The sequence below is a fragment of the Theobroma umbraticum genome, unplaced genomic scaffold, assembly GCF_002168275.2.
Source record: "Theobroma umbraticum cultivar Fairchild unplaced genomic scaffold, ASM216827v3 scaffold_95.0, whole genome shotgun sequence".
NCBI lineage: Eukaryota > Viridiplantae > Streptophyta > Magnoliopsida > Malvales > Malvaceae > Theobroma > Theobroma umbraticum.
In genome coordinates this window covers 10,620,275-10,687,961 of record NW_018397257.1, presented here as the reverse complement: position 1 = coordinate 10,687,961, position 67,687 = coordinate 10,620,275, and the positions used below count along the sequence as shown (strand labels likewise).

Here is a 67,687-nt window from a genome sequence, read left to right as displayed (position 1 = left end):
TGGTATATGGATATATGATAATACGATTAACTAATTGTGTCATAGACGGGTTAAGTTGGTTTGATATGATTAAGACACGAGTTATTCATATCTACATGCTGAACACACAAAACCCTATTAACCTAAACCTAAACATACTTAAAATCTATGTTAATACAAAATTTTAAAATCAAGGTTAGACTAAGCCTAAACCCTAAATTGTTTTTTTCTTACCCGAAGCCCAATCTAAGCCCAATTTTGCTCAACTCTTTGAAGCCCAAGTAGTTGTAGCATCTGGTATAAGAAAACTATTCGTGGCTCACCCAATGAAACTGTGGGCTCATTATATTTTTTTGAATCCAAAATTTGGATGGAAAGGTCCACTAGCCTGTTCGGCAGGGCGAGGCGGTGAGGTGGGAGGGGGCTCCCACCGCACTGGACCCCCAAAATTTGAACTGTACAAGGGAGGGAAGTTTATTACAGATTCATTTTTTTTTATAGTACAAATGAAAAACTTAGTTTTGAAGGACAAAAGTTATTAAAATTTAAAATTATTTTTATTGACTACGGTACAATTTAATGGTATTTCTTTTAATGAAATTAACAAATATTATACTGAAATTTGATATACTTGATAAGATATGCATGCTTATAAAATTTTCAAGAGCCCTTTACGTGCCTTGTGTAAGATTTGAAGTCAGTTGTATACTTATTTTGAAGTACTTATAATGACATTCATTTTCACTGTCATCGTTGTGGTCGATCATCTTGCTTCTCTTCCTCTAAAAGTGCTTATGGTGACATTCTTTTTCACTTAATCCAACAGTGACATTATCATGGTCGACCATCTTGCTTCTCTCTCTCTAAAAATGTTTATAATAACATTCTCTTTCACTTAATTCGATCTTATTTTCGTTGTTATCGGTCAACTTAAATATTTTCATAAATTTTTTAAAATATATTGAAATATTCTCTCTACTACCTTTTGTGCTAAATTTAAAGAGGGAAAATAAAAGAGTTGCAATCTTAACAATGTTTAAAAAAGAAATGCACGATATGAAGAAATATGAGCAAAAAAGTCTATTTAAAATAAATAAATGGATTTTATTTTTCATGCTATTCTATGAGAGTTACATTTTTTCCAGGCTATTGTCCTTGTAACCAAACGAAACCAAGTCCAATCAATCATCAAAGTTGTCTTATAAACAAATAAAAAGAAATCAGCAAAGTATCAAAGAAACTTGTTGATTCTGATGTAGAAGGCGATGAAAGGCAAAGTCTTCGTCCACTCCAATGCCAAAGACCATTTAAGGTCAACGGTCCATTCCTCCCTGTTTCATTAGACAGATTTCACTTTTTTATTCCTTTTTCCACATTCAAATTTCAAAGTTTCAAAAACCCACTCAAGGAAACCCCAATCAAAAGGCAAAAACCACAAATGGCCCTTCTCTTGACTCACTCTGGGCTCTCTCTTACTTTTCTTCTCCCATAAAAGCACGCCCTTTTGCTCCTTTCTTCATTTACTTTTCTTTGAGCTTATTTTTGAGGGAATTGAAAGCAGGAAGAAGACGGAGAACGAAGTAATGGCGGTTGATAGCAGAGGAATCCCAACATATGGTGGCAGATATGTCCGTTACGACGTCTTAGGTATCATCTTTGAGGTTTCTTCTAAGTATGTCCCTCCTATTCAGCCTATTGGTCGTGGCGCTTATGGCATCGTTTGGTAATCTTCTGCTTTCTTCTTCTATTTTGGAAGCAAAAAAATACGTTTTATTTCCCATAAAAATAATGCTGTAGATTCATTAAATTTATTGAATTTCGGGGTTTTCTTTTTTTCTTTTTGGGATTTTAGTGATTAGACAGAGCTACTTAAAGTGGTATAGAAAGAGAATTTTTAGTGATCCTTTTAGAGAAATTTAAGAAATATAATTAGAAATGAGCTTTGGGTTTGTTCCAGTTTGATGTTTCAACAAGTTATAATATTTACTCAGGCAATTGAATTACTAGTATAGGTGTCTCCTACCCATAAAAAAATGCACACTTTAGGGAAAACAGAAAACAGATTTTGATTGTTTATGGTTTATTTACTTAGATCAAGTCATTTGAATATTATATGCAGACAGCCTTATTTGCTTTCATGTCAGAGACTGAGAGATGAAAGTTTTAATTGAATATTTTGGGGTCAATGTTTTTGAATTTTGTGATTGAGAGAATTGTTGCTTTCCTTACTGCAGCTGTGCCAGGAATTCCGAGACAAACGAAGAGGTTGCGATTAAAAGAATTGCGAATGCATTTGAGAACAGGATTGATGCTAAAAGAACACTCCGTGAGATCAAGCTCCTTTGTCACATGGATCATGATAATGTACTCATTAAATTCTAAATTTTGTTTGTTTTTATTAATACATTGTTCGCTTTCATTTGTTCTTATCGTGGTATACCATGAAAGAGAGATGAAGTGTTGCATTAATATTTTGCAGATTGTCAAAATCAAGGATATTATACTGCCACCGGAGAGGGAAAAGTTCAATGATGTGTACATTGCATATGAGCTAATGGACACTGATCTCAATCAAATAATACGGTCTAGCCAGCCTCTCACTGATGATCACTGTCAGGTGGGTTATATGCTTATATCATTATTATTGTATGACAATGTTGAAGTTCGTGATGTTACCAGTGTCCTTCCTTTTCCATCTTGGTCCATGTAATATGTCATGTTCAATTGTTATAATTGTGTTATGTCATGCTGCAGCACCAATGCAAGTTTTAGAATATGAGCTTATGTCTGACTATCCTAGTCTTAATTGCAATTGTATAGTTGTGCACTAGTTTAAATCAGGCTATAATTTCACAACTGTTGAAGCAATATTGTGGTTTTTGCAGTATTTCCTATATCAACTGTTACGGGGCCTGAAGTACATACACTCTGCAAATGTTTTGCACCGAGACCTAAAACCTAGCAACCTGCTTCTTAATGCAAACTGTGATCTTAAAATTTGTGACTTTGGTCTTGCAAGAACCACCTCAGAGACAGACTTCATGACAGAGTATGTTGTAACCAGGTGGTATCGGGCACCTGAGTTGCTCCTCAACTGTTCGGAGTATACTGCAGCTATTGATATATGGTCAGTTGGTTGTATTTTGATGGAGATAATTAGAAGGGAGCCACTTTTTCCTGGTAAAGACTATGTTCAGCAGTTGGGGCTTATTACTGAGGTATCCATCCCTCTTGATTTGTTCACTCCCAAACCCAATACCTCAGTTTCCTAGAAGAGCACTTAATATAGCGTAGTTGTAGTCTACAATATAACAGCCATATTTAGGCACTCGTAGAAGAAACGCATGAAGCAGGTTGCAAATTTTTATTGGACACTGAATACATGATAGTAATACTTGTATATATATTAATATTTTTCTTTTTTTTTTTTATTTTTTCATAAAACAGCTAGTAGGATCTCCAGAAGATTCAGATCTTGGATTCCTTAGGAGTGACAATGCTCGAAAGTACGTTAGGCAGCTTCCTCGATTCCCAAAGCGACCTTTTGCAGAAAAGTTTCCAGATGTGTCTCCTGTGGCAATTGATCTTGCAGAGAAAATGCTGGTTTTTGATCCAAGCAAGCGCATCACTGGTATGCCTTAGTTTGCCACTTCAACAATGTCCTTGTTTCTTGTTCCTCATTTTTTTTTCTGATAAGAAACATCTGTCTTTTGATATGATGCATATACAGTCGACCAAGCACTGAATCACCCATTTTTATCAAGTCTTCATGAGATCAATGAGGAGCCCACTTGTCCATCTCCTTTCATCTTTGATTTCGAGCAGACGACCTTGAACGAAGAAGACATAAAAGAGCTCATATGGAGGGAGTCTTTGAACTTCAATCAAGATAAGATGCTCGAATGAAGTCACTAACAAGCGTCTCCCGATTTTGTTTTATGCTGTTTTGCGTCAGTAAAGTCTGTTGGTTTTGGTGAAAAGGCTTGCTTATATATAAATACAAGATGACTTGTGTTCTAGCAGAAAAAAATCAGGGAGATAGGTTCTCCCTGGAGGTATTGAGATTTGAGATGGTAGAATGGGTGTTCGTTTCTTGGGTTTATTTGGGAGTTAATGGATTCAGATTATATTTAGGAATCCAATCATCTTAAGGGTGATATGTCTGTATAAAAGATGGCTAGAGTCTCTTGGCCTCTTATTGTGTATGGGATATGTCTGTATATTTTTTACATCCAGTTTATTTTTACGAGAGAAACAACAAACAGAAGAAAGGGTAGCAATATATAGACTTTGTTTTCAATTTTCATGCAAACAATTCATGGGAGCTCAATGACAAATAATTTTGTACCAAAAAAGGGCATTTATCTTTATGTTTTTCATGTAAACTTTGTATTTTAATAGGTTTCGTGCGAAAGAAAAATATGTATTTTATATTTTAAGAGAAAATTTTTTTATTTCAAAACGGTTTTTCATGATAATAATGAAATGTTCGATGTGAGATGAATTTATAAAAATAAAAATCATTCAATAGATATCGATTTGTGTATGAAAATGTATTTATGATTATTTTTTAATGAAAACCTTTTGTTTTAATAGATTTTTTTATGAAAATAATAAATTATTTGAAGGGATAAGAAATTATAAATATATAAAGTGTATGGAATACTTGATTCTGTACAAAATAAAAATAATGAATGTAGATTTTTTAATGTAAATTTATTGTTTTATTAACTTTTTATAACATGTAAAATCAATGAAAATATTGTTTTCCAAAAAAAAATAATTAAGAAAAAATATATAAAAAAGACATTTGCCCACATGGCACGATCTGATTGGAAAGGAAAGTCGATGCTCCTTCATACATGGAATTTCCTCTCATTTTGCTTCTTTCACTGTTTCGCTCGCTATTCTTCAGCAGAAGTGAGCTTCCAAAATTTCAAAGAGAGAGAGAGAGAGAGAGAGAAGAAGATGATTGCTCTTCAAATGTTGAGAAAGTCATCGCAGACTCGATCGAGAAAGCAATTGCCGCGGCTTTTCTCCACGATCTCTCAACTTTCTTCGCAGCAATCGACGCCGTGCGTTTCCATTTTCTCGTTTGTCTTTTCAAAATTTTCCCGATTACTAGTTTCTATTTCGAGCCGTTGATTGTTTCTTTTCACGGAAACAAGCAGGCCTTCTTTCGGCATTGCGTTCGATATAGACGGCGTCGTCTTACGCGGCAACACTCCCATCGGCGGCGCTCCGCGAGCTCTCCGGAGATTATACGATGACTCCGGTATGCATACGTACTTATATATGTATGTTATAAATTAATGTTGAAACCTTATTATTAATTTCTCGTGTTTGGTCATTAATTCTTGTCTGTGCTAGGACATTAGACTCTGATTAGTTCATTTTGTTGGGCAGGTATCCTGAAGATTCCTTTTATTTTCTTGACAAATGGTGAGTGAGTGAATCCTCTATGTTAGTTACCATGCCGCTAAAGCTCTTTCATCGATCATAATTTGTTTTCTTTTTCTTGGTTCCATCTTGGCTGTTGTATTTTAAGTTTACATTTCTACTGACCAAGCACTTAAGTGAAAGATTGTTTTGTGTGCGTTTTGGGTGTTAACTAGGTAGCCTTTAGGCTCAAGATGGACATTGTTTTTAATTTCTGATTTTTGGTTTAATGATTGATGTAGTGTAGTCAATTAATCATAGTTGGTTCCAACTTCCAATCTTTGACATCTTTGGCAGGAGGTGGTGTTCGTGAATCAAAGAGAGCCCTGGAGTTGTCAGAGCTCCTGGGTGTAGAGATTTCTCCTTCACAGGTATTTTCCTATGAAAATAGTTATCTTTTTTCGATTTTATTCAAATCCATTACATTTTACTTTATAAAAAGCTTTGTGGATGATGGTAGTAACAGCTAATGAAATCCGTTTTGCCTGTTTACTCATTCTAGGTTGTGCAGGGCCATTCACCTTTTAAGCAGCTGGTGAACAGGTATGATTTAATTTACCAAGGCCTGTGAATGTCCTCCAAAATGTTATAGCAAGTATGGCACTGCATGTACTTGTTGTAAAGGCTTCTAGGACAACTGTCTCTTAGTGTACTTTTCATGGAGACAATTTTTAACTTGGTGAAAACCCATTATCTATTAATCAGTGTTTACTTATTTTTTGATAAAGAAAGGAAAGGTCCAATCAAGAGTTAAGCATCATGCTTTTCAATTATGGAATCTATTTGTCTCATAATTTTCATTAATTATATCTTCTTCTTGTTGTCATACAGGTTTGAGAATGAACTAATTGTTGCTGTGGGAAAAGGTGAACCTGCTTCCGTGATGTCGGAATATGGATTTAAGTAAGCTTTTGAGTGTGCTTCCTGCATTGTTAGTCCAGATGTTTTTCACAGTTGGTTTGGGTAGAAATTCTTAATGGCTCATGTCATTTCAATTTATATGCAGGAATGTGATTCCGATAGATGAGTATGCACTATGCTTCGAAAGCATTGATCCACTGGCACCATACAAGAAATGGAACACCATGGAGGCTGCTGTCAACAGCGCTAGAAAATGCAGCATTAAGTCAGAGAGAGTTCAGGCAGCGTTTATTGTTAGTGATTCAGTTGACTGGAGCAGGGACATTCAGGTTGTCATCAACAATTTAATTATTTAATCATATCAAATTCTGTCGTGTTCATTCATTGAGAGGACCTCCTCTAGATTGACCAATTATAGCATTAGAATCTCTTTAATGTTTAGGTTCTTTGTGATATTTTAAGAACCGGAGGTCTTCCTGGCAGTGGAGAAGGACCTCAACCACCTCTGTATTTTGCACACGATGACTTTAAGTACCAGGTTAGTTATGATTTAGTTTCTAAAATTCAGTTGCTTGTTTTTCATTTTTTATGGATCTTTTTCTCTACTAGTAGCAATGTACTGATAATATACCAGTAAAGATAGGGTGCTTTTCCTTCTGAGCGTTTTGGCATGGGTGCTTTCAGAATTGCATTGGAATCGATCTTCAATAGGTAAGGAAATAAGGTATATGGGAAGAGGATTCTACGCCAAGGCTAGGATTAGATGGTTGCTATGCTTTCCTTTTAAATTTTTCTGAAAATGATTTTTTTGCCATAGCCTATATTTTATACCCCTCTAGGAATGCCTATAATTCAAGAAGCACTATATCACTCTGTCATTACGCCTTAGTATGTGGTGGCAGCTTATGTTCCCTGAGATGGCTTTCGTTAATGCTGCTAAATTAAACTTGCAGCATTCATTCCGAAGCCCTGAAGTATACATCCTTAGGAAAGCCGAATCCAGTTGCATTTAAGAATGCTGAAGTTGTGCTAAAGCTGCTAGTCTCAACCCTTTATCATGACCATGCACACTCTGGAAGTCATGATTTCAGAACCCTATATATGATAGGAGATAATCCTTTTGTTGACATCAAAGGCTCACGGCAGGTTTGTCTTTCTTGGACCGTTGTAACTGCATATTTTTGTACATCTCTATCGTTTAACACTGTTAACGGTGAGAGATAATACAATGTGCTTTCATGGTTCACGCTCCAGGCTGGGCACCCTTGGTTTCCCATCTTGACGAGGACCGGGGTTTTTAAGGGAGATTGTCATTCTAACCATGCGGAATTTCCAGCCAATCTGGTAGGCACTTGAAGCTTAAACTTGAACTCAATATGGCATCATTACCGCACCAACTCTATAAGAACCTTAAGTAGTTTCAAGTAATTCATAAGGTTCTTTCTGGTAGTTGTGTGGCCAAATTATACCTTTGGTTTCAATCCTAGAAATTAAGCGCCATTGTAAAACTCTTTTCTGTTTCCAATTGCAGGTTGTTGACACTGTGGAAGACGCTGTGAACTTCATTATGAGAAATGAGTCATACGAACCATAAATTAGCAGCTGAATCAGAAGGATTAGATACACTCACCCATTCAAGTTCTTCCCTCCTTTAGATTCAATATCTTAATCTTACTCAAACATGATATATGTTGTTTAAGAGACATGGTTTTGATTTTTCTTCTACATTTTACTTCTCCGATTCAAAGTTATGTGTATCGTGTATTGCAGGGATGTGGGAAGAGAGAATCAGATCTTGTGATGTCCAAACACAGTCATAATCTTAATTTTTTCTATTATTGTCATTAAAAATGTATGGCTGCTTAAGGCATTTAGAGATTTTTCCCAGCTTTTGTTGCATTTCAACTTTCAGTCGTTCAGATCTCTTGCTGATTGTAAATGGAAAGCCATTCAAAGAAATATCTAAATCATGAGGCATGAAAATCCAAGAGTATGAGATGACCTCCATTAATATAGTACGACATTCAAAATTGATGAAGGATGACGCGAAATTAGAATTTGATCACTTGTTTTGGCTGACTCCCGAGTTTCCCAAGCGCCTTGTCCAATGCAGTGCGAAAATTGTCAAATGGAACCAACTCCATCCTGCAAAGAAGAGCAGAATGGTTTACATACATGAGAATTGAATAACTGATGGTGAGTGAGATCATCTACAAAAACATACTCGTATTTCAACTTCCCCTCTTGTGCCAGGCACAGAAGGTAATCTACCATATCTCTGCATTCTTTCGCTTTATCTGCACTTAACCATTTCTGTAGCCAGAATCCTCTCAAGGAAAGGTCCTGCAAAGATATAGGAGAACGCAAATACTTTCTGAATTCAGAAGCTACTTTTATTCTACGTGAAATTATGTAATACTTGGACGAACAGCAGCACATCACTAAGCTGCAATAGGAAAGAAGATAGGTAAGCCCTGGTTTACCTTGAATATGAACAATGAAGTTGATACAGTGATAGGCTTCTTGGACATTCCACCATATGTTACCATGGTTCCTCCCTGCCTGAAATGACAAATTAGTTAGCATTCCAAGGGTAGTTTGATTTTTACTAAAAGAGAAATGTACAAGGTCCTCATGTTGCCAGACCTTAAGAACTTGAGAACCAAAGAAGCAGCGTTTCCCCCAATGCAGTTGAATCCCAGAGTAGGTTCAGGTATATTTGACTGGCATGTTAATTACAAGTTAAACGGAAAAGATGAGCGAACAACCACAAAAAATACAATTTATAAAAATAATAAAAGAAAAATGAATACATATGAGGAAGAACAAATATCTCCCTACAATCAACTATAGTGTGTCCATAAATGATGATACCAGAAGGCCCTTGACATTCTTCACTTCTAGTTGGCTCTCAGTAAACACTTCATCAGCACCGAGAGCCTTTAATCTTTCTTTTACTTCATCCGACCCAGCCCTAAAGCAAGCAGAGGATGGTATATAAAGATGTGCCCGAAAAAATTGCATGCATCAAACTACAGAACACTAATGGATAAAAAAATACAATCAATGAAACCATTTAACACAAAATCTGTGCGGTCAATGACAGTCGACTTCCTCCTTAACTAAATACCACAAACTGATGACACCGTCTAAGTTAAAAAAACTAAATAAATAAGTGTGATGACAAACTCATGTCAACAAGAAGCTAAAGTCTCATACTGCACCTGTCCCGGATAATGTTAATGCTATGGATGCCACGAAATCTTGCAAGCTGGATTACACATTGTCCCACGATGCTTGTAGCCCCATTTTGGACAATGGAATCTCCTGCTCATACAAGTATAATCAAGAAGAGCAGGAGATGGAGGCTTGAAAATGGTCAAATACCATGTCAACAGCTGTAGTACCTGAGTTTAAAGTTACGAAGTCTTCGAGCATTCTTAAAGCAGTCAAAGGATTAACAGTAACTGTTGCAGCATACTCGATTGGTGAATCTTTACTGATTTTATGCCACATATCCTGGTCCTTCACAACATAAGTTTGCCATGTTCCTGCCAATCAAGTTGCCAATTGACCTTAGCACTCAAGCAGAATCGATAAGATATGTCTGAGAGCTAATTTTTCTATTATACTGCAAGAAACTATATCTTCATTATTTTAAAACGTCTAAATGAGAAAAAAGAAAGAAACTTCAACCAATTTTGTTAAGTTGAAGAAAGGACATCGAAAATCACAAATTTCCCAGCTTCCCATCAATTAATAGGAAAAAATGCAGCATCTTGCAACTTTCAACTATTAGTAAATACAAAATTCCCTTTTCTAAGTCTCCTTACTCCAATAAATTCCATCACATCTCTAGTCTTAGATGTGTTAGACTAAATTGCAACAACACCAGCCATTCTTAACCCATGCCCCCACTTGTTTTAAGGTTTCACATTCCAACATAGAAGTGATTTGAGATATGAAATTCAGCACCAAAAATTGATGATACATAAGCTGAAAAACTTGTAGAATTATAGATTTTAAGCAAGTTGCATTCAAAGTAAAGTTAACAAAGGCATAGCAAAAGGTGCAAAGAACAAACCTGAGGAGGGAGGGGAGGGAATGACCAAATCACCAGCCGAGAGACCCGTAACCGCAGACCCAACAGAATATACTTCTCCAACACCCTCATAGCCCCCAACTGCTGGCACTTGTGGCCTCACAGGGTATACGCCTACACACCAAAAATTCACTTCTTTATCTAAACACACTTAGAACTATTACTCTTGTAAACTACCCAATTCAACTAAATCAAAGATAAAACAGGTTTTAATCAAATGAAGTAAAACCCCAATAGGAAAGATGGAAAAGAAAGCCAAACCTTCAATACGGTTAATATCAGAGGGATTGATAGGAGAAGCTAACATTTTAACGCAAACTTGATTCTCCTTCACTTCTACTGGGGATAGCTCTATCAGTCTGCAAAGATCAAAATAAGGAATAACAATAAAAACAAAAAGAGAAAGATGAAATCGAATTTGGTGTTTTGGGGACCTGGTAACGGAGTCGGGTGGACCGTGGTGCTCGTACACGACTGCTTTGGAAGGCGGAGACATGATCGCCGATAAAGCCCTTACAGTTTGGGCCTGTTGCAAACTCCTGGAACGACTCCGTTGCAGACTCCATAAACCGGCGTTCACTGCTTTTACCACTACCGTTCTCGCCACCGCCATTTTTGAGCTAAAGAGAGCTGAAATTTGCCTGGACAAAGCAAATCACCCAGAAAGTAGGAAAGCGAGGACGTCGTTTAGGAATACAGAAGCCCACTGACAATCTGGCCCTATCTGGAATTACCCGAAGTGGGCCCAATTGTTGCTGGAGAAAATTGGGCTAAGGTTAGGGTCGCCAGTTCGGAGCAACTTGTTCTTGGATCGGACCACTGGCATCAATCGATTGGGGCTAACTGGGCTAGGCTTACCATCTTTGTTTTTAATTTAACTACACTGCCTATTACTTAATGCATATAGAGATATTAATGGGTATGTTATAATCGTGTACATTATAATATTTGATTCGATTAAGTAAGATTAAAATATATTATAATTAAAGTTTCATAGTAAAATTATTGTTTATTACAAAGTTTGGACAGTGGTCTTAAGATATCCATTATCTCAATCGTAAATAGTGATTTTTAATATTAAATTTTATTTTTATTTTTTTGTTTATAATTTTTTATAAATAATATAATACTTACTAAAATTCATTAATTATTCTAAATATGATTTTAAATTTTAATTTTTCTATGAATAAATTATATTTATTAATTTAATTTTTGTTAGTAATATATAAAAACTACTTTAATTTTTTTTAATAAGATATTTTACATGTGGTATCTAAAATACCAAGATAAAAATTTAGAAAATAATTTAAATTTTTAATTATGTATTAATAGGATTCGGGTATTTTATAAAATAATAAAATTTAGGTACCTTATAAATAATAAGATTTGAGTTTAGATATTTCAAAAATAATGATTACCTTACATTCTTAATCATAAAGTATTATCTTATTAATGTTTAAAGTTAAAAGTTCAAAAATATTTCAAAATAAATATTTATAAAAATATGAGTAATTATGTTTTCAAGTTTTCGTTCTTAAATTTATTTATTAATAAAAAAATAATAATTTGTTATATAATAATAATAAATATTATTATATGATTATATATTAAATATAAATTCATATGTATATAAAGTTTTCAAACATAACCAATTTTTTTTTTAAAAAAGGAATATACCTTATATAAAATAACATAATATTCCTTAAAATTTGCCCCTAATGTCCAAATATTTCAGTTGTGGCCAAAATGGAAGTATTCATGGGATAAAACAAAAAATAAAAGGATAAGAATTACAATTTACTTTTTATATTAAAAAGTATAAATTAAAAAAGGATAAGGGTTTGCGAATGTGACAAACAGATTTCAGGTAAGGCTATTCTCGTCACTAGCCAAAAACGACCTCGTTTTCAGTCTAGGGCTTCCCATCCTTCCCCACGGCCATGCAAAAGAAAGACCTTTTAAGGGGCCGTCGAGGGAGCCACGTGTCCTGTCTCCAGATCTGAGAGTATCGATTTAAGATTCGGCTCTTCGACGCTATGCTCCCAGCTTTTGATATTGTCCACGTCATCATCCATCAAAGTCTCGCGCATCGACTGGTGGAATAGGCCCACTTGCCACGTGAACATCTGAACAGCTCCACACCTCCATTTGTTACACGTCAGCAGCTCCCCCCAGAATAATATCTTCTCTCTCGCTCTTCCATTTCTCTGTCTAAAAACTCTCCTTCTTTTTTTTTTTCTGTTTTCTTTTTAGCTCTCCCATTTTATTTTTATTCTTTTGCCAGTCAAGCTTTTATCTTTGACAAATTTAATATTAAAAAAAAGAAAAAAAGGTTTTGTAATGAAAAAAAAAAGGGAAAACTCCACTACCTGGTTTATATTGAAGACCGTTTTTGATGATAAAAAACTAGATTAAAGTAGAAGCAATCTGGTTTTTCTTGCATGAGAGCTTCTAATGGCTGCTTGCTGTTCCATGGACAAGCTATAAAGGTGTCAACTTTCATCTTCTTTTCATTTTTTTTTGGATATTTTTGGTGGGGTTTTTCTGCCTGAGTAAATCTACTAGGACCCTTTTTTGTTTTTTTGATGTGTTTAATTCAATGTTTTGTTTGGCAGCTGAGAAAAGGTAAATGATGCATGAGAGAAAGCTAGAGGCTTCACCTGGTTGCTCTGTAAATGAAACAAGGATTCATTTTTTTAATATATTTTTTAAAAATGGTTTTGTTAGATATTTTGGTTATTTGAAGTGTGATTTAAGAAGGGTAGTCTTTCTTTTTTATTATATTATTTTTAGATCTGATATTTGCTCGTAAAAGTCTTTGATTTGTTTAGAGATTGAATTGAAAGTTCAGTGGTTGTTCAGAAGCTATTAGACTTTATATTTTCTGCAGCTTGCTGCATGCAAGTTTTAATTTTAAGTATGGCTGATTTAAGTTGATTTCATCTTCTGGGATTGTTTGCAATTTCAATCTACTAACTATTTTAGGACTAGGACTGCCTATTTAGTTTTATAAATTTAGCTTTGGATGTATAAAGATTCTAAAAGTTTGTTGGTTTTTAGCGTTTTGTATTGAATGGAGTATGGTCAGCTGTGTTTCTTTTCTCAGCTTTTTGAACATATTTACATTCTTTATTTTTATTGGTCTACTCAATTTGATTGCATTCCTCCCATAATTGATGTTTTGAATGTGGTTGATTGGAGCAGTACCAGTGAACGATGATGGTTTTGAGGATAGGTGGGAAACAGTATGTGTCATGAGCAACAAGAAGCAGGGAACGGAGTCGTGAGTGAGGGGCAAGGTTTGGGTTCATCTGAGGAAGATGAGTTAAGGGTTGTTGAGAGAACTGTAAATGTAAGCAATGGGCCCTTGGGAGCAATTGAGGCACGTGATGGGTCGCAAATACCTCAGCAACAACCTCAAGGTTCCATGATATGTTGGGAGAGGTTCCTCCCTATTCGGTCCCTCAAAGTTCTCCTTGTGGAAAATGATGACTCAACACGCCATGTTGTGAGTGCATTACTACGGAATTGCAGTTATGAAGGTGTGTATTTGTGTTTCTTTCATCTGGTGGATCGAATGTTGAGGACTTAAACTCTTAAAGGTGTTGCTTTGGTTTCCTGATGAGATAAAATTGCATCGGTAATCCTACCACGAGTTTTAAGATAATAGAATAAATTGTATGCTAGAAAGATCATGCTGCTTCTACTTTCATTCTGAATGAATCATCTATTGTTTGTTGAAGAAGTAAACTTTAGGAACATTTGCATAATGTGGTTTACATTTCTTTACTTTGCACCACACAAATGGGTTGGGATGGTTCAAGCTTTAAATGGTGTTCAATGGGCATGCCACTGGAACTTTTACAGTTTCAGTTAAAAGAACCTTAAATGAATGAATTTAGGGTGCTTTTATATTTTATTATGTGAAATGCCATTGTAGAAGTTACACTGTCTATGACTAGACATTCGTGCTCATTAAAAGCCCTAAGAAGTTGAAAGTTAAGCTTAACCACTCTTTCGCCCTCACAGTTAAAGCCTTTAAATATGGTCTTGGCAGTTATGGCCGTTGCAAATGGTCTTCAAGCGTGGAAAGTCCTAGAAGATCTGACGAACCACATTGATATTGTCCTGACAGAAGTGGTCATGCCTGTTTTATCAGGAATTGGTCTTTTATACAAGATTATGAACCACAAAACTTTCAAGAACATCCCTGTGATAAGTAAGTATCATTCACTAGCATTTTGAAATTGTTTTAATTGAGAGGTAAGGTCTAATTTTTAATCATTATTTCTGGCTTTAAGCATATAATTATCACCACTATTGACATGCTATAATTTTGCAGTGATGTCATCTCATGATTCTATCAGCCTAGTCTTTAAATGTTTGTCAAAGGGTGCAGTTGATTTTTTAGTAAAACCTATTCGGAAGAATGAACTTAAAAATCTCTGGCAGCATGTTTGGAGGAGATGCCACAGTGTGAGTTCCTCTACATCTCTGCTTCAAATGTGATTATGTCTTATGAATCAATTGGGTTTTAGCTTCATTGTCAGTAAATATTCAGAGATTCAATTCACCTTCCCTAGAAAGTACTGATGCACAAAATTTCCCAGGAAACTTTACGTCTTTTAAAAGCAGTTGATTCAGGTTCTTTAAACTTATGTTGTTCCAAATGGTGGTTTTGTTGTAGTGGAATTGTGTGTCTTATTTCTGATTGTAGTGTTGCCATCCAGTTCACTGAAGGCAATGAGTTTTAAAGTATCTCCTGAATTTTGGATTAATATCTCATTCTTTCTTAGTCTAGCGGCAGTGGGAGTGAAAGTGGAACACAGTCAAAAAAGTCTATTAAGTCAAAAAGTAATGATGAGTCTGAGAATTATGCTGGCAGCAGTGATGAGCATGATAACGAGAGTGATGATCTGATTATCCGTGATGGAAGCGAAAATGGGAGTGGCACTCAGGTAAGGATATGCAAATAGTTGTAAGTTACATAACTAAATGGGGAAAAATTAGGGGGAGGGATTATTACTACAATTATCAATCCTTTCAACTTTTAGCATCTGAGATCTAGGATATTACTGATAGTTATAGTTAAGATTGTTTATACTCTTTCTAGGGTTCATGGACAAAAAGGGCAGCTGAAGCTGAGAGCTCTCAGCCAACGTCATCCTCAAATCAATTGCCTGATGCTCCTGATAGCACTTGTGCTCAGGTGGTCCATGTAAAGCCTGAAAAATGTAGGACTCAGTGGGTACGTGTTACCAAGACAAAAGAACGCCAAAAACAGCATCAATTAGTTGGTATGCCTTGTGATATTTTGTTTTGATCATTTAGATCTTTCTTTCACTTTTTCTTGTTTGTGAATAAAGCTCTATGCACTTGTATTCCACATGATGATGCAGAGGGCAAGGACGTGGAACTAAGAGTTAAAAGAAATCCAGAACTGCAATGTGGACATCAACATGAAAATCTACCTACTCATCAGGAAAGCATAAAGCAGAATGGATTGCCTGAAGCAGAATGCAAGCAATTTGACAGCAGACAGTTGGAGCACCAGAATGAGAACATAACTGGCAAGGATCGAACCCCTAATGTAATTAGTGCAATTTCCAACTGTATCAATGAACAAGCTGAAAGCAGAGATTCTGATGCCCCCAATGGCCCTTTTTATATCCCAGAAGTCAAAGATGGAACATGCCATGGCTCTGGAGAAACACCATCACTTGAACTGACTCTTAAGAGGCTACAAGGAGCAGCAGATAGTCGAATCGCTGCAAATGATGAGCATAATGTTTTGAGACATTCTGATTCGTCAGCTTTCTCAAAGTAAGAATATTACTTGCAGACTTTAAACCACATTTATTGCTTTTAACTTATTACAATCAAACTTGAAATCATTCTTCTCACTTTCCTTCCTTTCTTGTACTTCATATGCAGATACAGTACTGCATCCTCTGCTAATCAGGTATGGTCTATAGCACTCAGGCAGCAAGTATAGTGGATGTCAATGTTTTAATCACTGCAAAGTTGCAACATTTCCCCTTTTCCACTTAATCACTTGCTTGCATGTTGCTTACTGCAACTATTGTGCTGCCAATGATATGATAGTAAAACCATAGGGCAAGACTCTTTGAGTTGGTCTGATTTTGGTTTCCCTGATTCCAGGCTCCCACAAGAAATGTAGGAAGCTGTTCTCCACTTGATAATAGTTCTATTACAATGAAGACAGAAACAGTGCGCACTTTTCCATCTCAATCAAATGGGATTCTTTTGAATCAGCCATCAATTGGAAGCAGCAACAAAAATGATGTTATCACCGCTGCTAAACGTGCCAGCTCAAAACCAGAAGCTTTGAATGACAAGTGCGGGGCCATGTCAGCATTTAAACACTTTCACTCATCTTCCTACCAACCAACGCCGAATGGTCATATTTGTTCATCACAAGACGTGTTAACTGAGAAGGCAGATGATACTGGATTTAAAACTGCACATTCACAATCGAGAAGTTCAAATCAGGTGTTTCATGTGCAGCACCAATGTCATCTCCACCAAGTTGGGAAAGAGCAGCATCAGTTGCAGCCAGACCATGATACCTCACTGAAGATTATGGCAGTAACTGCTTCACAATGTGGATCATTCAATGTGTTTGAAGGGCCCTCTGAATGTAATATTATAACCTATAGTGTAAATGGGAGTGTCTCGGGGAGTAACTATGGCAGCAATGGACCTAATAGGAGCAGCACTGCTTTAAATGCTGAACAGGCAATCATGGAAAGTGAAAATGGGGCAGCTGGTGCAATGAGTGGGAGAAGCAGCGGTAGTGGAGCAGATGGAGATAGGGTTGCACAGAGAGTCGCTGCCTTGACCAAATTTCGTCAGAAAAGGAAAGAAAGATGTTTTGAGAAGCGGGTAATTTACTTTTTCATTTATACCTTTGCAATAGAGCAACAATATGGTTTGCATAGTAACTGTATAATTGTCTTAATAAATCAAAGAGTTTGTTTCCAAGTTTCACATTATGCAATGTTTACCTTATTGGATAGGATATTCATTTCTAAGTGCCTAAAAGTTTAATGGATGATAGGAATTGGAAAGCATCATCTCACACCTGGCTATAAGCATATAACAGATTTGTATGATCCAACCAGGAAGCTATAAGGATGTCAATTATAGCAGTGATGATAAATTGAATTGATGAAACAGAAGTAGTGTTTACATGGAGTGATACACGAAGTGATTCATTTCTTTTAACTCTCTACTGAATGTTCTTAAAATAGTTTATAATGGGTTCACTTCTTATCAATTGTGTAATTTGTGCATCTCTTGTTTTTAATTGCACTCACAAAAATTGTATGTCTGCAAACAAGTTTGCCTTATTACTCGGTCCAACTTCTATGGATAGTTGAGCAAATATAGCAGCATTATAAATGTGAATTCAGCCTGCTGTTGATTTTCGTGAGAAGAATGTGAAGTCGGCACTTGCCTAGTAAGAGTATGATAAAACTAAGCCGGCTTCTGTGGCTCTTACTTCTCAGGTCAGATACCAGAGCAGGAAAAAGCTGGCAGAACAACGACCTCGTGTCAAGGGACAGTTTGTGCGGCGGCTAGTGTATGATAATTCAAATTGGAATGTAGATTATTGATTCATCATGATTAGTATGCCTCTAAACAGGTCTCTCACTATCTCTTTGCTTCTCAGGTCTGATTCTGATGGAGGAAAAGATTGTTTGAGTAATGGCCTTGCATCTGAAGAAAATTCTTCGGATAGTGTAAGATGACACAGGCAGGGTTGCAGATTGCTAACTTGACCCTTTTCCCTGATAATGCATATAAATATTTGTAAATGAGACGAGCACTGGCAGTGTGTTTAGGGAAGGAATACGTTCCATATGGACTGATGGGTTTTTTCTCTCTTCCTTCGATGAGGGGCTAATACTATACTGCAGGAAAACAAACAATAGAATTTTAGAACTTATATGAATAGTTTGAACTGTCTGTTGTCATTGTAAACTATGATGAATTGCTGCATGGAGACTGATCTTGAATGGGATAATTTCCTATTATTCTTCATGGAACTAAACCGGCATTGTTGGTGTCTCTGTACTTCAAACTCTGTTGTGCTAATTCAATCCTTAACTAGAAATCTTGTTTATTCTTAATAGGATGATGTAATTATATCTAACCGAAGCCCCCTCTATGGATCTTCAATGGTGGCAGCTCTTTCACTTAATATCATGATCAGGAAATAGGTTATTTCACCCATGGTTTACAAGGTTTCAACTTTCAGACGTAAGAAACAGACACCAGAGATGCCTTCAGCCCCAAGACATCACCATTGTCTTTAAGGATGATGAATTCTGGGTTCAAGAGTCCGTGGGTCTCTGTGGATGCGGAATTCTTGTTCCAGGAACTGGTTGGGAGGCAAGGCAAGTGCTTGGTCGGATGCAAAGTAAACTTGTAGGACTTATACAAATTAACTACACGACCTTATCATTAAAAAAGTGAAATCTGCTACCAGAACATCGGTTCTCCTTAATTGGAAAAGGGAAATACAACAAGGCAAACCGTAGAAGACAGGAAGGATTATATAGCTGAAAGGAGGACATACATTCAGCTTCAAACCAAACCATGACCTCTTTTTTCAGCTGTTGCGGACCCATTTAACAGCTGGGGCCATTAGAGAGTTTGTGATAAGCAAAGAATTTGCTCCCTTTCAGCCCCTAGAAATTTGGGCACTCTTCCTGACTCCTTTTAACTATTGGATAGAAGATCGAATTTGTTGAAGATATTATAGTAATGGCAGTACCATTTTAATGAACTGTTTCCAATTTTAATGTAAAAACTTCAAAACATTTGAGTAAAAATCTTTTGTTTTTTTTGATATTTCGTTTGATATCTTTTTCGTAATTTTACATCTCGTGTTTAATAAATTTTTATATTATTAAAGTTTTTAATTAATAGCATAAAATAAAACACGTATAAAATTATCAAACGAGATAAAAAATTTTTTATATTGTTATAATTACGTATATGTATTTTAGGCAGGATCTTTCTTAAATGCAATGGTGGTTGCTCCCCTTGAATGCAATTGGCAACAGCATTGATGGATTATATTAATGGTAGATCAACAACCACGATATTTTGGCAGAAGAAAAGGTACCATGATTTCTTTAATTCCTTGCTATACGCCATGTATGGTTTTCCTTCTCTTGTAACTTCAACCCCACAACTCTTAAAAATGCTAGCAATACCTGGCAAGACACATGGTCAACATTTGTTCCAGGCTTTATTAACAAAGAAGAAAATCAGTAGGAAGGAAAGATTGACTAAAGGCTACAACTCCCCTTCCTTCCACAACTTTAAATCATTGTCTAGAAAGTGGGTGAGTGAAGGATAGAAAGTCTTCAACTTATGCCTCAAGATTTCACTCTTTTACCATATCATGTGCATCAATGAAGATAGAGACACAATATTAGAGTTTCGAGTTTATAAATAAAGATTTTTTTTTAATAATAATTTAAATCATTACATATTTTCAAGTAATGCCATAAATCTTTCGTGTTTCAATACATGCATCGAAGAAATAGATGTCTATTAACCTAATTCGAAAGGCATAGTCTCCTTCTTGGACTCCTATCTATGCCTCAGTAGAGTAAGAACATGAGCTCAAAATTGGGAGGGACTAAATAAATGGTTCTATGCCTATCTCTATAATCTCTATCTCTATTTTTTAAAAAAATAATTTTTAATTTTATTATTTAACTAAAACATAATATACCAATCAATAAATCAAATGCTCGGATATATAATCTGTCTCTATTATTAAAGAAATACTTTTTACATTAAAACAATGAAACAAAAGGGAAAAGAGCAATTTCATAAAGCAAAGCATAATTATTGCAAAGTTGATAAGTAATGAGTGAAAACTTTCGGCTACTGTTGTTGGATACAAGCCAATGAAAAAAAAGAAAAAATGAGATAAATGAGCCTTTACCTCTCAAAAAGTGTCATTTTGTTTTCTCTTTTAATAAAAAAAAGTTGAGTTTAATTCAAATTATTATCTTGTGTCTTAAAAATGTGTTTTAATATACATTATTAAAATATATTTATATTAAAGAAAATAATTTAATACCATATATAATACTATTTGATATAATGATTATTAACAAAATCCAAATTTAAAAACAAAATTTTGAGACTACAATTCTAATTAATAACTCAAATGTCAACTTTTGTCTGGCACACAACAATTGGCCCTAAAAGTCCTAAACTGTGGCTTTATTAATTGCCACCAATTACAATACAAAAACTAAAAAAATAAAGAGCACTAGGGTATTTGGTCCCCCTTTGTGACTTTTGTGACTATGAATCAATCATATATGAAACTATGTCCCTTGTGTGTTTTTTTCTTTTAGTTTTATTATATATATAGATGATAAAATTATAAATTTTATACACAAACCTATAAATTCCACGTGTAAGTTAAATTAAACTTAAGAAAAATTATCGAGACTAATTAATTGAGTCTAAATTAAAAAAATTGTAAAATACAAATAAAGTGAGTTAGAGATAAACAAAAGGTGATTTCCATATCAATTTTGGTGAAACAAAGCTTTTTCCTTTACAAGCCAAGCACATGGGATTACCACTTTACTAGCTTTTACTATTATCGATTAAGTTTCTAATTCCAATTATTTTAATATCTTCACACTAACAAAAAAATTTCCATTTTTTTGTCAAAAAAAGTCAAAAATCCAATAAAAGTATAATTATTAACAAATTTTGATAAAAAATCTTATTATGTGTAAATCTCCTGTCTTTTTGCTTAGACATAGAATCTTGGTTACCAAACATGATCATTAGTTTAAGTTAACAAAAAAAAAATTAACTGCAAAAACGGTTGGATGTCTCCAATTGGTAATGAACCATCAATCTTTTCTGTCTGTCTTAGTCCAAATACCCCACTCATCAACTTTAGGATAATTAAATCAAATCATTAATGAAATAAATATGTCAAAACTTTAGGTAAAATATAACATTTAAATCCCAATTTTGCTTTGGGTATGTGCCAAGTGTATTAATTTGCCTAAGTTTTTATTATTGATCTTACCCCTACATGTGGCTTCTGTTTCTTTTGATAATTAACCAATGATTTATTTTTTATATAGTTGGAAGTTTCTATATCAATCATAATATAATATTGTTTTCTATACCTTTTGGTGCACCGACCATGCCCTAATTATGTTGTTATTTGATTGGATTTATGAACACGTATGGGAATTTTGGGGTGGCTTAGGTATATAGTTTTTGTATCCTGCATATTATTATAATCTAAAATTACAATAAAAAAAATCCACTCGTTGAATTATTTTATTATACTGAATTTATTGAAACTCAAATAGATATATAAATGCTTTATTAATTATAAAATTATTTCAAAAACAAAGTGTATGCGAGCGATATTTTTTTAAAAATTATGACATATTGATAATTCATGTAAAATGTAATCTTTTCTAAACTTATAAATCTTATTCTCTTATCAAAATTTGAACCTTTATATACTTTACAATTAAGTTTTTTTTTTCATAGTTTTCCGGTGAAATGGGTTTTTTATTTTTTTAAATAAAAGGAAATTATAACCATTAATTTCCTCGTTTAAAAAGGTGAAGTTTTAACAAATTAAGTGTTTTTATGATCTGTTAGCCCTTCTTGTAAAATAGCATTATTGTTCATTAACTATCTCAATCAGTTTTGTATGGTTTCTTTTGGGCACTTTTGCCTCCTTCAACAACTCTTGCATCATGAATTTGGATAAAGTTGTAAGTTATTTCCATTATTTGGAAAAAGTAATCATTAATGAGACTAATTACTTTATATAAAGAGCAATTACCTTGAAACTTAAGCTTAGCTTGTTTAATTAATGTCAAATCAATGGGAGAAGAATTTCCATTTATTTGGGAATTTCCATAAAAACAGTATTTTTATAATAAGTTGAACCTTATCTGTAATTTTACTTTAAATTCAAAATTAGAACTAAAAAAGTAAAAAAATCTTTGTTGTTTTTACTCGTGTTTCATCTTAGTAATATTGAATTTGACAATGTAACTATTTGATTAATTATCATTTATAAATATAACTCTTTTAATATATAAAACAGGTAAGATTATTTCAATATGAAAGTGATAAGATAATTTTTTTTTGAGGAATTATAAAAATATGAGACGTAACATTTTATGTTTTGCAAGAGAGCGTACATACAAATATATAATGTAAATATTATTAAAATGTATAATATTTATAAATTATCATTTAATTGCATAGTGTTGTTTTATATATATGTAAAAATTAATTCAAAAATTCTTAAGAATAAATATTTTTAAAATAACAAATATTTATTTTAGAGGGTTTTAAATTTTTAAATTTATTTATTAATGAGATTATAATATTTAATTTATGAATAATATATGAAAAATTTAGAAAATTGAAAAACAAAGGCATAAAATTTATGGGCAATCAAGTTTTAAAAAATATTAGTAGTAGTAAATAGAAAAAGGACAAGGATTGCAAAATTCCTGGAGGCTGGAACTTTCCTGCCTGCGCTAAACCGAATTCCGACGCGTTTACCGTCTGATGTACAGTGACATTTAAATTCCAGCGGTGATCAGCTACTGTGGAACCCAGTTAAAGCCTGACAGATGTAACCGCACCATTGGCCTGGATCCTTGGACTGTTGATTGCGAGTGTTTTTAATATTTTTTGAAACGCGTGGATCACCGTTCAGCTGTTAAATGAATCATGAATACAAAAAACCGCGTGTGCCAGTGGGTCCACATTCCAGGTGGCTGCCACCGAAAGGTTTGACCTACCTTAAATTTGAAATATCAGACGGTGATTAAAGGCTGTCTGTGATGCCGACGATACCTGCCAAGTGGCACTCACACAAACAAAAATTAAAAAAAAAACGAAGAGGCAAAAAAGAAAATTTTGCTTTTCCACTGTACAAGAGGACAAAGATCTGTTGCGACGACTGACCCGCTGCCGAATCACTGTGGGACAATCAAAGGCCGCCACGTAAGCAAACAGGTGTTTTTTAAAGAACAGGAACCGGACAAAAAACGACTGCACGGTTTCTCCCACATGATATGACCGAAAAACCCTTTTCTATATTGCGTGGCACATTCTTATAAGTTTAGACTTCAACGAGTCTCCTTGAATTGGTTTACGCCTGAACACTACCTAAAATTATAAGAAATAGAACGTATAAAACCCTGACATAAAAATTTATTTTTGCTTCGCCCTGATTTTCTGTCTCGTAAGATTGTACGAACTTTTCTTCCTCTCCGCTCTTTCTCTCTCTAAGCATATGCTGTTCCTTCTGTTCGGTTAGTACTTTCTTGAGGGTTCAAATTTTCTCTGTGCAGCTGAGAAAGAGCAGGAAAAAAGAAAGAAGGAGAGAGAAAGAGAAAGAAAATACAGAAAAGGAGGGAAAGATTTTAATTACAATTATTTTTTTAATTATTATTGAGTATGGGTTGTTTTTGTTGCGCTGGGAATTCAAGCCAAAGATCAGAGAAGCCAACAGACAAGAACAGGAACGGGAGTGATAACAGCAGCAAGAGAAACACACACCATGATCAAACACAAGCCAGTTCGGGTATTGAATATGGTTTAATTCTATGCATTTTTTATTGCTTTCTTTCTCTTGTGAAATGCATTGTATCTGATCATGTGTTTGATTTTTGTTGTTGCTATTATCACTATTTTTCTTGTGTTTTTTTGTTTCGATATGTGACACTCTTGATCTTTCTGTTGTTCTCCTAGGAAGTCAAGGTATCCGATTTTAGAACATTTTTGTTGTCGATTTTCTTCCTAACCCAATCTTCTTTTACAATTTTTCGTTACTTTGGTTTTTTGTTGATAATGGGTGTTGAAATCAAAATGGATTCTTCTTTGGTCATGATGTTTTCTTTCTCTACATCTCATATTTTTCCATTGTTAAAGCTAATGACTTTGGGTTTTAAGTACTTCTTTTATCCATGTAATATGTTACTTGAGCAGATTGGTAGTGATTTAATTATGATGTATTGGTGAAATTTTTATACAGTATCTTCTTAACATGTGCCGTATGTATAATTATGTTAGTAGTTTTTTTGTTTGTTTGCATGATAGGGAAGAAAGATCGATTCTATAATCCAAAATCCGTACTGGGTGTTCTATTTGTCCTTGTTTGTTCTTTGTTCACTTTAAATATTGATGATTGTGGCCATTTATAAACAAAAATCTCTGTTTGGCCTTTCCTTTTCTTGGGGCCTTGGCTTATGTCTTTTTCTTGGTTTTTTGTTTTTTTGTATGGTTTTTGATACATCTGCTAAAAGACGCACTGAAAGTCAGTCCATATGAGAGTGTAAAGAAGGACGAGGTAGCTAAGGATGACCAGTTATCGTTGGATGTAAAGAATTTGAATTTGAATGATCAGGTTTCCAAGGATGGAAAAGCTAGCCAACTGGCACAATCATTTACATTTGATGAGCTTGCTGCTGCAACAGGCAACTTTAGATCGGATTGTTTCTTGGGTGAAGGAGGTTTCGGAAAAGTGTACAAGGGATTCTTGGAGAAAACGAACGAGGTTGGTTGAGTTTATATTGTCTTGCTGTCGATGTTGTTGAAAATTATGAATATATCTTATCAAAGCTTTGTTACTTAATTAATTGGTTTACTTAACTTAATTGTCTTATATCTCAGTTCAACTTAACAAACCTGTATTGTACTAGGTGAACCTGTATTATATCTCAGTTCTGCATTAATATTTGGTGAATTTGGTGGTTACTTTGCTGTTCCCTTTTTCCTGATGTAGGTTGTTGCTATCAAGCAACTTGATCGTAATGGTGTTCAGGGCATTAGGGAGTTTGTTGTTGAAGTACTGACATTAAGCATGGCTGAGCACCCAAATCTAGTAAAATTGATAGGGTTTTGTGCTGAGGATGAGCAGAGACTACTGGTTTATGAGTACATGCCATTAGGGTCTCTGGAGAACCACTTACATGGTAAGCAAAATCTTCTTAGCATTTCCCTGCTGATTTCGTTATTGTACTGTTTACCTTTTATGATATCTCTACCAATTATGTCATGAACTTTCTTATCGATTCTCCTCCATGGCTACAGATCTTCCACCTAGCAGAAAACCACTTGATTGGAACACGAGGATGAAAATAGCAGCTGGTGCAGCAAGGGGCTTAGAATATTTGCATGATAAAATGAAGCCGCCTGTCATATACCGTGACTTGAAATGCTCCAATATTTTGCTTGGTGAGGGATACCATCCGAAGCTATCTGATTTTGGGTTGGCCAAAGTGGGTCCCATTGGGGATAAGACTCATGTCTCTACAAGGGTTATGGGGACGTATGGATATTGTGCACCAGATTATGCAATGACTGGACAGCTGACATTTAAATCAGATATTTACAGCTTCGGGGTTGTCCTTTTGGAACTCATTACTGGTAGGAAAGCAATCGACGATACAAGAGATCGTGGGGAGCAAAATCTTGTTGCATGGGTAAGATAAAGCTTATTCCACTTTATTAATTAATGTCTTTGATGTTTCAATTGGTTATATTTCCATTTTAAGATTGTCTGTTAAAAACCATTCATCCGTCTTCACTCGTTTTGGCCTGTTTATCATATTTATTGGGATTGTTGTTCTGTTCAAAAGTGCAATAGTGATGAATCTGGTTTTATTTTGTAGTATATAATGTCAATTGATTTATTCCTCAACAAGTTTGCTGGAAGTTTCATCTATCTCCTACTTTGATATCTTCATTTTATAAGGAAATTCTGTAAAAAACTGTGGGTTAAATATTTTTGGGCAAGTGTAGTGTTTGTCCTGTGTCTTCTAGCTGATAATTTCTACTATTATATAGTAATTAAGGAACAGGTTTTAGAAGGCAAGTTAATGAAGGGAAATATGTTCCTTGGATCTGTTCTATAAATGCTTAATTGCTTGCAGGCACGGCCCATGTTCAGAGATCGGAGGAATTTTTCGCGAATGGTTGACCCTCTGCTGCAAGGTCAATACCCTGTGAGAGGTCTGTACCAAGCACTTGCCATTGCTGCAATGTGCGTTCAGGAGCAACCTAATATGCGGCCAGCTATATCCGACGTGGTTATGGCTCTGAATTACCTAGCTTCCCAGCAATATGACCCAAGAAATCCTGTTCAGAGCTCTCGTAGGGGCACTGCTTCATCGGCTGTGACCAGGGATGACGATAGAGGACCGGTTACAGATGATGAGCCTAAGAGTTACTGAGCTGGAGGACAAAATTAGAAATAAAAGAAAGTGGCAAATATTGTTCAGCGGTGTTAATACACAGTGCCTGGTTATCAATTTTTGCATCACAGAAGATAACTGGCACACTTTCCATCTTTAAATCTTCACATACAGAGAAGATTTCCTTTCTTCCTTTCCCCCCACTTCTGCTGCTGTACATGTGAGTTGGGGTCCTTGTATGTAGGATGCTTCTTTGTAGGAACCATTTTCACCTAATAATAGAGTAACCTTACTATTCACAGTGATGAGTTCCTTCCCATGTTGCTCTCATGCTTAATCCTACAATAAAAAGCGTGATTTGTTAATTTTAACTCCAAATTCCAAACTCAAGAGTCACTTTTGCATTCTTACATGTACGAAGTGAATATTCAGGATTAGCTTATATATCATCAAACGTCAGTTACGTGAAAGAAAGCAGCATTCATTCGAATCTTGGAAAGGCTTCCGCTAAGCTCCGCTGGGCTGAATTCACCCGGTTATTGCTTTCTAGTTCCGAACATTTGCTAAGATTTACTTAAATTTGTTAAGATTGACAAAGTTTTGGATTCCCACAAAGTTCTCTTCCTGTCGCATGCCAAAAGATTTCCCGCCTAAAGTCGTTAGAAGCCTAACTACCTAACCGCAAACTATAGCCTTGTTACTTCAGCTCCCTACAAGACAACACTCAAAACGTTTTCTCCAGCTCAATCTTCAGCAAATCTCTCTCTCTCTCTCGCAGCTAGAAGAAAAGCATTCTCCTGAAACATGATGAGACCTGGTCATCTTCCAGTTTCGCAACCACAGGGTAAAGTTGCCAAGAAGGAAAGAGTGGCTTCTAAGTCTCGGGTGTTTCCATTGTCAGAGAAATGGACCCATGCCATTCCCGTGGTCGTCCTACTCAGCTTCTTCATTCTCTGGTGGTTCTCTCGTCCAGGTAGCGTTGATGTTCTTCTGCAAGATTTTCAATGAAACATGCAAGCTCTCCTGTCTTTATTCTGATTTCTGTCTGTCTTGATGTTGTCCTAGATTGGGTGCATTCGTTTTCAAGAGCCCTTTTCTAGCTTTTCTTCATTTATTCCCTTTCTTGTCTATTCATTGGTGAGGAAGTTAAGTTTCTGGCTTTATTTCTTTGATGGGTTAAATTGAAGCTGGCTTTTTGCTAATAATTGTTTGATAGTCTCTCGTCTCCTGTTAATTATTATTTATTAATCTTTAGACCATTTTTTGTGTCTTGATTGTGATTACAGTGTGAGAATAAAAGTAATTAAAACTTTTACAGTCTCATTATAAGCACTTCTGTTATTAGAATTATTGCTGAATCGTCCTGTCCCCTCTGTTTCGATCTCAAGAAAAATGGCATGAAAAGGAAAGAAAATCATTAAATTGCTTAAATGATCATTCCTTTTGGTTTTTATTCACTGGATGCCTCAGAAGCCAGAATTTGTTTTGATTCTGATAGTAGTAAAATAGCTTTTGGAGTTATGCCATCTTGTTTAACTCTCAAGAGAGCTGTGATAAAGAAAAAGAAAAGGCAATTACAGACGAAACTACTTTCGTGTATCTCAAAAACTTGCTTTTGCTCAGTGTTGATTACCTCTGAATCTTTTGTTTTTGGTTTGAAAATTAAAGCAGTGACTGTGGAGATCAAGGATGGCAGAATTGTGGCCATACATCCGGTCGAAATGCCATTGTCTCTTAATACTTCTCAGATTGAACTCGCCATCCTGGTGTCTGCTACATCACCAATTGCCTCAGTCCCACAGAATCTCACAGGGAATGGAACTGAAGCACGTGTAGTGACCGAAAGTAATTGAAGAATTTGTTTCTGAAAATGGAAAACAGTTTGTAGGAATTCTCTTTTCTGTCAATGTTGTAGTTAGGATGTCAGGTGCCCCCCTTATGGAATTAGAGGTAGAACATTTTCCCTTTTGCTGTATCATGAATATGGCAAAAGAGATAGTAAGGGAACCTCCTGCAGCAAGTGATTCTGGATATCAACTGTTGTTGATTGTTTTGTATTGAATTACACATACAGACACCAACAAGAGAGAAAAGCATGCAATCATGTATGACTCATTTCATGATTAGTTGTGGGTAAATAGTTTTCTTTCCTGAGCCTGTTGGAGTATCAAAATTACATCTGATCTCTGTTCTTCTTGACACCCTTAGCGTTAAACTTATTCTTGTATGCTGAATGCCTTGGGCCATGGTGAAAAAAGAAGATAAAAAAGAAAAAGAAAAAGACCTATGAAGATCCTCTTTTCGTCTGTAATTCGTTAACCTCACCCTCTCTGCAATTTCCTACCGATAAAACCATTGTATTATTTTTCCTTGATGGGAGAACTCTGCAACAATCCCTCCTCGGCGACTGCAAAACGAAATTGGGATTCAGCTAGTAACAGCATCTGTAATTTCTTTGGACAGTGTTCTACTCAATAACATTCTGAATAGAAAAAAGAATAGAAAGTATACCTTCTGCCATCGAAGATCATCTCGTTTCTTTAGGACTACAACAGAATAAATTCTCTCAGGAGAGGCCATTCTCCAACGGCAATAACGGCTGCGTGTTTTATGGCGATAATACACCCCTATTGTCTGCTTCCTAGCACGATCATACTTGATCTTGCTCATATAGAAAACGAAAGGCTTTTGGCAAGGGTGTCTTTCGACGGGCCTAGTGTTAAATGCATAAGCAGTGTAATCAGCCCTCCGGTACCAATTAAGAAAAGTTCTAGTGGGCATCTCAAGCTCTCTGGGAGACATTACTCCCCTCAAGATTTGAACCACATAGCCCCAAGAGACTGAGATTGACCAAAATCGTTTCGAGTCATAGCAGATGGATTGCTGCATCAGACTTGCCGAGTCCTCTTTGGCAGCTTCAAGCAGGTGTGCAAGGGCTCTGGCTCGTTTCATGCCAGGGAATATAGGTTCCACTACATCTAGGTGGTGGAGTGATACCAATGGAGTCACTGGGTGGGCTCCCAGGAGGCCTAATAGTTCTCCATACACATCATACTGTACAAGCATAAGAAAAAACAAGTTACCCCCGCCTTCCAAATTCTTGAATGAAGATCAAGAAGGGCTTCCTATTCCTATCCTACTTAATAAATTTATGACTAGTTTATAATTTCATATATTTTCATTCTTTCCCATTGTGAATAGGGCAAGAGCGAAATCGAAGAGGCCGAAGTTTACCTGATGGAAGCCAAGTTCCCTGGTGAGAGGCACTCCTAGCTCAGCCATGCAAGCCTGAATCCTGTCATCACTGCCATACAATGCTGGATATCGCTGGATGCACCTATCCTGCATCTTTGCCAATTCTTTTGCCAATGGATAGCTTATTGCAAATCCACCCCCTCCAAATGCCATAGCATATGAAAAAAATATATTCTGAATATGACTCTCTGATGCACTCCCAACATAATAAAACTGTGTATGATCATACTTGGAAAGCACCCTTACCACATTGTCCGCAATAAAAACTGTATCATCATCCCCCATTACGAACCACCTGATATCCTTCATTCCAAGCTTAAGTGTCTCCGAAACAACCCTTGAAATCCTCAGTGCCGATCTAGAGCCCTGCTTGTTTGTGTACTTAAACTTGGAAGTGTCCTGAGAAACCCGAATCTCAGGCAGCCCTTCATTTCTCCTGGTCCTGACTTGCTTATCCACCCAAACTACCCCTCTAGTCTCCTTTGGCCTCCACCATACTTTTATGTACTCTTTTCTGATATCCCACAAATTTGAGGAAGCTGCGATCCCGAAAGCAATGTGTTTCAGCTCTAAGTCATATCGATGGTAACCTGGGGCTGGTTCAGGTACAGGCTCTACTTTCTTTTCCTCTGCAATTTTTTCAACTCGTGAAGAGGTGGTGGAGGAATAGTTGAAGGGTACTGCTGCTTCAATTTTTGTGGAGAGATTGGTTACATCAGGACAATCTTTGCGGTCATTGCTCAGCAGGAGATTCGAGTACAGAATGTAAAGCAAAGCCATGGCTATGAAGAAATAAATGACGATCCCTCTAAAGCTACTTTGTTGCATGCGTTGCTGCGTAGAGGTCATTTGTTGTTAAAGGGTGAAAGCTTCTTGCAATTTCTTTGTAATTTTTCTTCTTTGTTTTTGCTTTTTTGTTGTTTTTGATGATCTTGTTGTTCTTGTTCTCGTCTTGCTATTGATTCTTCCCATGTTTTCGGTTCAAAGCATGGAGAAGGAGAAGGATAGCTATAGAAATCAGCTTGGACTGAGAATTATTCGGATCTCAAGAGAAGAATTTTCGTTTTCTTACATGTACATTTTTTTTTCTTTCGATACCTACCTCTTTGCATGGGTTTGAAACTTTTACTTTTGATGGTTTGAGTAAATTTTTAATTTCCGACACAAATTATGAAAAATTGAATACGGGTATTTTTCGAATTGAAATCTTGCACAGAATCCATATAATTTATATATATATTATTAAATTTTTATACGTTTATATCTGATACATTATCTATATATAATATTTATATATTATCACTTAATCATAGTGTCAGTCTTATAAACACGTAAAAATAAAATTTTAAAAATTTTTAAAATCATAAATATTTATTTTTAAAGTGTTTAAATTTTAAATTTTTTTTATAAATGAGATATTAATATTTAATTAAATACTAATATATAAACTTTATACACCAAACATCCTCGTCAGGACTGTGGGTGTCCGAAATATGGGCTTGGAAGCCCTTAAAGGAACAAAATGGGGTGAGGGAAAAAAAGGATAGGCCCAGTTTCCTTAGCCGAATCAATGCCCAAAGCCGAAACCGAAGGATGAAAAGGGTAAGGTTTGGAGTTTGATATATGTACAAGTTTTGGGTGTTATTCACAAAGAAATAAAAATTCACCATTTTAACCTAATAATAATCAGTCTTGAAATTTATTTATTTTTTGTAAAATTCAAAGTCCATCAATAATTGTAGGCCAACCAAGCTTGTGGTTGGGAGCAAATGGGGTTTTTTAGTGGAGAGCCCAAAGTTGAAGATGATGTCTTTGGGAATTAGAACATGGGCACGTGAATAATAAATATGTTCAATTTACTCCATTTCATGCCACACATTGATAGCTAAATTTGCATATATTCTAAGAAAAAAAAAGGGTTCAAGAATCTTCTTTCATGGTTAGGATTACTAGTCGTTTTACAAATTCAGTTATTATTTAAATCTCCCCTTCAATTTGAAAGCAACTAGTGAACTAAAGCCAATTTGGATCAAGGTTCTTGTTTTCTTAAGAAAAGAAAAAATCTTTATGTTTCGAGTGACGGTGAGAATTTCTAGACCATACAATTGTTATTGAATGTTTTGTTGTGATTATTAGCTTTTTAAAATAATAAGTAAAAGATCATTGTTAGAAGTTTTTTAATAAAATAGAATGTATTAATTACGTGGATACGATTTTTACTCTTTGTAGAATTAAGACAATAACTCGTGTATATATATATACCTCAAAATCGAAACAATAAAGTGTTTACTGCTTTGGATCCTTTACACGGTAGAAAATATAAAATTTTGATTCAAATTTTTTCTTGTTCTTTAACCTCTTGTTTTGTTCTACGGCAAACAAGGAGGGAGTGATGGTGAGGACAAGCCATGCACGACCCTTTAATTTGTTTGTATGACGAACAACACACGAGACCATGATTCCCATGCCTTTTTTCTTTCTTTCCTTCATTTTTCCCAAGAAGAGAGGCAAGGGAAGTAGGACCAAGAGCAGCAAAAGTTCGATCCATCTTGAATCTTGACAGAGATGATCGGACCTACCAAGAAAAGGGCACAACTTTGTGCAACAGGCAGCGTGTGACTGTGACCTCCCACGCCAACAATCAGCATTTCAGCCGTGAGCAGATAAGGTAAGGTTACTCCAAAAGTTTTCTTCACATGTCTCTTGGGTCCTACCACATGTGGGCCTAGTGTTCTATTGATCTTATATTTTACAATTATACAATATCTACTTATTTCCCAATCAATTAACCCTAATCTTAGTTTATATTAGACCAAGTCCATGTCACCTTTTAGAAAAGTAGTTACTATTAGCCTAAACATTTTTGTCGCCAACATGATGTGTTATTTTCGTTTAGAGATGACAATGAGTATTTAATTTTCGGATATGTAGAGCAATCCGATTAATTACATATATAGTATTCGTGAATTTTATATTTGAATTTGGAATATGTTTGTGTATGAAGTTTGTTATTTGTCTTGGATTTGGATAAAAATACTTGATACTTATATCGGATTATGTTTTTATTTGGGTAGTATCAGATATTTATACCTTAAGCTCGTTTATATAATCAATTTAGAATTGCAAATAAGTAAAATTTATATTTACTTGCAAGGAGAATCGAACTCGAGCAACTAAACTTTATAATCATAAATCAAAGAGTTTTGAGAAAAATCAAGTATTTAAAGGGTAATGCTAATTATCTAATAAGGATATAGTTAGATAATAATTTTTAAATATTAATCAAGTATTTATAGAATTTAAGGATCTAAGTAAATAATAGGGTTTGAACATATATAGATATATATCTCAAAAGTATATAGTGAGTACCCATTATTCTATGCAAACTTCTTGTTATATAAGTTTTTTTTTCTTTTTTGAAAAGTTGTTGTATAAATTAATAGGAATCACTGACAAACTTATGAAGTGAATAATTATTTCAGTAAAAAAAAAAGAAAGAAATCTTCATGTGCTTCTACAACTTTTCCTGGAAAGGGGTGTGGTCATTTTCCTAGGTTCGAATCTATGAATAAATGGTGCAAAAAGAACAATAGTAGCTGGTTTACAGTAACCAGAGCAGCTGCACTATATACCTATATTTTGTGTTTCATTAATATAGCATTAAAGAATTATTAGCTAGGAAAATTCCATCAATTAATGTCTTTGGGAGTAGCCAAGGAGGCTTATTCCTCCATTGTTAGACCAAGGTCAAATTCTAACAATTGGGTTAGTAATTAATTGCATGTATATTTTTTTTAGGTCGTTGATTTGTTGAAGAAATTCAAATAATGAGTGAAAATCGTTATTCTTATTTGATTTTTTTTAATTGATCGAGGAAATATTTGAATTCAACTTTTTAAATAAAAAAATGTGGATACATTGATAGATAAATTAAATATATAAAGAAATATTTTTATTTTATTTGGTTAAACTTATCTATCTCATTCGATTTTTCCGTCCGAAATGTCTTTGGCAAAGAACAAAATAAAATATTATGTTTGGTCTCCAAATTTCTTTTAAATCAAATGGACCTACATTAAAGATACTCTTGATTATGTTTTCAAAATGAATAGGATACATCCTATATGCCAAGGCATGAAATCAATGTGAAGCTTGTTTTGAGCTTTAATATTTTTTGTTCTATTCTATTTGCGTTGGACAAAGAAGAAATTGAAAATATTATGTTTGGTTTCCAAATTGATTGTAAATCAGATGGACCTACACAATAGATAACCCTTTGAGTCTTGATTCTGTTTTCATAGTCTCAATGTTAAGCTCGTTTTCCACCTATTGTATCTTTGATATTGTACATTTCTGTAGGGTCGATCCAACGTGCAATGTAGTGCAGTAAGAATCTCCATCCACCGCAATGCAACCTTAAGTGATCGGTCCAGTGGCAATGTGGTGCGGTGAGAGTCTGAGTCCATCGCAATGCACCCTTAATCGACTTGGCCAGTGGCGGTGCAATGCGGTGAGATCAGTCTCCATCCACCACAAAGCACTCTTAACTGGCTCGTCCAATGGCGGTGCAGTGCAATGAGGGTCTCCATCGACCTCCATAGTGCACCTTTAACTGGCCCATTTAATGATGCAGTGCCATGGTAGTCTCTATCCCACATAGTAATGCACCCTTTAAATGAAAGATGATATATAAGCCAAAAAAAACAAAAAAAGCCAAGCTGAGCATGTTTTAACTTGAACAATAATGATGTATTAGATGGTAACATGTAATGCGCCGAGCCACAATAATAGACATGTTAATACTAATTGAATAAATTGCAATTTGTTCTCTCTTACAGAAGAGTTCAGGCATGCCATGAAGACGTTATCCTCCAACCACACAATTAAATCATTCTCTTTAATCAAAAATTTAGCATGCAAGCAATGGGATTCTAATCATACATTTATGATTATGATTGCAAACAAAAAGAAAAATGGATAAGCAAAGCAAGGAAATATGTAAAGAGATGGTCCTTCTTATTTAGTCATAGCCCTTTTAACTTTCATGTTGAACAGATTCCATCAAATCAAATGATGACAAAAATTTTCCAACATCCCACCACTCGATTTCCCCACATCAGCCAAGTATGCCACGTGTCCATCTATGATACCTCTAAAATGGTAGAAACCGGCCATAGTTGCTTTTTCCCTTCTCATATTGCCATTTCCTTGTCATCCTCAACAATTTGCAGTTAAGTTCGAAAAGATACTTCCTTTCCTTTTTCTAATTTGTTTTCATGATGATAAGTCTTGGAGTTATGAATTATCCTTAAAATAAAAGAAAGGAAGAAGTTTTGGCTGCTTATTTGTGTGAGTGGAGACAACCAAGACACCAAGGGAGCATTGCTTGAAGAGACCACCACTACGGTCGGGATAGTCCTGCAACTTTCAACGTGCTTCAGAAATTTGCTTCCGTTTCTGCTGATTCGGCTTTTGTTGTTATTGTTTCTTCTTTTTTGTTGCCAACCCATTTCCAGACTGTATATACCAAACCCAAAGGGATCGAGAAATCAGTATAAGGTGAGTGGTTTTATAGGGAATGTATGTATACATTTTGATAGAAAGAAAACAACTATCTTATGCTTCTTCTGAGCTTTCTTTTTAAGGAATATATATATATATATACTTCCATGATTGAGTTATAGGGATCCGAGCTGAAAAGCAAGAGCCATGTGAAATTCAGGTCCAGAGGGATGGGAAGCCAGACCTTTCCGACAATCATTCTATTCTGTTTTCCTTCCTTCCTTCCTTTTCTTGGCCTTTTTATTGCCATTAAAAAGTAGTTTCACTTCCATTGTCCTCTCGTTTTTTTTTCTTTCTGTGGTTCTTTTACATGGAACTTTTACTCTACGAGGTTTTGGTTGTTTGCTCAACTTGAGAACCGTCAGCTGTTATATCTTTGCAGAGTTTCTTTTATCAAGCAAAACAAACCAGGATCTGATTCTGAAGACTCAGCTTGATTCACTTGAGGTAGCCTCTTTCTAATTTGTTTGCTTATTTTCACATTCGAAGTTCTTTTATTCTTCTTTACTTCCAACGATTTTCCATTCCTCTCAAGAAGTTCACAGCTGTCAGCAGTTGCAGCTAGGAAAAGATCATCCAGAAAACAGGATTTTTGGTCATCATTTTTTCTTGGGGTTGTTTCTTGAAGTACTCTTCAATTCCATGTTTACTTTCTCTGAACTTAAAAGAAATCTACTTCTGGGTCTCAAGCTCTAGAATGCATGATCTTAAAACAGATTCATGACTGAAATTTCTCTGCTAAAAAATCTGTACTGAAAGTATTCTTGTTTTCCGCAACATAATTTTGTTAGGTTTTCTTTCACTCTCATGGGCCGCAAAGAGCTCTGTTTTTGGGACAGCTTTAATCAGGGAAACATCTAGATAATGTCCTAGAGCTCTGGTAAGTTAACAGGCTGTTTTTCAGAGGCTTGGCCTGGCCTGATTTTTTCCCCCTCCACATCTCCACCTAACCCACTCCCCATGACCAAACTACCCCAAAAAACATGAGGTTCTCAGACAACTTTGCGGTCACCAAACTAGAAGCTTAGCCACAAGTTGGATGAAGAAAGCAACCTGAAATGACCTGGAAGCCCCTGGTAACTTTGCGAACTGGCTTTTTATGCTTCTTTTATCACCTCATAATCCAGTTCCAAAACTTCTGTCGCCAAGCTCCTAGCCCAGTTCATTTTCATGTCCCACCACTGATGTTGACAATGAAACATTGGCATATGAGACATAGATGAAGCCATAAATTTCAACCATGTTAGAAGTATTGGATTCTTTCTGTTTTGTCTTTTTTTTTCCCCCTTCCCCACTGGAAAATATTTGCATGGATTTGAATTATAATGTGTTTTCTTTCCCTTTGCCTTGTGATGCATGACTAGACAATGTAAACTATCTAGACATAGATTTTTTTCACTATTATTTGCATTAGTTTTGGTCTTATGCAGATATGGACCCAACAGAAAAATCATCCAAGCAATCATCCTTGTTCCCACCATTGCCAAGGGACCCTCGAGGCTCGCTTGAAGTCTTCAACCCGACCACTTTCTCAACCCGACCCATCAACCCGGCATTTCGGACAGAACCCACGTGGCAAAGCTTGATAGAACCACGTGGGAGCCCGGAAGCTGACCCTTCCAAGCTAGCCTCCAAGTCGGGGCGGGTTGAAGAAATAACATCATGGATGGCACTCACGGAAAAATCGTCAGCTCCATCTCCACCACCACCACCACCACCACCATCGTCTTCACTATCACAATCACCGCTTGTTCATACGATCACCAGTGATAATGGCGGAACCGCGAGTCCCAATCCTTCGGATGAAGCCGGAGTGGCTGCGAAGAGAGCTGCGGAATGGGGGCTGGTCCTAAAAACCGACGATGAAACTGGTAAACCACAAGGAGTTGTTGTCAGGAATTCGGGTGGAGATGACCCGAACACCAAACCTGGTACTTCTCGTAGGAGCTCGAATAATTCAGTTCGGAGCTCGGAAGAATCAGACAGCGAATTCAGCAAGGAGAGAGGGTTCCCCAGAGTATCCGAGGACTTGAAGGGTGCATTGTCAACATTTCAACAAACATTCGTGGTTTCGGATGCTACCAAACCCGATTACCCTATTCTCTATGCAAGTGCCGGGTTCTTTAAGATGACTGGATACACTTCGAAGGAGGTCATAGGCAGGAACTGGTAAAGACAATTCTTTCTTTATATTTGTGTCATTAGTTTGTTTAATACTATGATTTTATTGACTGTAATAACGGTCAACGAAGGGTAATACTGACATTCTAATAAATGTTGGGTGGGTGGGTGGGTGGGGATCCAGTCGGTTTTTACAGGGTGCAGGTACGGACCCGGAAGATGTGGCGAAGATTAGGGAGCATTGCAGGCAGGGACAAATTATTGTGGGAGATTGTTGAATTATAAGAAAGATGGGACTCCTTTTTGGAATCTTCTTACTATTTCACCTATCAAGGACGAAAATGGAAAAGTCTTGAAGTTTATTGGGTGAGTTTCACTCTTTTCCTTTTATCCTTTAGACATTTGTTTTTACCACATAACATTTTTTTTTTGAAAAATAAACTCCATTTTCAGTTTTTGCGATTTTAACTTTTTTTCATATAATATATATTATAATTTTTTTTTCACAATTAGTACTCTTTGAATATCTTTCTTTTCAATTAACACCGTATGAATAATTTTTTTCCAATTTTAACATTGTGGACAACTTCTGTTCTTGTAAGGATCAGACTGTTAATATTTTCTAATAAAGTTATCAAATAAATTTCAATTCAAAATTAGCTAATTTGTTCATATTTAAAAATATTTTTATAATTTTATTATGTAAAATTAACAATACGGTTTTTCGTGGGAATAAAAATTATTCAAAGGGTGTCAATTAAAAAGAAAGATACTCACAGTGCTAATTGTGAAAAAAAAAGTATAGAATATCACGTGAGAAAATTTGAATTCAGAGAAAATGTGGGTAAAATTTACCATTTTTTTCTGTAAGCGTATGTAATGGATTACCTGTCTTTTTTTTTTTTTTGAGTTTTTGACTTTACGTTAAATAGTAAGAATACAAAAGGAAAAGTAAAATTTCTAATGCCCTTACATGTATAGAGGACCCTGTAAATACCTTGGAAAAAAATCTTTATGGGAAGTTCTGGTTTTAGATCATGGCAAGCAAAGCCTACACGTTTTCCATTGCTTGAACAGTTGTTCCTTTCACAAAGTCATATGGTCTGCCAACGTAAAGCTGTATACACAACTCATGAAATGAACACAAGCAGACCCCAGCAGTCCCATCGATACATGTGATTGCCAGGGACTAGGAAGGTTTGGTTAATTTACTGATAAACGATCTTAAAACATTTGATATATGGGATCTGTTTATCAAGGACAGAAACCCTCAAACCTAGCTAGAGTGTAGGTGCAAGGGCATATGTCCTAAAACATGTCACATGATTGCTTCACAAGACCAAGAGTGATGAGCAAGAGAAGAAAATGCACATTGTCCTTGTCCCCTTACGTGACATCGGATAATTGCAGAAAGCTTTTACTGGTTTGGCAACTGGGAGGGGCTGGCTGGCTGGCTGGCTCACATCCTTGTTTGTGGTCACCCACAAGATTCAATTCTTGGTGGTGATGGACTGTGGGGGCCCTGCTGTTTCCAACCGTCTGATTGGGTGATGGACGGTGACAGGACTGAAGAGAGGGAATGTATGTAGGATGATTAGGTAGAGGACGATATGCCACGGTGGGATGTGTATCCTCATCATTTCTGTTTGTCCTTGTGTTTGAATGATTTGGCAGAATGCAAGTGGAGGTGAGCAAGCATACAGAAGGGGCCAAGGAAAGGGCCTTGCGGCCCAATGGATTGCCAGAGTCATTGATTCGATACGATGGTATATATTCTAACATTATTCTTTTTCTCTGTTCTCGGCTACCAAGTACCCACTACTCCTCTTACATGAATTATTATGGATAACAGTAACGATGAATATATATATATATATAGTACTTGCATTATTTTTTATTTGAAGAAAGAAAATCTAACTTCAAATATATATATATATTAAATAAAAATCTTTTGTCTTCATTTGATATCACTTTTCATAATTTTACGTCATGTATGTAGTTTTATATTATTAATTAAAAATTTTATCTCTAATTCATAAATTTTAAATTATAAACCATAATATGAGAAGTTTTGTTAAATATTTAATGAAAAATTATGAAAATGACACTAAATGAAAGTAGGGAATTTTTGTTCATATATTTATTATCAAAAAGAATTGTTTAATTAATTATATATGCATGGTTCCACCCCGAAAAGTAAAGTGATACATGCATGGGGAGGCGATGTACGTATTCATTTATTTTTAGTTAAATACGCTCGAGATTTCAGGTACTATTCATTATGCAAGATTGATCTGAATTTTTGCAAATTGCATGCAATAGGTCTGAGCTCTCTATATATGAGTAGAAAAGAGTTGAAAGTTTTGAGTTGGTATCATATTTTAACACTCATTTGATCCATAAGCAACAGAAATTTGCCAGAACATGTAATCGTTGCATTCAATTTTCAATGAGATGTGACCCTTTGAGAGTTCTAACGTGGTTTAAATTCTAGCATGAATGTCATGAAGTACCTCATTCTTGTTAATGTAATGGCTTTTCGCTCTACTCAAACGCTTGGTTTGAGCAAACATTAGGCCTCTAAGAATATCTGTTGTTGCAGCCCGCCAAAAGGACATAGCTGCCGGTTCAGTAACAGAACTTGTGGAAGCAGTCAGGAAACCTCGTTCACTTAGTGAATCAACAAACCACCCTTTCATTAGAAAATCAGGTGGTGGCGGAGAGCAAGAAGGATCCGGAGGTTTGGCACGGCGAAACTCGGAAAGCATACCTCCACAAAGAAGATCTAGTGGGGGTCCTAGAATCTCAATGGAGCGTATCAGTGAGGTGCCAGAAAAGAAACAGAGAAGATCTAGTCGTCTTTCTTTCATGGGGTATGATGAAGAACTTTCTGATTGATCTCTTGGTATAGTATGAAAGCAACCATTTTACAGAGGTTCTCTTTCCATGCTCCAGGCTTATGAGGAAAAGTCAGTCTACTACTGAAAGCTTTGACAATAGTCTCCTGGTGGATGCGGATGAGGATGAGAGTGATGATGATGAGAGGCCAGACAGTGTTGATGACAAAGTTAGACAAAAGGAAATGAGGAAGGGTATTGATCTTGCCACCACACTTGAACGTATAGAGAAAAACTTTGTCATTACTGATCCAAGGCTGCCTGATAATCCCATTGTAAGACTTTGAATTCCAGCTAAATGTATAGTTTCTAATATTTAATATCAGGTCATGCAAATTTGAGGTCAATTTTTAAGAAACTAATGTTTCCACTTGGCTTAATGATCAGATCTTTGCATCTGATAGCTTCTTGGAGCTGACAGAGTACAGTCGCGAAGAAATCTTGGGCAGAAATTGCAGGTGTGCCTCAAATTCCCTATACTTGCAAATCATAACATCAAAATTTTAAGTATTTTGACCTCTCATTCCACCCTGCAAGGCTTAAAACATCAGTCTGAAGTTGAAAATTGAATTTGCAATGATGCTCTTAAACATCTGGAGGAGCTTTTGACGTGGAATTGTATAATGTTTTATTTAGTAGGATTGTTGCTGCAAAATTAGTTTGATCAGGAAGTTCCTCTCCAAATTAAGAAGTTATCTAGCAAAGTTATTATCTTTGATTGTGTGTCTTCATGTTAGTTCTAGCCAGGTGTAAGAAGCTGGTTCTTGAATCTTATGTTTGTTTATTTAATTCTGTGTTTCCTTCTTTTTATTTAACAAGCAATACCATTTCTTTCTTCAATTTGAACTGTATGCAAGAAGATAGCTTAAATAGTGTGAAAGGCAGATAAAGAATGAATTTATACCTTAGCTTTTTAAGATAAAATCAAGGTAAACAATATATTGAGTTTTATAAAAAAATGGAATTCACTTCATTTAATCTGTGCAATTGTGAAATGCTTTTAGGTTTCTCCAAGGGCCTGAAACTGATCCAGCTACTGTGAGGAAGATCCGAGAGGCAATAGATAACCAAACAGAAGTAACTGTACAGCTCATCAACTACACAAAGAGTGGTATGCTTAAAATTTCCAAGTTCTGGATTTCATATGACACCCAGAAAATGTTTCCAGAAGATGCCTAATATTCAGTTTACTGATTCATGTCATGCATGTAATGTTCTTGTCTTTCGGCGGTCCAAGGCTAAGTCTATACGTTCTTATTTATAGTGTAAATATGAAAATCTTTATCCTTCTAGTCCTGTTACTAATATTTTTGATGTTCTGGATTGTCTCTTCCTATAATGATTCAAAGCTATTTGTACACATTTCAGGCAAGAAGTTCTGGAACCTGTTCCATCTGCAGCCTATGCGTGATCAGAAGGTAAAATCCTCAAATATTCAAACTGGAAAGTAAATGCTGTATTTTGCTATGTAACTCCTTTGTTAAGCAGATCATCAAAGTCTCCTACATATGACTTTCTGGACTGATGAGCAAAACTGTCTCTGATTTATTTTGGGGTTCTATGAACAGGGAGAAGTTCAGTATTTTATCGGAGTGCAGCTAGATGGCAGTGCAAAAGTTGATCCACTTCGTAACAGTCTTCCAGATAGTGCTGCACAAGAGAGTGAACAACTGGTCTCAACTCTTTTCTCTGTCTTCCCATTTGTTTTTTCTTTTCCTGCTTTCTTAAATCCTTATGTTGTTAAATAAGTTCCTTTATTACCGTAGCATTTGGAGGCTTAAAACAATCCCTGCTTGCAGGTGAAAAAAACTGCTGAAAATGTTGATGAAGCAGTGAGGGAACTTCCAGACGCCAATATGGTAATGTTTGAATCCTAATCCACTTTTCCAGAAAAACTTTTTTTCTTACAAAAATCTTTACAACAAATTTCACTACCTGCAGAATCCAGAAGATCTATGGATGAATCATTCCAAGGTAGTTCACCCGAAACCTCACAGGAAGGATAGTCCCTCTTGGAAAGCTATTCAAAAGGTATTATTCTTTCATATTTATGTACCTGAGTCATAATTTATAAGGGACCAACATATCATTTAAAATGGTTTTGGATTCTGGGCTTAATGATGAAGAAGCATGGTGCTGAAAAGAATTTTCAGCACAAAGAACCTACATTTCCATTGTCATTCTCCATTTGTTCTTCAACTTATATCTGTCATTTTACACGAGATTGTTCCATTCTGATATCCCTTCCACGTTGAGTATATATGTGATTTTTGTGTCTCATTGCTCTTGTAATTTGTAGATTCATGACAGTGGAGAAAGGATAGGTCTAAAACATTTTAGGCCCGTAAAGCCATTGGGATCAGGCGACACTGGCAGGTTTGTCTAATTCCTTTTCTCCTGCTGTACACTCAATTTTGCTGTATAATGCATGTACTGATTCTTTCACAGAAACTTTTATATCAGCTATTTCTTTTATTGGCAGTGTGCATTTGGTGGAACTATATGGAACTGGCCTGTACTTTGCCATGAAAGCTATGGATAAAGGTGTTATGCTCAACCGGAACAAGGTATCATTGCATTGATTTTGAGTATTAATCTTCAAACCAAAAAATACCCATATAGTCATTTGTATACTAGCTAATGATAAGCCTGGAAGTGCATATAACTATTGAGCAAGGACCAGGAGAGGAGTTTTCCTTTAGTTTCGATTTTAGCTTGTTATTATCCTCTTTATTTCCCATAGTTTCACTTTCTCTTGATATCCATGTATGAAGGGCATTCTTCTTCGTTTTTGTTTACATGATGCCTTCCTTTTCTGTAGGTGCATAGAGCTTGTGCAGAAAGAGAAATTCTTGACATGTTGGATCACCCTTTTCTTCCAGCATTGTATGCATCATTTCAGGTTAGAAAACTGATATTAACTGCAGGCTTGTTTAACAAGATTAGCTAGATAATTGTCTGAAATATGATTTTCATTTTGTGTGTGAATATAAGACTTGGATCTTTTCAATTTCCTTGTACACATGAACATAAAGCTTTGATGCTTCAATATTCAATCAGACAAAACTTGCCTGCCTTATTTTTGTAAATTCATATATCTATTTCTTGATCTGTTGCTGTTAAATCTGGTCTCAATTCAACTAAATTGAAGATCATTGGAGATTAGATCCTCATTTTTTTTACTTGCTTACTGTAGATGGGAGACATGAAAATTCTAACTTTCAGATACTTTGCAGACTAAAACACATATTTGTCTGGTTACGGATTACTGTCCTGGTGGAGAACTCTTCCTGCTTTTAGACAGACAACCAATGAAGGTCATGAAGGAAGATGCAGTAAGGTAATTATCTTTTTACCACAATTAACACTACCATAACCTTGTCCAGAAATTCTCTGACTCACGGATAGAGTCATGTAACCTTATTTTGTTTTTTAAACTTTCTGGTGTTTGATACTTGTACTGGATACTAGGATCTACGAATATCATCTGACAATTTGCCTATACTCAATGATGGATTTTTTTTTTTTTTTTGCTCAATCAGAGTAAATATTCAATTAATCATCCCAAAGGGGAGAACCTGGAAGAATCCAGGAAGAACACTCAATGATGGATTTGTTTTAACCTTTCAAACCCAATTCAGCAATTTCCAGTTTGTTACCAAGTCTGATTTGGAACTAAACTTCTAAGTTTCTGTGAATGTAGATTTTATGCTGCGGAGGTTGTTGTTGCATTGGAGTACCTTCACTGTCAAGGTTGGTTGAAGTCAATTATGAACATGAACATACTTCCATGTCAATAAATCAGTTATTGAGTTATTCTGTTGCTTTTCCGACAGGAATTATATACAGAGATTTAAAGCCTGAAAATGTTCTCCTTCAGAGCAATGGACATGTGACCCTGACCGATTTTGATTTATCTTGCTTGACATCTTGCAAACCACAGGTATCTAAAGCTTTCTTTATCTTCTGGCCACTGTTTAGCTATGGGGTTTTTCCTTTATCCCCCATTTTTTTCTCTTCATCAAGAAACCTGATAAATTTTACCGCTGTTTATAGCTGCTGATTCCAACGACAGATGAAAAGAAAAAACGCCATAAAAGTCAGCAGAATCCAATCTTCATGGCAGAACCTATGCGTGCCTCAAATTCTTTTGTGGGAACTGAAGAGTACATTGCCCCGGTTAGTTTATTTTCTTAAATGTCTATACATAAATATATTTGTCTGTTTTCTGCTAAAGAAATGGTTGCAACTATAGAAATGCATTTTTCACATCAGCCATTTCTACTTTTTTTCTATTGAATGCTCATTCTCTTTCTGTTCTTTGCAGGAAATTATCTCTGGGGCAGGCCATACCAGTGCAGTGGACTGGTGGGCTTTAGGTAATTTTGTATTTTTCCTTCTAAAGCAACATAAAAAATTGGGGAAAGTGCATGTTTTCATAACCAAGTTTCCTACTAAGATCATTGTTATAATTTCCTTCCCTGTCAGACGAAGTGACTGAATAAGAACAAATGGGAAATGAGAAACCATACCTTTTTGTGCTGATTGATCAATGGGATTCTAGCTTTCAATCTAATGCAGAAGATTTTTTTTTGTTTGCTTTTGTTTTTCTGTTCCAGGCATTCTTCTGTATGAAATGCTTTATGGGTATACGCCATTCAGGGGAAAGACAAGACAGAAGACATTTGCCAATGTTCTTCAGAAAGATCTTAAATTCCCAAGAAGTATACAAGTAACTTTTCTTCTGTCTTCAAGATCTTCTCTTCTGAATCTTATTACCTTAAAGACTTAAGAATGGGTGGTAACTACAGTGCAATCCAATATGTTCTTGTCCTGAAGCGGTTCTTTTCACTTGAGCCACACGATCTTGCGGCTCATTCCAGAACCGTTGGATTTGAGATTAATTTTTATACATATTACAGATTTAACACATAATGCATGAATGAATGCAGGTAAGTCTCCATGGAAAGCAGTTGATGTACAGGTTATTACATAAAGATCCCAAAAGCAGATTAGGTTCTCGTGAAGGAGCCAGTGAAATAAAGAGACATCCATTCTTCAAAGGAGTAAATTGGGCTCTAGTCCGCTGCATGGTAAATTTCCAAATCCTTGAACCCCCATTGTGTATAAGTACATTTGTAGCATTACCATATGGTACATTTGATTCATTAAGTCGGTGAGGTATCCGAGGATGGAAGTTATAGAACGGTACAGCCTTGATAGAGGGTTATATTCATTGATGTTTGGTTTGGCGGCCCCCTCCTACCAAAGATGAAGTCCAGTTACCATTGTTACAGTAAAGCAAAGCTGCTGTTGTTTTTCTGAACGAATAAACAAAGCTGCATATTGTAAACTGATATGAGTAGTTGTGTCTTTTTTCACACCAATTCCCCCATTCCCCTTTGTCTGTTTTGTTATTAGAATTTACTTCGTTGACATTTCTTTAATGCCCAGAATCCACCTGAGCTTGAAGTCCCTCTCTTTGCAACTGAAGCTGGGAAGGAAGACAAAGTTGTGGACCCTGAACTACAGGATTTGCAGACAAATGTTTTCTGAGAGGTTTGCATTCTAGGATCCTTCATTCTCAAAACGCATTATGAACAACAAATTTCTCTGCTACCATGAAGTTCATATTGTCAAGGAAACACCATCAGAGGCTCTGGTTAGCTCCTAGTTTGGCTGAGGATCAGTAGTTTTACAGCCAGGAAGTTGATTGCAAGAGGGAAGTTTTTTTGATTGTGTGTTCTGTAATATTCTTTCTATTTTTGGATTAATTATATATGCTGGATGTAATCTTCTGTAATCTATGTTTGGTTGGTAAATAATTATCAGTTTGTTTTACTCTCTCTGCCTAATATCCTTGTCTTCTAGATTCCTAAGCTACATACCCCTTTTTGTGTATGTCATACTTCATTTTCTCAACTGTTTTGAAACCCCACTGCCCCATCTATTGCCATACATCACTTTCCTTCATGTCCCTTAATTTGATGACAATGGTTTTATTGTTGAGAAAGGACAATTTAAACTTCTAGCTGATACACCAAGTAACTTTGATTATTTCACCTCCTCAAATAATCCAATATTGCTCCCAACTAGTGTATGTTAAAATTACTGCTACGTACAGCTGTCAGAGTCGAGTAACTTAAAACGTATGGTGTGCAGCTTTAAAGTCGAAACGAGGCTAAACAAGACTTCACAAAATCAATCAAGAACACTTTGTCATGAAATTTCTATTTTTCCTTTCTGTAAAACGTTTGACTGTGATATGTAATATCTATCTATCTCTTAACTTTCAACAGTTTCAATCTGCCAGCTTCTTGTCCACAACCTCCTGGTCACCACACCAAGCTCACTGCGCAAAATTTCACCACTTGAATGCATATTTGTGGGTGGAGACTCACCTTCGATTAGATGTACCAAATGAAATAATGACTTGACATGTTCACTCACCCACCTTTAATCTCACTTTCTTCTCTTGTAAAAGCATATAATGAGTTTTTTTCTCTTCTTTTATTTTACTACTACTGCCTAGATACATGTAAAGTCTAGTAATCTGTAGTTGTAAAGAAATAAAGCTAAAAAGTAAAGTAGAAACATTGTCTTCTCATCTTTGTTTCTTGAATTGCATTATACATGAATTTGGCAGCAAAGGACTATTGACTCCCAAGGTTTATTGCATGATTCTGGGAAGAAATGCCATGTGTACTTACCTCCATGTGCAATCCATTCCGCACAAGAACCATGAAGCCAAGGGCAATCATACACTTTGATACAGTGATCTAATAAAGATGACATAAAGTTGAAGGTAGATCGAAGGATAAGCCAGTTGACAGTTGTTATGTTGGGAAAGCAGCAACAGTGTTCATGTTAGGATGAACTCATTTATCTACTGTGTAATTCTAAACTTGAAAATATATAATAATAAAATATGTAAAAAAACTCAAAATTCTTTTCATGAATGTCGAATAAAATTCATTAATCTTGTAATCTCGGGCTCAGAGAATCTGAAATAGTATTGATATAGAATATGGTCGTTAAGTTATGGAACATCAAATGAAGGCAATCATAGCATGAATCAATCATGCTAATCAGATCATTTCAAGTTCCATAAAAGAAAAACCATGTTATTTAACAGTTTCTGGGCTAATGATCTTTCCTTTTGCTTTTTCTTTTCCTTCCATGGGTCCCCATGATCAATCACAGAAGGAAATCACGTGCTCACACGTGCAGGCAGTAATCTCTCCCTCCAATTTTCTTAAAAATAGAAACCGTTTGTTTATATTTCTAGGTTATAGGCGAAAAAGGCATAATTAGCATCAACATTTGCCTCTTAACACTCTTTTGCACTGCTTTACAGGGCCACATCGTCTCCCTCCAATTACAGATCCAAAGGTTTCCACTTCTTGGATTCTTTCTCTCTCTACTTTCCCATCTCGACTTTCCCAGAAGAAAGGAACAGAAGAAAAGAAGAAGAAGAAGCTTTTCTTCTTCTCTCTCCATCTTTCTTCTTATTTGCAAGAAAATCCCACTCTATTCCCTGGTTTGCCGTCTTGCGAAGAAATCAATTCTAATATCTTGATTCTAAGAGATACCCAGTTTTTGTTTTTTGATATTCTTTTCAAAGAAAGCTTCTTCTTTTTAAATCAATGGCATCAAGCTAGTTCTTTTCTTTTTGAATCCAAGCAAAACCCAGTATTTGTCTGTTCATATTCTATATAGGAAAAGCCTTCTTTTTGTTTGCTTTTGTTTCTCATGGCTTCTAGGGAAGTATCAACGATGATAAAACAAGGCTTTATTTCGGATCCAACATTTTCTTTATCTTTCTCTCCATCAAGAACAACTCCCACAACAACTCTCTCAAGACTATACTCTCCTGCCTCTCCCTCCGCCTCCTCCGCCTCCTCCTCCAACTGTTTCAACTCGCCCGAATCACAACCCCACCCTGTTTGAATGATGTCTGAGGAACACCTCCGGGATTCCAAAACCATCGAAGAATCTCGCAGAAAGACTAACCGAGTTGCTAAATTCCTCACTGAACTCAAAATTTGTAGCTTTACAGCTGGGGGCTGGGATCAGTGATGTGAGGCTCACAGTAGTCTCTAGAGATGGCTATAGAGTGTCAATGGATGTGCACAGAAGAGTTTTGTCTGAGAAAGTAGGTTCTTTGCTGAGAAGTTGAGTCAAGGGAGAGAGAAAGGAGTTTCTCATACAGTGGAAATCAGTGAATGTGATGATGTGGAGGTTTATGTGGAAACGGTGGTTTTGATGTATTGTGATGATTTAAAGAAGAGGTTGATTGGTGAAGATGTTAACAAAGTCTTGGCTTTGCTTAAGGTATTATTCATTTTAATTCTAGTTCATTTTGCTTTCACAATAAGTTTTTAGTTGATGTTAATTCTTAAGTTTGGTTAATTAGAGGTTTTCTGATTTATATTTTTTATGTTTAACGAGTCAAAAGAATCATATTTAAGAACCTTAACGAATGTTCGCAGGATCTATAGTAGAGATCAAATGTTTACTGTACTATTTGTTGATTGTTTTGTTTAACCAAAGGTTTGTAAGTCTCTTTTGTTTTGTTTTGTTTTAGTTCATGCAAATTCCTTTGAGCTATAGCCTTGCTGCTTAAGTTTGTATTACTTTGGGGAGTCTGGTAGATGAGTTGTTTTCACCAAGATCAAATGCAATGGGATTTAGTTATGATGGACGGTGGTCAAATTTATCATTGATAGGTTTGGAATGGATGTCTGTTTTTTGGCCAAACTTTTCCTCCCGTTTGTCCCAGAAGAGAATTATAAAAATATTCTGTCATTTGTACTTTACATTGTTTGCCTTGTACCTAACCCCAGCTTAATTAAGATTAAGGCATCTTTAGATGTTGAATTTTGTTATTTGTCTGTCAGAACTTAACTCAAAATGTAGCTTGTACTTTTTGCCTTGTTTGGAACAAACATCTTTTCTTTTCCTCCTCTAGAAGCATGCTGAGTGACATCAAATCAAATATTTTGTTTGTATTTTCTTGGAAACCTGGTAAAGAAGGTTTAAAGAAAACTAAATTTGAGTGCATTTTCCAATCCTTCCATTTTGCATGACAACTCATCACTTTCCTTCCCTATAACTTAATCCACATTCCACAGAATTTTCTTTCATTAACAAAATAGTGTTCATAAAAGGATCTTGCTTTGCATCTCAGTAGCTTATATCGTCATCAGTGTGACAGAAATTTTTCTTCTTATTTCTGCTGTAGTGAAGCATTTGTAATATTAGTGTTTGTTTTAGGTCTCTGCGGCCATTATGTTTGATGCAGGAATTAGCTCTTGCTTGGAGTATTTGGAAGCTGTCCCATGGTCTGAGGAGGAAGAGGAGAAAGTCATATCTCATCTCAGCCAGCTTGAGCTTCATAGCTCAATGACTGAGGTTCTTCAGAGAGTATCATCTGAACCATCCACTTCTGCAAGAGCTGATGACATCTTCTTGCAGCTACTTAGTGGTGTTCTTCAAGCCAAGGATGATAAAGCACGTCGAGAAATGAAAACTCTTATTTCACGGTTACTTAGAGAAGATTCATTTGATGATGACCATCGGCTTGATGTCTCCAAAGAGACCCTTTATCATCTCTGCCACAGATGTCTTAGTTCTCTTGTCCTCTGCTTATCTGAAGCTACAGGCATGGACAATAGCAGGCGAGATCGAGGGGTTTTAATGGCTGACATAGCTCAAGAAGCTGACAATTTGCAGTGGATTGTTGATATCCTAATTGACAAAAGAATGGCAAATGACTTTGTGAAATTATGGGCAGACCAGAGGGAACTTGCAGCCCTTCATTCAAAGATTCCCATTATGTACCGGCATGAAATCAGCAGAATCACTGCTCAACTATGTATCGCAATTGGTAGAGGAAACATCTTGGTGCCAAAAGATAGCCGGTTCTCTTTGCTGTCGACATGGTTGGAAGCTCTTTATGAAGACTTTGGATGGATGAGAAGGGCTTCTAGATCTGTAGATAAGAAACTAGTGGAGGATGGACTCAGCAAGACAATTCTTACCCTTTCTTTGAGGCAACAGCAGGTTATCTTGCTCAGTTGGTTTGATCGATTTCTCAATAAAGGGGATGACTGTCCCAATATCCAGTCAGCATTTGAAGTTTGGTGGAGAAGAGCTTTCATCAGACAGTACACTGATGTGCAGGATAGTTCCCAGTTGCAAATTACCGTTTGCAGTTATCCAACCTGAATGCTATGCCAGTAAAAGTTAAAGCCAAGTATGTATATACGAAGTGACATTCTTTTGTAATTTTTCAGCTTATCTCCATTTTTTTGTTTTCCTTCAGTCCATAGGAAAATCTGTGTTCTTTTTCTGAAGCTTTTATCTTCCATAGCTGGGGCCAGAGGTGATGTATGGTAAGAACATTGGTGTATGGAAATGAAAACGATTTGACTCATTAGAAATTGTTGAAATGCCATTTCTTTTATATGGCTAGAAAACTTGTAACAAATCTTGATCCAAGTTCAGGCTTCTTTTACATGAGCACAGCACGTTCAAGAACTTGATTGAATCGCACGTACACAACATTTGAGAACTGCCTGCAGCATCTATTATATGGCAACCACAGGCAAGTCGCCAAGAGATTGCCCTACTTACAAGATATTCCAATCATAGAGGAAACAGTTAAGGGTCCCTATATTTCACATTTGATGAGATTCTTGGGACTTTTTAATAAGATAAATGCAATCAGTCTCTCTTCTCTGATCAGAGAAAGTGCCATGTTGAACAGCATTCGTGATTAGAAGCCAGCCAGCTTCCAGGAAACGAGAAAGTGCAAAACTTTCACTCAAATGCTACAGCCCTCTGACCATGCTGGTGCCTGTCAGGGGAAAAAAGATGTTGGGGGGGGGCCGGGTGCGGCCGCGTTTTCTTCTTTTGACATCTTGCAACTCTGAATGGATGATGCTGATGCATAATCAACATACTGTTGACTGCACAAATTTCCGCTTGATAATTTCCAAAATGATGATGAACTCAAGATAAAACTGGATCTGGTCCATATCGTAGCATAGGAGGTGGATCAACTCTGCGAAGGAAAATTAATAAACACTTCTTAAAAACCCATGGAAGTTAAGAAAAATCTTCTCTAACAAAACATTATGTTCAGTAAATGCAGGGGCTTAATTAACAATATGACACCCATTTTCAGTGATCCTCATAAGAACATGCAATTCCAAGCATGCAAACTTGTATCTTTAAAGTGTGAAAGAGCATCAGTCCATCATTACTTCTAACCTCCAGGTTATCGACAACCCCAACAGAAAAGTTAGATGGCATCCACACAATGCTGACAAGAATTAGTAAGTAGGTTACTGGCAAAGTCATCATAGGAGCAATTATGATTAAATGTCAAACCAAAACAGGAGAGATCTGCAGATTATAGTAGGTTCGCGATTTGTTAAAGAAGCAGCAAGAGGAAGAACGTTTGAGAAAGTAATTTCTCCATAAGAAGGGATGCTCAAACAGTCTGCACAAGGCAGCACCAGATTACTCAAATCATTCTTTTTAGGTTAAATGGGAAAGATTTAAGGATTACATTCGAGCTGTGTTGTTACCAAAGCACCACAATTGGAAACTTCAGTAGTTTATTTCTCCACCAGCAGGAAATACAAAAATTAACACATAGCTACACCAATTCCTCAAAACTCATTCTTGTCAGATAAGTTCGTATCTGTCTGCACTAGAAAGTCAGCCATCAACTGTAATTTATGCTCATAGAACAATATGCAAGGCAATGCATATTTCTTGGATATTGAATCTATTGCAAAGGACAGCAGTGATGGAACATGTGAAAAAGAGACACAAGACTTTTATAACAAACATCAAGACTTTTGATTAAAACAGTACTGAATTTCAGTATGGCAACAAGCAGTCAAGAGAATCAGTAATAACCAGAGGCCAGAAACTTGGAACATTCTAAACCGACTTCGTCAGTCTTCAATAATTCAAATTACTTCTCCACAAATAAATTTAATTTATTGATGGATCGCCCAGTGAAAAGTATAAATAATAATAGGGCAACAAAACAGATTATTAGAAAATGTATTGCATGCTTACCTCTGTATAACTTTGAGTATTCCAGTGCCTATCTGCATTGGGATGCCCATGATGATGCACTCAGTAACTCCCTCAATCTTGTCATCCCTCCCGTTAACAGCAGCATTGAAAAGATGATCAGCTGTCCTCTCAAATGAAGCCAGCATCAATATACTCTTGTCCATTTTTTGGATTCCAAATCTTGTGATGCCAAGAACTTCCCCCTGATACAATAATAATGTAAATGCAGTTATATATTGTCCTAAAAAAATTATGTACAGAAAACCAGAGGTTCAAAACATAATCTAGATTTTCATTATAGGAAAGAAAAATGGAAAAGAAAAACTAATTTTCATTTTTAGTTTCCAAGTGACAACAGGCAATGAATGTCAACGAAAAACCAACCCTAAATGTCATCACATCTGCTAGAAGCATCATATGGCGTCTGTCTATGGTCATTCCATGATGTTCCATAGTTTGTGCTATCTCATCGATTATGCATTTTCTTGCAGCTTCAATTCCCAATATCTGCTCCATTTCCATTACATGGTTACTCCATGTGCTCCGTCCATCAATTCCTTCAATGCCCATAACTGCTTGGAGCCCCGTGCTGAGAACATGAACAAGACATTTCTAACAGTTAGGAAGAAGTAGCTCTCAAAAAGTAGAAAATGGTGAAGGATGCAATAATTTTTGTAACAACAATAAACATCACACAAACGAAACGTGTTTGAAGAACTATCCATCAACATGTTAAATTCCATTTTTCTGCTTTCATCTCCTTCCATACCCTTTCATTTTGCTGCTGGAATTTAATTGTTCCATCACTTAACTCAGATTGTAAAAGTCTATATTCCTTCATCAGATTCAATTTGTACATCCAATGCCTCATTGAGCTCAAGGTAATTACACAGAAGTACACCACATCAAGCAGCTCCCTGTTATAGCCCTATTTCTCCTAATCATAAGAAACCTTATTTTCTTCTTTTGCACTTTGTGTTGTTTTTTCTACTGTATTCCTTTCTTTCCCCAGTTCCCTTGTCTTAGTAATGAGCAAGTGACTTTTTTTTTTTTTTAAATTCCTGCAGTTCTTTTTTCTTTTTGAGATAAAAATATAATCCTCACCCTTCCCCAGGAGTGGGTGATGGGCAAGGCTAACTTCAATTACGTTGTAAGTTACAAAAGAAATATAAATCAGACATGATTGCCAAAATAAGTTAGCATCGATTTCTATCCATCATTTTATCCAAAATATACTATTTTATGGTATGCATACAGCACAAGTTGCAGGTTTGAGGCACATTAAAACTACTTCAAAGAGACAAACAGGGCAATTAGTTTTAATCACAGCAACAACAGAATGAAACCTGTGGAATCTAGCAAAAACCATACTAACCCTTCTACAAGCAACTGGAAATGCTTCGTTGTCTCTCCTTCTTTCTGATTTTTCTTCTCTTTGTTCTTGTCATAAACAACAGTGCGTTCAACAGTTTTTATGCCCTATCACCCACGGACATTGAAATAAGCACATGTATTCTCTCAACATCTCCAATCACAAAGATAAACTAAAGCCTCACCTTTACCACAACCAGTGGAAGCAGATTTTTAAGAGAATGAAGTTCAAAATGAATTTGACTTCTATCAGCTGGAGGAACAACTTCCAATTTTCTACCATCCAAAACCTTCACATGCTGCAGAGTAACATAACAGGAGATGTTAAGAATCCAGAGTGACAGTGTCAAGACCATAAATAAGAAATCTGACCTGCTCCTTTAGTTTAATTTTCGGAGTTTGCAAAATTGATTCTTTCACAATATTTGCATCTATATACAATTCTGCATCTAGGATTATTTCCATGTCAAGGGTGATAACAACTGATGCTGATCTTGAAGTAATTACAATCTTGATGCTCTTAGCAACCTACATTACAAGAAGATAGTCAACTATGAAAACAAATAAACCATATGAGAACAAGTAGACAATAGAAACAGCATTGCTTTTTGTTTTTATGAGATCATAAACAATGGAAGAAGAATCCAACAGCTAAAGGTCCAAGACCTCAAGACATCCATGACGTATAATATGTTCTGAACAGAATAAATTAAGTGATAGATGTCACAAGATCCACGACTACATAAATTATAATCCAACTGATGAATAAATATTCAGAAGTTATAACAAGAAGAAAGATGGAAAACAAGACAACCATAATTCTTCTGAATAGATTATTTCATACCTGCCCTAGAACGGTTTTCTCAATTCGACCTTTTACTATTCGTGCAATGTTCGGATTATCATCAAACTCAAGTTCTGCAGTAATTACGGGAGTACTAATGTTTTTGGCTGCATTTATGATTTCTTTGATACGAGGAACTCCTTGTGTAATATCTAAAACAATGTTGAGGAATCACACTAACAAACCTTTTAAAAAGACCCAAAGCGACATTAATTAACAAGAAGGGCATAAAGAATAATAAAATCAATGAACAAGGATACTCATGCTTGCAACTCCAGCAAAGTGAAATGTCTTCAGCGTCATCTGTGTCCCAGGTTCACCAATACTCTGAGCTCCAATAGCTCCAACGGCAGTTCCAGCTTCAATTACTTTAGAGCGATAACGGGAAATGCAAGTATTAACAAAAACCTATTACGTTGTAAAACAAAGACTATCATTAGAGGCTGCCATATTTTACTAATCATGTAATAACAAGAAAAATACGTTAAGAGGGCTGGAGTATCAGAGCATTTAAATACAAGAACGGATGAGATCAACCCATGGTATGGATATTACTCCCTCCATCAGATAATCAAGTTCCCTTCAGAAAACCAAAAACTTCAAGAAATTCAAATTTCAAAATTCTCATTCCAAAACTATCCACTTAATAAATGAAGTGTAAAGGTACAAATTGCTATGTGGTTTTTGAAGGTAATTTTGGAAAATGAAATAATAATTCTATGTACTGGAAGGTTGATTTTGGGACAGCTAAATATGAACAAATGTGCTTATTCATCATGGCACAAGGAAGGACATACATGTGTGTCTGTACATACGCATGCACAAACATATTCACAATAATTCATGCATGCATTACTCTTACCTAAGGTCTTTTTTTACCACGCCATAGTATATATGATATATATACACATACACACACACACACACACACCACAACACAACCACTCTGTGGTTGGCATGAGGAGACACAAGCAACAGAAAACAGGACAACGCATGAAGGAATTATTTACACAATGGCAATAGTTACCTCCAACTGCCTGTCAGATATACCAGATATTTTATGGCCAACTTTCTCAAGTATCTCACTCTTCTGTGCACAATTGTTAACCAATTTCATTACTCTGTCTAGTTCATTCGTCTGACTTTTAAGGAACCCTTTCAGAGATTTTTTGAAGGCTTCAGAGCAAACCCCAGCAGGATCATGTTTAGCAAGCTGCTCTTCTAACATTTGCATAATAGAACCAGCGTGTAAGTATTTCTGTTCTATTGTAGGACAGGTAGCCTGTAGATGGACATCAAACAACATAGTCAAGTTCATCCACCCCACCAATTACAATATTTACAAAACGTGCTGAGCGGGACAGGGTTCCACACCTTTACTTTCATTAACAATCTGTCAAAATTCAGAGGAAATCCACTTTTTCCCTCCATATATGCAGGATCCATGCCGTCATCTCCATAAATAAATTGAACTATACATCCACTTGCATTGCGAACAGTGTTATCATAATGAATGCTCAAGTCCTCCAATGCTTTGATCAGTCTGCGAGACATGTATCCTGTCTCAGCTGTTTTTACCTGCAACAGTCAAAATGAGTCAACAATACTTATTTGAGCCCAACCATACCTCTCTTTCAATCAATGAGAATTTATTTCAACTCTTCAGATATAGGTATATTAGTACCAGTACTGGATTACAACAATTCCATAAGATAATTCTGAATGCCCCAATATGATGCTGAATTAAAATAAACATCTTACAGTAGATATGATATGGAATAAACAAATTCAAAACCTGAAGCAGATTATTGCTTTCAACTTGTATCAGTAATAAAATACCAAAACCAAAGCCAGATGTAATCAAATTAAAACAATAGTTCAATCAAGTAATAATTCAGGTCTATGTCCATAACTGAAAATACATAATAGATAGATTTTTCCATAGAGTAAGAGATCAATCTAGTAGTCCCCACTAGTGAAATAGTCCCTCCATCCAAATTTACAGGTACATGCTGAAATTGCAGAAAGTTTAAGATGATTGGCTTAAAATGCATGTACTCAAGTTTAAGATGTTTTATCTTTGTAGTTGTCTACATTTAAAATAAAGGGAAGCATTGTTAAAAAAAAAAATCATAAGTGATTGTCTACTTTTAGCAGTGAACCAAAATTTTGGGAAAGTGGTCCAGGCCAGAATGTAATTAAGCACAAATAAGCACACAAACACATGTACAAACGGCCCACAATATAAAACTACACCAAAACAGATTTCCTCACAACAATTTCTATGAACAAAACTTTAAAGGACATAAAAAAGAAGTGAAAAGAGATCATTTGTACAGCTGTATCCACAAGGCCTTCTCGCCCACCCATCGTGTGAAAGAAAAACTCTGTAGCCGTCAAACCACTGTAGAATGAATTTGCAACAAAGCCTTTAGCCTGCAAAAAATCACAAACTTATACGCTCAGAACTTCATCATGTTTCATCAAAATCTCCAATATTGTTTTATGAGAAGATGCAAGACAAACAATTCCATGAATACCCAGATTTGTCAATTGTCATCAAAATTTTCAATGTGGTTTTATGAGATGAAGAAATACAAAAAGCATCTTCTTTCAAAATTTATCACCTCAATCTATCTTTGCTGTTCAAAGCCATATAAGGTGGCGTTTGGTACTTTACAATGCAATATGATTATAGGTAATTTGATTGCAAGCAATGTGATTGGAGAAAATATAGCATTACAGTGTTTAGTATACAAGCAAAATAATGATTAAAATACAGAAAAAATAATATTGTAGCGTTTGATTTACAAGTACTTTGCTTCGAATGTAATGTAATTTTCAAAATTACCCTCATTTATTAAAATGTAAGTTTTATATACTTGTATTTTTTATTGTTAATTTTTATATAATATCATCTCTTACATATATTTTTAATGTCATATATTTTATTTTCATTTTTTAGTATAATCTTATATATTTTATTTTAATTTCTTTAATATAATTTTTTATATTATATATTTTATTTTAATTTCTTTTACATATATTATATAAATTTTAATTTCTTATATTTTATTTAATTTTAGTTTCTAATTCTTATGTTATATTTTATTTTAATTTTTTTATTTTAATTATAACATTACAAAAAACTTTTAGCAAAGTAATAAAGTTGAAGCGTAAAAATATCTTTGATACACATTACATCTCTTAACAGCGGTCTGTTGCAAAACAAACACTGCAATGTAATTTAATCGGATTCATTGCAGAGAATGTACTCTCACTTCACTCATACCAAACGCTACCTAAATGCAATGATCATTTTAAATATATTTATCTCAATTTCGGAGAATGCTGATGGTATGCTGCCATGTATTACTAAATCTACAAAAGGATAAAATATGCCGAATTGTGCATTCACCTAATATAGGGGAAATAAATTCATCTTTTGGATAAAAAACCACAACATGAATAAAGAATAATCATCTTGCAACACTGCATTTCACTGCTATGCATTCATAGGCCTTTCATTTCAAGAAAATCCTACAATTACATAGCATAGATTTGGAGAATATGCAGCAGACTTAGGGTCTATTTGGTAACCCGAAAATAACTTTCTACGGGAAAAATTTTTCTATGTAAAATATTTTACAGGAAAATTTAATGTTTTCTATTATTTGGATAAACTATATAAAGCATTTTTTGTTGTTTGGATCATCCTGTGAAAAATATTTTCTGCCATCACTATGAAAAATATTTTCTACCATCCTATTTATAAATAGGAGTTGATTACAAAACAATGGTGCTGTTTGGTTTTCACTAATTTAGAATCAAAATTAGGAATAAAAATGAAAATGGGCAAAATCAATAATGATATTTTCAAAAACATTTAATCACACATTAGTAATGAAAGTAAGCTATATAAAGAAAACTTCAAAAAATTTTCCATCTCATCACTTTTATACCATAACACTATAAAAATATCAATATTCATCAATAGTGTACAACATCCAAAAATATACTTATAAATGTATATTCATCAAATGACGATCATTAAAATATTTTCTATTATAATCATTAGTAACATTTATTCAATTTATAAATAAAAATTTTAATTGCATTGAATGATTTCATTAAAAGAAATATTTTTTAATTATAATAGCATTGAATAATTTAAATATTAATATTTTATTTTTTTAATATTTTAAGTTAAATATTCATCAAACTTATACTCCTAGGCTTAATATAAGAGTTTTTTTTTTTTTTTTGTTCTCTGGAAAGTGTCTTACGCCCCTTAAGGGAGTAAGACATTTTACGTGGCCAATGGGTGTTTTTCCTGTTGAATCATAAAATATTTTACATTTAGAATAAATTTTGTGTCTTCCAAACAAGCATAAGTCCTAAAAATATTTTCCCGAAAATATTTTATGTCAAAACAAACAGACCCTTGAATACACTTTGATTATTCAGGTTTTTTATTTGGCAGAAATGGTTTGAAGTATAGAACTCAAACAGGTGGTGGAAAGTATAAGTATTGATATAGCTTTGCTGGAAGCAGAGGATTAAGTTGCAGGAATGATCTGGATAGCAGCTTTCATTATAGGTTACCAGGTTGTTCACTTAACGGTTGTTGAAGGGTCTCAAGGCTATGAATAGATTCAGGTGTTTGGAGAATGAGGAAACCAAGGCTAAGTTGGAGTTAATTCAACTATCACAGTAGCAGGGATAAAATAAAGATATATTTGATAACAGAAAACCACTGTAAGAAGGGGTTGCCCAGCAACTACACTGCCTCAAGCCCCAAATATCCTAACTAGCTCATAGTTTCATAAAAGCCTAAAAATGCATACAGAATGAAACTATTCCTTACACTAGATCCAGAATGTAATTAGTCACCAGCCAACTAACTTAAAGGGAACAAACACAGAGAATCAAACCCTAGAATCCCTATGCTAGAGACATCAAAAAAGTTAGAAATTATATTCCATCTTATACGCATATCAACTTAACACAAGCTATTCCAAATAACAATGACATGTTAATATAATACAGGATATCATGAGAAATAATACTCTGAGAAGTATTAAATCTTTTTCCTTGTTTTATTTCAAAGACACTAAAATCAATCTCTAAGCATAAGTTCTTGCACAATTAACAAAGAAAATTAGGTTCTCAGAGCTAAAAAAATGTAAAATAAACTTACAGCAGGGGTTTTCGATCCTCTATGAAAATGAGGAAGGCTACGATCTATGAATCCATTAGGAGCACGACGACCACCAACTGACTGCTGACCAACACATGCAATCATTTGACTTATATTTATAGCAGAACCCTTGGAACCACATTGCGACATGATCAATGGACTGTTTCTCCAATGTAGTTCTTTCATGCATACCTGTTTCAAAGCAATTCTCATAAACCATCAACAAAATAGTCAAGTAATCATCATTCCAAAAACAAATGCATAGTTCCACATGTATGGAAGATGATATAAACACAAAAGATTAAAGGAACACAACTAAGTTTTCTAGCAGTGACCATTTAACACGTTCAAATAGAAATTAGAATACACTACAACATAGCCCCAATCATTACCTTCCCCGTTTTGTCCCGAATTTTATTCAATATTGCAGTTACATTAGCTTCTAGTGTTTGAGCAGCATCACAACCAGGTTTAGGCTCTAGTTTTCCTTCATTGAACATCTGTATCTCTTCATCACATTTCTTATAATCTCCGGAAATTGTTACTGCTTTCTCATCATTCAACCTTTTCCCCGGTTGGACATCATCAATTCCAATTGAAAAGCCGTGATTCCCTATCCATCGAGCACTGCATAGAAGCATATAAAGATAAAATATTTTAACAGAAGAACAAAGAGAATACGAAATCAAATTAAGACCTGAAATTACATTAAACGCAACAGAATAAATTGGAAAGTGAAAAAAGATTCTGCAGAAACAGGAACATGTATCATTCATGTGACTGCTATAAACAATACGAAATCCATGTTATATCAGGCTAGACTAAGATTTTAAAGAAAATTTTTCACGAAAAAGAATGGAAAAATTATGAACTTGCCCTCACAAAAACATGAAGTACTTGCATTAGCATGGAGTCATTCAAACAACCAAAATGTTCACATATGAACTTAAGAAACGATGACAGATGAAATTTGGCAACCAAAATCTTATTATGATTGGTTACCTCAGTTTAGCTAGCCGATTCATGCAGGCAGCAGCAGCATGTGCATTGTAGTCCCTGAGAAGAACAGAATAAAGTCCATCCTTGTTGCCATTTCCTGGATTCATTTTGGAGGATATAAGAAATTGAAAATGTCAAGAGCCTAACCTGAAAATTATTGTTCTTTTGTCCACATAAGTCAAGCCAAAGAGCATTTCCAGAATGTTAAAAAAAAATAAAATTAAAATTAAGCAGTTAACAAACTTCGAAAACAACAATTAATGTCTTACATTAACTATTGGCATCCGAAACAATCCAAACAGATAGAATATGAACAATGCTTAGAATGGTCACTGGAGACTATTCTACTGGGTTTCAGCCTGTGTTTAGTTCATCACAGAAGAGTTCAACAGAGTGTGGGCCCCGTAACCTACTATAAACCCATAATAGGAAGGGGGAATCATAAATAGGCTAGACACTACATCCAGTCCTAATCCTAAAGCAATTAGTAAAACCTAAGTTTGCCCCATTAAGAGCCACCCTAAACCCCATCAAGCTCTAAACTCGTGATCATGTAAAAGTGGCCATACAAGCCAATAGGACTCATTTCAAATATATCAAACAAGAGCAAGAAAGCAGCTCTATCATACACTGTACACAGAGGAAACCAGAAAACAGCAGAAGAAAATAAGAAAGATAGATAAGAATAAGCTCCTCCACATCTATGGGCAACTAACAGTGTCTGTGTGTGACAGGCTTTCTTCCTTTCTAATTCTAAGGAACAAACTGAAAGGAACAAAGCAATTATAGTTAACATAAAAGTTTAGCCATGGTGAGTAATAGATTAAAAAATGGAAAATCTCAAATAAAAATATGCTCTAGAGAATGTCTAACACAAATTATATTCTCTTAATTTCACCTAACCAAAAGAATGATAGAAACTTTGGAACAAGAACTGTATTCTCTTCTTTCAGCATGCAGTTTTGGTCTAATTTTTTATTGAGTAACATACAAAATCAAAATTACAAAGTGACAGATTTATCTCACCCTGATGATACTAGATGTAGCTGGTATCTCTCAAGTCTCATGATTATTAAACTAATCTACGAGATGCTTTGCCAATGCCCATTTCTATGACTCAATAGAAAACCTAACAAATGAGAATCATATTTGAGGATAACAAATTAAAAGAACATGAGATTATTGATTACATGCTGAACATGTAGGAAAAACTAAGAAATAAGCAAAACCTCACCTAAAGTAGCCTTCCCCAGTTGCCCACATATAAGCTCACTATTCCGAATATAGACAAATCCGTCGTCAGGGCACATTGTTTCTACTTCTATTTCCTTATTTCCAATCCTTTTCATAATCTTCCTGGAGTAGTTCCTCTCCTTAACGATAAGATTCAAGTAGACTCTCACACTTGCATGTGGGCGTAATAGAACACTAAACAATTGCTTACCAGTCCAAAGCTCTATTGGCTGCATCACAACAATTGAATTCAATAAAAAATAGAAAAGCATAAAGCAAAAGTACTACACAAGGGTATCAGCATTTACCTTAAGTAATGCTGGAGTCGGCAAATCTATAAGATCCATGCCATCACCCATATAGGAGCATATAAGAGAAAAAGCTGCACGGTCATAGAAAGTATCCTTCCTTGTAATGAGAAAGGAAGATGTTAAAAAATCTTGAGTGGAAGCAACCAAAATTTCTCCATTTTTTGGCGTGCATAAATTATTTTGCACCTGGAAACACAAACAACAATTCATAAGAAATTTTCAGATTTATCTAAATTTTCAGGAAAAGGTGTTCAGTAGCAGTTCATATGTTCATTTCTGAACACGTTTCCTATCACACCATTATCTTTACTGCGATATTATGGTTCATCAGTGGAAAAACATTTTAAAGACCAGAAATACATATCAATTTGAAGCAAGCTGAATGGGAATTAAAAAAACTAAACACATATGATATCCACGGGCACAATTCCTAAGATAGTATGATATAAAAGAATTTACCCCCATCAACATGAGTGCCTCTGTTCGAGCCTCTTCTGTTTGCGGGACATGCATGTTCATTTCATCACCATCAAAATCAGCATTATATGGGTTACAAACAGACTCATTGAATCGCAATGTTCTCCACGGCATGATTCTCGCCTGCATTCATGGCATGAGGAATATAATGAACCAACAACTTGGAGAAAGAACAGAATAACTACATGCTGCAATTTAGTACATCCACAACTAATAATCACCCTATGGCACATGATAGACATTCTATGCAAGCTTGGCTGTCTATTGAAAAGAACAATATCTCCATCTTCTAAATGGCGATCAACTACACAACCGAATTTTAGTTCATCAGCAAGACGCTTTCTGTAATCACCTATCAAGAGCCTGCGGCATTAAATTTAAGCCCACATCATTAGCAAATGAAGCAATTATCAATATTAATATTATGACAAACGTTATAAGATGCAAGAGTGATGAACCTCGCTGAACCATCAGGATATCTGACCATCCTTGCACCAGGGTATTTCGAAGGGCCATTACGAACACACTGCCTTAGCTTCTCTATATTGTGACTGGAAACACGTTCTGGATAAGTCAAAATCCGAGCCATATGGATTGGGATAGCCACCTGAACCATTAATTCCTTCAGAGGACAAATAGACCAAGATTTCAAAATCCTAAAACTGCTCAAACATTACTAGGACACCCAACCTCAGTAATTTTCAGATTGGGGTCAGGTGATATAACAGTCCGGCCAGTATATTCAACACGTTTGCCAGATAGGTTACCACGAAAGCGTCCATGCTTCCCTTTGATGCGCTGAACAAAACCACTCAGCGGCTTTGACACTTGCATACTAAATGGAACACCACGAACATCACTATTAATGTACTGTGCAACTTCAACTTGAAGCATCTCCCAGCCACCCTAAAGAAAAATATTCAGCATAAGACATCACATGTGATATTCCCGGAGAAGAAAAAAATATCTAAATTAATAACATTTCTCAGCACTCAACAATTTACTAACTAGCCTTCAGCATTCCTACTATAACAAAACACCTGCAACCATACTTGTTCTAGTCCTACTTAGCCTCTTTAATATTTAGCCTTTAAAGTATCTCTCCAGGCTTTAATTCATCTAAAGGATAAGGAAAGGCAATAAGACAAAACCAAATATGATTACAATAATAGCATTCAACCAGTTAACAAAGAGACGTTTCAATGGTTAAAGCTCGGGGCTTCCCACTAGAAGGTCTGATGGGAGGTGGCTATGACTCCCTCTTGTTGTGTACAGCAAGGCCCAATGGGACTCCATAAATACAAACAATAATGATAACAGATTCTACATTGACCTAAATTCCTGCAGGTACCTATTAGGTATCAGAATCCATTTCCATACCAGACATTTGAATGCAGCATTTGTTTCTACTAGTTCCTGACGAAGGCTAGCATTTGCCTGAATAATTCGTTTCAACCTCTCAGTAATGTCATTTTCATTGCTGCAACATGGAAAGAGGAAAATTGTAAAAATAATTTATACTTTTATCACCTATCATTGCAGCTACTACCAGAGACAAACATAATGTGTGGCAAACAAAAAGGGAACCTCTGTGACCCATCCATAATGACCGAAGGTCGGATAGGTATAGGTGGCACAGCAATATTTGTAATGATGAGCTTCTCAGGCCTATCAGAAAGATATAGCAATTCGCAATCCTGTGAACAATGAAATGCAGAATATCTCGTGTTAAAACAAAGTCAAGAAGTGCAAAAATTTTATAAAAGATCAAAACAAGAAACATTTCTTTGTTTTCTATTTAAAATGCATGCTCCAATATTGGTTTCCAATACATGAAACATGTGATAAAATTTTGCAAGCCAAAAGAGCAGAGGGTTATACCAAATCAGTCATCCTTTTAAAAAGAGAAAGCACTTTGACAGGGTTTAGAACATAAGTAGCAACGTTGAAGGACGCCTTGGACTCCTTTGTGTGTGAAATTGCTGATCTAAATTCTTCCAAACTGTTGTCATTAATTTTTGAACGATCATGAATAATGCCCAACATCGCCACAGCCTTCTTCACCGTACCTACAACCGTCAAACAGAAAAGTAGTTCGTACCTGGTTCATTTCATACAATCATAATAGCCTAACAAATCCAATATAGCAATTACCACAACCAGCTTGGATTCTTACATCAATGAAAAAGATCTAGCCATTTTAAAATAAAACAACCTCAAGAAAACCCTATATAGCAATTACCATAACCAAAGATGAGGTTCATTTCACTTTTAAAGATGATAAATACATCACGTCAGACAATTATATTTATGTTAAAGGTAAATATAGAATCCAAACCATTTACATATCCACATCTCCAGCACTTCACAGCTTTACTACTTGCCATAGCACTACACTTCTTCACGATACTTTTCATTATATCACCCTTCTTTAATGCATCGATCTTCGGACTTCTCATCCTCTTCAGATAATCTTTGCATAATTTCTCATCCAAAAGTATACGAGAACAAGACTGTACACAAAATTTCGCAAGCAATAATAATCAACACCGCGCTTCAATTAAATAAAATCACAATTCAAAAATTTGGGTCACATTTTTATTACCTTACAGATGCACTTTAAAATGTCTAAAATTGTACTTAAATATCCAACATTATAAACAGGAAGGGCAAGAGATAAGTATCCGTAATGCCCTGGACAATCCGCAAAATTTCCATCGCAGGTTGAACATTTCCCGCTTTTATTTGCAGGACCCTAAAAAACCCATAATGGAAAAAAAAAGTAAATTAAAACTAGAAAAATAAAATAAAATTACTCAAAAAAAGAACAAATAAATACACAGTGGAAAAAATAAAATTACGCAAAAAAAAAAACATGTAAATACACAACGGAAGTAAGTTTTAAGTACCATTCGGGGATCCAATAAGCCGCCTTCGATGGGGCGGCTTTTAGGATCATAGTAAAGAGCTTGATAAACTTGAACTTCGGCAGCTTTGGATATCTCCGAATCTGATAACATAGAGAATTGAATGCTTTGTCTGCATACATAACAATTAAAAACAACATTAATAATTTTAATGGAAAATTAAAAAATCCAAAACCGAAAACTGAACGAAATACAATTAAAAAAGAGAGCGCGGGTGTCACATTTTTCGTGGCCCAACATCTTCGATGTACGGCCGCTTCGTAAACACTATATCCTGTGATTTTTGCTGCATGTTCGATCAAAAACGAAGAATTTTGAGGGGAAAAAAAATGGGAAAAGAAACGGAGAAACGAAGGGGTTTAGGGGCCTGGAAGGTGAGGGTTTTAGCCTAAGTTTCTGGGCAGAATGAAATACTAAATGAACTTGGGAGCTCTTCTTTGTAACTGTTTCAGTGAAATTTGGGCTGGGCTAGCTCTGGTCGGGTCGGGTCGAGAAATATAATATATAAAAAGAATCCAAAAGCAGTGCCTCGAAACTTTTGACGTACAAATTATGGGCTTTACTTTTTCTCAGACAAATGGAAGCTCGACCTTAGCACAGAAGGCTTGGGCCACTTTGGGGCCCTGGTGAATCCGCCCAATGTTTTCTCTACTAAAGGAAAAATAATTTTTTTGGCCGAAAAGATTAATGACAAGAATATATAATATATATTTTAATTATTTATTTATTCTACACATAATTTAAGGATACAATATGAAATAATTTTCTTTTATGTCAAATTTTATGCCTCTTCTATTAAAATTTAAAGTCAAAACATCTTAAATTCTTGACATAATATCCTCGATAATGAAATAATAATGAATATATTGATTCTTATAAAAAATTTTCATACTTTTTTTTTAGAAATGAGTATATTATTGCAAGGTTTTCAAAGCATATCAATATTTATAAAAAAAAAAAAAGAGGACATTCCAATGATTAATTATGAATTTAACTTGATAGTCTTATATTTGAAAATAGCAAATTGAGAGAGTTAAGGCATTGAAAAAATGTATAATAACTCTTTTTTTTTATTATATTCAATTAAGTTTTTATATTTTTATTTTTAATTAAATAGATCCTTATAACTATTGTTTATTAATTGTTATCAATCAAAATATCATTTATCATTTTATATCAAGTGATATTGATGTGATATATTAACATGTGAACAATGATGTAACATGGCAATATAATCATTCGATATTTTTATTATACACATAAGCATCATGTGATATAAAAATGATAAGTAATATTTTAAAATAATGATAATTAATTTATTATTAATTATAAAGGATTATTAGATTAAAAATAAAAATAAGACTTAATTTAATTCAATAAAAAAATAACTTATATAAATTTTTCATAAATAGTTTAAGAGATTTTTAAAACATCATAACATTAAAAAAAAATCTATCTTGCATTATGTAATATATGTTTAAAAACTTTTCTATTTACCCAAACTAAAAAAATTACATAATCAAGTTTTATCAAAAATATTATGTTTTTTGGAAAATAAAATGTTTCATGAAATAATCATTTTTTAATTCAAAAATAAAACAAAATAAAATTAAAATGGTAAGAAAAGTAGGTACAATTTAAGTAAAATTAATGACGGGGTAACACCAAATGAAACAGTAAAAAATGAAAAAAAGTTTTAAAAAAAAAACTTGCATAAAACTGAATATATAACAATCAAAAAAAATCTT

At 35.2% G+C, this 67,687-nt stretch overlaps 11 protein-coding genes across 13 annotated transcripts; 8 read left to right on the top strand and 3 right to left on the bottom strand.

Moving 5' to 3' along the window:
- Nucleotides 1-1,149: 1,149 nt before the first annotated feature.
- On the top strand, nt 1,150-4,285 carry ATMPK13 (Protein kinase superfamily protein). The gene is made up of 7 exons (XM_021422699.2): nt 1,150-1,291; nt 1,541-1,702; nt 2,214-2,343; nt 2,459-2,596; nt 2,865-3,197; nt 3,427-3,610; nt 3,710-4,285. Exons 1-7 carry the CDS (start codon nt 1,245-1,247, stop codon nt 3,883-3,885), a joined length of 1,170 nt encoding a protein of 389 aa, XP_021278374.1. The 5' UTR covers nt 1,150-1,244; the 3' UTR covers nt 3,886-4,285.
- Nucleotides 4,286-4,860: 575 nt separating this feature from the next.
- Nucleotides 4,861-8,158, top strand: LOC110411982 (hydrolase family protein / HAD-superfamily protein). The gene is made up of 12 exons (XM_021422368.1): nt 4,861-5,054; nt 5,151-5,254; nt 5,386-5,421; nt 5,716-5,789; nt 5,921-5,961; nt 6,250-6,321; nt 6,425-6,608; nt 6,722-6,817; nt 6,923-6,990; nt 7,233-7,425; nt 7,534-7,623; nt 7,811-8,158. Exons 1-12 carry the CDS (start codon nt 4,948-4,950, stop codon nt 7,871-7,873), a joined length of 1,128 nt encoding a protein of 375 aa, XP_021278043.1. The 5' UTR covers nt 4,861-4,947; the 3' UTR covers nt 7,874-8,158.
- Nucleotides 8,159-8,228: 70 nt separating this feature from the next.
- On the bottom strand, nt 8,229-11,030 carry LOC110411983 (Polyketide synthase, enoylreductase family protein). Its single transcript, XM_021422369.1, has 10 exons — nt 10,816-11,030; nt 10,643-10,740; nt 10,364-10,495; nt 9,687-9,830; nt 9,504-9,606; nt 9,154-9,253; nt 8,926-9,002; nt 8,763-8,841; nt 8,504-8,622; nt 8,229-8,424 (listed from the first exon to the last, which is right to left on the bottom strand). The coding sequence occupies exons 1-10, from the start codon at nt 10,992-10,994 to the stop codon at nt 8,331-8,333; spliced, it is 1,125 nt and encodes a 374-aa protein (XP_021278044.1). The 5' UTR covers nt 10,995-11,030; the 3' UTR covers nt 8,229-8,330.
- Nucleotides 11,031-12,591: 1,561 nt separating this feature from the next.
- On the top strand, nt 12,592-18,458 carry LOC110412039 (two-component response regulator-like APRR3). Of its 2 annotated transcripts, XM_021422449.2 has the most exons (12): nt 12,593-12,870; nt 13,586-13,923; nt 14,439-14,600; nt 14,724-14,857; nt 15,178-15,339; nt 15,495-15,678; nt 15,781-15,951; nt 16,057-16,204; nt 16,316-16,343; nt 16,544-17,287; nt 17,914-17,987; nt 18,078-18,458. In XM_021422449.2, the coding sequence occupies exons 2-12, from the start codon at nt 13,629-13,631 to the stop codon at nt 18,154-18,156; spliced, it is 2,181 nt and encodes a 726-aa protein (XP_021278124.1). In that variant the 5' UTR covers nt 12,593-12,870; nt 13,586-13,628; the 3' UTR covers nt 18,157-18,458. The 2 variants fall into 2 exon arrangements, with proteins under 2 accessions (XP_089638994.1, XP_021278124.1); XM_089782868.1 differs by having other exon boundaries at nt 12,592-12,870; nt 15,781-16,204.
- Nucleotides 18,459-23,655: 5,197 nt separating this feature from the next.
- On the top strand, nt 23,656-26,951 carry LOC110411797 (putative serine/threonine-protein kinase PBL5). 2 transcript variants are annotated; one of them, XM_089782986.1, is made up of 5 exons: nt 23,656-24,032; nt 24,855-25,004; nt 25,233-25,422; nt 25,541-25,932; nt 26,383-26,951. In XM_089782986.1, the coding sequence occupies exons 1-5, from the start codon at nt 24,009-24,011 to the stop codon at nt 26,680-26,682; spliced, it is 1,056 nt and encodes a 351-aa protein (XP_089639112.1). In that variant the 5' UTR covers nt 23,656-24,008; the 3' UTR covers nt 26,683-26,951. The 2 variants fall into 2 exon arrangements, with proteins under 2 accessions (XP_089639112.1, XP_021277776.1); XM_021422101.2 differs by having other exon boundaries at nt 23,657-24,032; nt 24,754-25,004.
- A 128-nt stretch (nt 26,952-27,079) lies between these two features.
- LOC110411798 (Serine/Threonine-kinase RLCKVII protein) lies at nt 27,080-28,496 on the top strand. Its single transcript, XM_089782995.1, has 2 exons — nt 27,080-27,616; nt 28,096-28,496. Exons 1-2 carry the CDS (start codon nt 27,448-27,450, stop codon nt 28,494-28,496), a joined length of 570 nt encoding a protein of 189 aa, XP_089639121.1. The 5' UTR covers nt 27,080-27,447.
- Nucleotides 28,497-28,926: 430 nt separating this feature from the next.
- On the bottom strand, nt 28,927-30,747 carry LOC110411796 (transferring glycosyl group transferase (DUF604)). The gene is made up of 3 exons (XM_021422100.2): nt 29,878-30,747; nt 29,155-29,697; nt 28,927-29,050 (listed from the first exon to the last, which is right to left on the bottom strand). Exons 1-3 carry the CDS (start codon nt 30,745-30,747, stop codon nt 28,928-28,930), a joined length of 1,536 nt encoding a protein of 511 aa, XP_021277775.2. The 3' UTR covers nt 28,927.
- A 6,127-nt stretch (nt 30,748-36,874) lies between these two features.
- On the top strand, nt 36,875-37,947 carry LOC149527473 (phototropin-1-like). The gene is made up of 2 exons (XM_089782987.1): nt 36,875-37,629; nt 37,766-37,947. Exons 1-2 carry the CDS (start codon nt 36,893-36,895, stop codon nt 37,857-37,859), a joined length of 831 nt encoding a protein of 276 aa, XP_089639113.1. The 5' UTR covers nt 36,875-36,892; the 3' UTR covers nt 37,860-37,947.
- LOC110413011 (phototropin-1) lies at nt 37,904-46,319 on the top strand. Its single transcript, XM_021423701.2, has 21 exons — nt 37,904-37,947; nt 39,256-39,347; nt 40,184-40,454; nt 40,537-40,753; nt 40,866-40,936; nt 41,483-41,589; nt 41,847-41,896; nt 42,047-42,151; nt 42,278-42,337; nt 42,420-42,509; nt 42,778-42,854; nt 42,961-43,045; nt 43,300-43,380; nt 43,715-43,818; nt 44,182-44,231; nt 44,315-44,421; nt 44,535-44,657; nt 44,806-44,857; nt 45,098-45,210; nt 45,431-45,571; nt 45,933-46,319. The coding sequence occupies exons 2-21, from the start codon at nt 39,257-39,259 to the stop codon at nt 46,032-46,034; spliced, it is 2,097 nt and encodes a 698-aa protein (XP_021279376.2). The 5' UTR covers nt 37,904-37,947; nt 39,256; the 3' UTR covers nt 46,035-46,319.
- Nucleotides 46,320-47,767: 1,448 nt separating this feature from the next.
- Nucleotides 47,768-50,981, top strand: LOC110413041 (BTB/POZ domain-containing protein At5g60050-like). Its single transcript, XM_021423765.2, is given in 6 exon segments — nt 47,768-48,358; nt 48,360-48,424; nt 48,427-48,544; nt 48,546-48,631; nt 48,634-48,812; nt 49,755-50,981. Coding segments are annotated over 6 exon segments (1,530 nt in total). The 5' UTR covers nt 47,768-48,230; the 3' UTR covers nt 50,709-50,981.
- Nucleotides 50,982-51,132: 151 nt separating this feature from the next.
- On the bottom strand, nt 51,133-66,331 carry NRPC1 (nuclear RNA polymerase C1). The gene is made up of 27 exons (XM_021423764.2): nt 66,161-66,331; nt 65,922-66,051; nt 65,618-65,767; nt 65,351-65,525; nt 64,894-65,081; nt 64,600-64,709; nt 64,393-64,492; nt 63,703-63,918; nt 63,471-63,619; nt 63,234-63,375; nt 62,995-63,135; nt 62,533-62,721; nt 62,226-62,454; nt 60,995-61,088; nt 60,385-60,619; nt 59,993-60,184; nt 57,130-57,228; nt 56,167-56,370; nt 55,820-56,074; nt 55,053-55,200; nt 54,793-54,944; nt 54,321-54,476; nt 54,134-54,247; nt 53,953-54,056; nt 52,962-53,166; nt 52,578-52,780; nt 51,133-51,546 (listed from the first exon to the last, which is right to left on the bottom strand). The coding sequence occupies exons 1-27, from the start codon at nt 66,229-66,231 to the stop codon at nt 51,495-51,497; spliced, it is 4,203 nt and encodes a 1,400-aa protein (XP_021279439.1). The 5' UTR covers nt 66,232-66,331; the 3' UTR covers nt 51,133-51,494.
- Between the last annotated feature and the right edge of the window lie 1,356 nt (nt 66,332-67,687).

Excerpts from the sequence above, each read along its gene's own strand:
- LOC110411797 (XM_021422101.2), top strand. The coding sequence starts at position 23,906 with ATGGGTTGTTTTTGTTGCGCTGGGAATTCAAGCCAAAGATCAGAGAAG. Across the intron at positions 25,005-25,232 it reads TCTTGGAGAAAACGAACGAG|GTTGTTGCTATCAAGCAACT; the intron begins GTTGGTTGAGTT and ends TTCCTGATGTAG. Across the intron at positions 25,423-25,540 it reads TCTGGAGAACCACTTACATG|ATCTTCCACCTAGCAGAAAA; the intron begins GTAAGCAAAATC and ends CCATGGCTACAG.
- LOC110411982 (XM_021422368.1), top strand. The coding sequence starts at position 4,948 with ATGATTGCTCTTCAAATGTTGAGAAAGTCATCGCAGACTCGATCGAGA. Across the intron at positions 5,255-5,385 it reads GAGATTATACGATGACTCCG|GTATCCTGAAGATTCCTTTT; the intron begins GTATGCATACGT and ends TTTGTTGGGCAG. Across the intron at positions 6,609-6,721 it reads ACTGGAGCAGGGACATTCAG|GTTCTTTGTGATATTTTAAG; the intron begins GTTGTCATCAAC and ends TTTAATGTTTAG.
- LOC110412039 (XM_089782868.1), top strand. The coding sequence starts at position 13,629 with ATGTGTCATGAGCAACAAGAAGCAGGGAACGGAGTCGTGAGTGAGGGG. Across the intron at positions 16,344-16,543 it reads CTGCATCCTCTGCTAATCAG|GCTCCCACAAGAAATGTAGG; the intron begins GTATGGTCTATA and ends CCCTGATTCCAG. Across the intron at positions 17,288-17,913 it reads AAAGATGTTTTGAGAAGCGG|GTCAGATACCAGAGCAGGAA; the intron begins GTAATTTACTTT and ends CTTACTTCTCAG.
- LOC110411798 (XM_089782995.1), top strand. The coding sequence starts at position 27,448 with ATGATGAGACCTGGTCATCTTCCAGTTTCGCAACCACAGGGTAAAGTT. Across the intron at positions 27,617-28,095 it reads CTGGTGGTTCTCTCGTCCAG|ATTCACTGGATGCCTCAGAA; the intron begins GTAGCGTTGATG and ends CTTTTGGTTTTT.
- NRPC1 (XM_021423764.2), bottom strand. The coding sequence starts at position 66,231 with ATGCAGCAAAAATCACAGGATATAGTGTTTACGAAGCGGCCGTACATC. Across the intron at positions 65,526-65,617 it reads TTTTAAAGTGCATCTGTAAG|TCTTGTTCTCGTATACTTTT; the intron begins GTAATAAAAATG and ends TTTTGTGTACAG. Across the intron at positions 64,493-64,599 it reads ATTATGGATGGGTCACAGAG|CAATGAAAATGACATTACTG; the intron begins GTTCCCTTTTTG and ends TCCATGTTGCAG.
- LOC149527473 (XM_089782987.1), top strand. The coding sequence starts at position 36,893 with ATGGACCCAACAGAAAAATCATCCAAGCAATCATCCTTGTTCCCACCA. Across the intron at positions 37,630-37,765 it reads GAGGTCATAGGCAGGAACTG|TCGGTTTTTACAGGGTGCAG; the intron begins GTAAAGACAATT and ends GTGGGGATCCAG.
- LOC110411796 (XM_021422100.2), bottom strand. The coding sequence starts at position 30,747 with ATGACCTCTACGCAGCAACGCATGCAACAAAGTAGCTTTAGAGGGATC. Across the intron at positions 29,698-29,877 it reads GGGAACTTGGCTTCCATCAG|TATGATGTGTATGGAGAACT; the intron begins GTAAACTTCGGC and ends ATGCTTGTACAG. Across the intron at positions 29,051-29,154 it reads ATGATCTTCGATGGCAGAAG|TCGCCGAGGAGGGATTGTTG; the intron begins GTATACTTTCTA and ends TTCGTTTTGCAG.
- LOC110413011 (XM_021423701.2), top strand. The coding sequence starts at position 39,257 with ATGCAAGTGGAGGTGAGCAAGCATACAGAAGGGGCCAAGGAAAGGGCC. Across the intron at positions 39,348-40,183 it reads GTCATTGATTCGATACGATG|CCCGCCAAAAGGACATAGCT; the intron begins GTATATATTCTA and ends CTGTTGTTGCAG. Across the intron at positions 44,422-44,534 it reads TGACATCTTGCAAACCACAG|CTGCTGATTCCAACGACAGA; the intron begins GTATCTAAAGCT and ends CGCTGTTTATAG.
- ATMPK13 (XM_021422699.2), top strand. The coding sequence starts at position 1,245 with ATGAAAGGCAAAGTCTTCGTCCACTCCAATGCCAAAGACCATTTAAG. Across the intron at positions 1,292-1,540 it reads AATGCCAAAGACCATTTAAG|GAAGAAGACGGAGAACGAAG; the intron begins GTCAACGGTCCA and ends AATTGAAAGCAG. Across the intron at positions 2,344-2,458 it reads GTCACATGGATCATGATAAT|ATTGTCAAAATCAAGGATAT; the intron begins GTACTCATTAAA and ends AATATTTTGCAG.
- LOC110411983 (XM_021422369.1), bottom strand. The coding sequence starts at position 10,994 with ATGGCGGTGGCGAGAACGGTAGTGGTAAAAGCAGTGAACGCCGGTTTA. Across the intron at positions 9,831-10,363 it reads TCCCTCCCCTCCCTCCTCAG|GAACATGGCAAACTTATGTT; the intron begins GTTTGTTCTTTG and ends CTTGATTGGCAG. Across the intron at positions 8,842-8,925 it reads TTGGTTCTCAAGTTCTTAAG|GCAGGGAGGAACCATGGTAA; the intron begins GTCTGGCAACAT and ends TTGTCATTTCAG.